This window comes from Chanodichthys erythropterus, chromosome 14 (genome assembly GCF_024489055.1).
Source record: "Chanodichthys erythropterus isolate Z2021 chromosome 14, ASM2448905v1, whole genome shotgun sequence".
In the NCBI taxonomy this organism is placed as follows: Eukaryota; Metazoa; Chordata; class Actinopteri; order Cypriniformes; family Xenocyprididae; genus Chanodichthys; species Chanodichthys erythropterus.
This window is the reverse complement of record NC_090234.1, coordinates 3,652,474-3,724,562: the sequence shown is the minus strand read 5'-3', so window position 1 is coordinate 3,724,562 and position 72,089 is coordinate 3,652,474. Positions and strand designations below refer to the sequence as shown.

At 38.0% G+C, this 72,089-nt stretch overlaps 3 protein-coding genes across 3 annotated transcripts; 2 read left to right on the top strand and 1 right to left on the bottom strand.

The window, feature by feature from the left end:
* Positions 1-21,264: 21,264 nt before the first annotated feature.
* On the bottom strand, positions 21,265-31,684 carry LOC137035524 (gastrula zinc finger protein XlCGF57.1-like). The gene is made up of 3 exons (XM_067408903.1): positions 31,633-31,684; positions 30,816-30,957; positions 21,265-22,746 (listed from the first exon to the last, which is right to left on the bottom strand). The coding sequence occupies exons 2-3, from the start codon at positions 30,898-30,900 to the stop codon at positions 21,557-21,559; spliced, it is 1,275 nt and encodes a 424-aa protein (XP_067265004.1). The 5' UTR covers positions 30,901-30,957; positions 31,633-31,684; the 3' UTR covers positions 21,265-21,556.
* A 466-nt stretch (positions 31,685-32,150) lies between these two features.
* On the top strand, positions 32,151-38,891 carry LOC137035531 (zinc finger protein OZF-like). Its single transcript, XM_067408919.1, has 3 exons — positions 32,151-32,206; positions 32,817-32,947; positions 35,863-38,891. The coding sequence occupies exons 2-3, from the start codon at positions 32,863-32,865 to the stop codon at positions 36,804-36,806; spliced, it is 1,029 nt and encodes a 342-aa protein (XP_067265020.1). The 5' UTR covers positions 32,151-32,206; positions 32,817-32,862; the 3' UTR covers positions 36,807-38,891.
* A 13,587-nt stretch (positions 38,892-52,478) lies between these two features.
* Positions 52,479-61,444, top strand: crfb4 (cytokine receptor family member b4). The gene is made up of 7 exons (XM_067408918.1): positions 52,479-52,712; positions 54,887-55,004; positions 55,316-55,485; positions 57,292-57,446; positions 58,991-59,135; positions 60,020-60,174; positions 60,250-61,444. Exons 1-7 carry the CDS (start codon positions 52,649-52,651, stop codon positions 60,478-60,480), a joined length of 1,038 nt encoding a protein of 345 aa, XP_067265019.1. The 5' UTR covers positions 52,479-52,648; the 3' UTR covers positions 60,481-61,444.
* The last annotated feature ends 10,645 nt before the right edge of the window (positions 61,445-72,089 follow it).

Below are 72,089 nucleotides of genomic sequence, written 5' to 3'. Positions count from 1 at the left end.
CTCTTATATCAAAGAAAAATGTGGTCTTATTTGCACTTTGAATATTGAGAGAGTGCGATTATGGTTGCACTTATTGTAAAGTGTTACCATAAAAATTAATAACAGTTTTCTCTTAATCTTAGTAAGCACAAACAGTAAGGTTTCATTTGTTAACATTAGTTAATGCACTGTGAACTATCATAAACTAACAATTAATGATTATTTTTATTAACATAAACAAAGATTAATAAATACTGTAGCAAATATATTGCTCATTGTTAGTTGTTGTTGGTAAATACATTAATGTTAATAAATGAGACCTTATTGTAAAGTGTTACCATTTTTATTTATACTGTTTTTATTTCTATGATCAGTTTGTGGAAAGGAGTTCAGTTAGGAGGTCAAAGGTTGTAGAAGCTCATATATCATATACAGTAAGGTCTGAAGAGACTGAAATCATACAGAAGAGAAGTCAGTCAGTCGAGTTAGTGGCAAAACCTTTTACAGTACTTGAGTATTGTTGTCTTTTACTGCATATGATAATTCCTACTCAGAGAGTAGAACTGAAATGACATTCATTACAAGATGATTAATTAAAACATTTCAAATACACCTGCAGAATATTTTCATGTATTTCGCCACTGAAGATTTCTTAAAAATAGTGTGTAAAAATCTTGTCTCGTCTCATGAACTCAATCTTGAGTCTCGTGAGCTACCTGTCTCATCACCCCTATTGGAAACGCATTTAACTTAACCATTTTTGTTTTTACACAGCATGAACATAAAATATTATGTGTTAAGTGATGCTGCAGACAAATCAAGTTTACATCTGAGATGTTTTTACTGAAATTCTTTAGTTCACATTATTAATGTTTTCTGGCATACATTTTATGAAATATCTATTAAGTTAAATTATTTTAAGTAGAAATAAATATATTTAAGTAATGTCTTATTTAAAAATAATACTACTTAGATTTATATTATTTGAAGAAATAAACAATAACATTTCAATGTTTTTTATTGTTTACAAAAACAAAACAAAACAAAACAGGAAATACTTTAATGTACAAGAAGTGATCTACAAGAAAGAATAACCAACAAATAACAATTTTGATTGTATTGGACAACCAATGTGGTATCACTTATTGTGAGTGTGACATGTTTTGGAAATATACAATGGATATGGGCTAAGCCTGGTTTGTTGTGAAAGCATTATCAACAGCTGTCCAACATTCTCTCTCAGATTGAAAGATCTCAATTAGACAAATACTGTGTCGATCAATGCTTTCATAGAATTTCTGCTTGAGGTCCTTTTCCAAAATCCTGTTGAACTCCATGAACACCTGCAAAATAGAAAAAAATACAGAGCAATTCATTTAACACAACATAAACTGTGATTGTGTGGATTATCATGTTCACTTTATGTGGTTTTTAAAGTGTTTACTTTGGGGGTCCTGCATACTTGCATTATATGGACCCCGAGATTAAATATTTTCTAAAAATACTGGTTTGTGTTCAGCTGAAGAAAGAAAGACATATACATTGGGGAAAGCATGAGGGTGTGTAAATATGACCAAACAATGACATCAAATAATAATAGAAAGATATATAAGTAAAACATTCTTGAACATACATGATCTTCTGTTAAAGGAGCAGGACAGCGTTCAACCATCTGGCTTATGACCTTAAGAAGCACCATTTTGAACTGTTAGTTCTCTTAATACACCAAAGAGACATAAGGTGTGTTCCATTCGACCGTAAGTGGACTGCGAAGTGGACTTCACAGGGTATTTCACCATCTTAAGTGAGATTCCATTCCGAAGGGAGCGAACGTGTTCAGTTCAAAGGGCACTGCGAACGGTATAGGGAATAAGGGAACATCGATACAACACTTCACAGGAAGTAGAGAGGTAAAATTACCCAACTGTTATTGCGCACCGTGTCACCAGTCAGAACTACGATGGAGCAGAGCCGTTAAACGAGTTTTTAAACGGCTCTGCGATTGAGGAATTTACGTTTGTGTCCATTTAGGTTGCGAGTATTCATACATTTTGTTATTCTTATACGAACGAAAGAATGAATGGTTATAGCGATGAATGTTACAGTTGCATATTTTATTGTATGAAGAAGCATGACAAAGTAAAATTGTTGAAAAGCAGCTGAGGCTCTGTCATTTTTATTATATTAATTTACCTCAGAAGTGTTTACTATACGGCTGCACATGGAAAAGAAAGCGCACAAGATGAGACTCAGACCATGGATTAAGAAAACATTTATACAGTTAACCAAATGAGAATTTATTTTCATATGGCATGACAGTTACAGCTTCAAATCTGTAAAGAGTCAATTTTAAATTCGAAAGTATATTATAATATCTATTTATTTATGTTATATCATAATCTGCGCGACACCGTCGTTGATTTTCTTTGATGACATTTGCAGGGCGTTCCAAATGAGCGATTATTGTCAGCGAAGTCCACTTCAACGGATACATACATACCGTGCTCAGGGAGGGGAACAATAAACACTGCATAGGGACCCTGTTGAATGGAACGCAGCTATACACTAATGTTAGCCACAAGCACGTGTAGCCTACATACATTCACACATGCTGATATGAACAGACAGAAAAAAAAAAAAAACAACGAAATGCAAACGTTTTTTGAAATGGACATGTTAACGTAGCTAATCTGTGAACCAACAGGGGAAAAAAAAAAAAGAGTAACGTCGAGCGGTGTTTTAACAAATAATGCTGCTACCTATCACATTTTGCTAACACTGTATTGTAGTAAGGTATAGGGTTGGGGTAGGTGTACATGTTAATAAAGCCCCCCAGCTAACACACGACAGTTATGTATGGGCCATGCCGCATAAATATGCTGGAAGCATTCTGATAATAACATTACGTTACCTTTATTGTTTAACTAACATTGGCCCGGTTTTGGGGTAGTCACTTTTGTCAGATAGATAGGATTTATACACTCACCGTTTCAAATTTCTTTCAAAAATCCACGTTTAGTGTGCAGCATCGGGTAGACTCTTCAAACAGTTGCTCTGTACACAATCACCTGTTTCAATAGGCCCATCCCTCCCTTACAGAAGCACATTCAGAGTTATCACAGCTTAACATGATTATTGCACTAAATATTTCGTCTGATTAGTGCAAACAACTAATTTGATTTAGTAATGACAACTTAAAATAATAATAATAAAAAAAACAACAACAAAGAATAAGCGATGACCACTTAAAAGTTTCATTAAGACAAAATCCAGGTTTAGAGTGCATCAGCCAATCACTGTGGTTATATGTAATAAGAATGTTGACATCATCCATAGCAACGAGGTCAACCCCGCCCTTACTCTTAGCTTAAGTGTTTTCTCTATTTCTTGGTAAAAGATTGTCTTAGCAGCTAGTTGTGAAAAAGTTAAGAGTTTTCTCTTAAAACCAAGAACTTTTAGTGCCATTTAGGAGAACTCTTAGTGGTAAGATAAAATGTTTTGTGAATACGGCCCCTGGCCTATTGCCAGAATATCCTGCAAGACCCTAATGAGTCAAATGATGTTCTATCAATTTTCCTGCATTTCCTGGCTTGGTATGTGAGACTTAAATTTTTTAAAGATGAAAACATACAAATATGAAATCAAGTGCTATTGTTGTTCTGCAGTTACACAGACTCGTTAGGTAAACAAAGTTCCTACTATGGTATCTACTTCAATTTTCTTTGGCATTTTGTACAAATTGATCAAAATTTTGGACTTTTATTTGGTAGTGCGACTTCTTCAAAGTTGTTGGAGAAGTGGTCTACCATCATACATTGGGTGTTTTACCAAACCAAAAGTCACCTTGTGTGCAACACAACAGCTGTGCAACAATGGTAGCTGAAGTTAAAGTTCTAGAAATGTATACAGGTTTGGAACAACTTGAGGGTAATGAAGGGTGAGTAAATGATGACAGAATTTTCATTTTTGGGTGAACTATCCCTCTGAGAGGGTTCCAATGACTTAAAAGGGCTTAAATGCCACTGAGAGCTGGTGTTTACTGCGTTATGTTTGGAGATCTTGTGTGCCCTAATGATCAGCACTGGTATTTGTTCATTTTATGGCTTCAGATAGTCAACATAGTGTTTTCTTCGGTTATATCCTCTGGCATCACCATTTATTTAAAACACCTGATTGTAGAACGCCACAGATTGTTTAAGCATTTGTTTCCTTATAAGAACTTGTTGCCAAAGCATCATTTTATGGTGCAATACCCCACTGCTACATAGTCGTGCATGCCTTAGTGCTGGGCGCTATGACCAAAAATTTATATCATGGTATTTTTCAAAGTTATATCGGTTTTGCAGTATATGACGTGTTTTTTTTTCCCTATGCATGACCGGGCATTAACCACATTTTCTACTGATTGAGAGAGAAAATACTGCAGTAGATTGACTAGAATGCCCAATTTTACTGTCATGATGAGTGAATGTTGTAGAAAAATTCCACACTAGAGTTAATACAGGTTTACAAAGCCCCACAAAATGATGCTGTGGGGAGACAACAACCAATAAAACACAGACCTGCAACACACTCATTACAGACACATGAATATTAAAATATGACCATGGAGAGAGAAAAGTTGATACAACAACAAACTGCCAAAACGAGGGAGAAACGCGGAAGAACATTTAAACTGTCTAAGGATATTTTCAGTACATTTAAGAGCACTACAGTCTCTGAACAAGCGACACACGTCAGTTTAACACAGAAAGAATAAAGTATTAAAATTTTTGCCCATTCTTCTTTGAATTGTCAGTCTATTTTTTAACTTACATCGTCTTTTGTGTAGCAAAATAACCCATCATGTCACTGCGGTCGTGATCAGACGTACAGTGTATTTCATTTGAAGAAGACGTGATGAAATATGTGCACAAAGGCTGCTGGTTCATGTTTAGAGCACTAGAGTATATGAAATAGGTCCATAAAAAAGTTGCTCGCTCCGGTCTATATCTGATATATATGATCCATGTAGAGAACGTTGTTAATCTCGTCACGGCGCTCCGCACAGAAACCGCTGTCTCTCGCGTGCCGCATGTTGGTTGAATTCCCTGCTGTAATCAATGGCTGAATCCGAAATCGCCCCCTATATCCTGTAGTATTATCTTAAATTAAACTTAAATCAGAACAGATGGACACTGACATGTTTCTTCCATGATCTTACTTTTACTCTGTTCCTCTTTTTCTTTAGGCAGAACCTATCAGAACCAGCCTACAACGCCATCTACTGGACATAACATATTCCCCTTTTTGTGAGAAGAAGTCATAACATAAACAGCATCAATTAATTAATTAAATACTACTGAAATTCTCCCTCTTTTTTAATTTATTTATTACTCTTACTGTTTTTGCCTTTAATGTGAACTGGCAATTCTCTTCTTTCTTATCTTTACTTCTCAAGCTACATAGCCCTTCATCCATATCGGACACCTCTTCATCCTTACATTCCTTGGGCACATTTTTGGATCTGTTAGAGAGTCCTTAAAGGAATCCTCATTTACCTTTTCAGCAGACAAACGAACCGCATTCCAATGCCTCCCATCACTGAGAAGGTAAGTACTTGCTCCTGTTTGTTTATTCACCTTGAGAGGTTTTGAGAACTTTGAGTCTGCTTCCTTTACAAGGAATGGTTTTCTCACTTGCACTTTATCTCCTGGTCGAAAGGAAGGAGTTTTTGCACTACGTTTGGCATCTGTGTAAGCCTTGCTTGGCTTTGACATACTGCCTAATGGCAGAATCCAGTGTGGTCTGCATAGGAAGGATGTGCAGTTTTGTGTGCATTTGCCTCCCTCTCATCAATTCAAAATGAGTTTTGTTAGTAGTTACATGCGGTGTCGCTCTGTAGATGTGTAAGAATGCAGTTACTTCCTGTTTCCAATGCTTGTGCAACTGTGCAGCAGTTTAGATGCAATTCTTGAGGACTCTATTAAAACATTCAACAGCACCATTTGCTTGAGCATGATATATCGTGCAGCCCTAGTGTGTAACGCAATATTGCGTTCATTATCGAAGGGGATTCATCTGCGATATGAACGTGATATTGCGTGGCTTGTCAGTGATCTACAGTTCTGTCTATTAAATGCCGCTCCATTTGAAAGCAGGTGATGGCGATTTAGCAGTAATCAGGGAACCGGCTTTACTGATGAAATGCATGTGACAATCTCATGCGATATATCGCGCAGCCCTAATACACACCAGTGTGAATGTGTGTAATGCCATTGTCCTTCAAGAAATTCTTTCCATGTGAAATAATCCTCATACAAGGATTGTGGAAGAATTGACACACTTGAACCTGTGTCCACCAGCAGTTTCACTTTGTGCGCACAGCCTTTGTAGTGTTGCTATGTCAACTTCACAGTAAATTTTATCATCCACTGAAGCATTCAAATTAAGCACTGTCATTTCTGGCACAGAAATTTCTTGCACTGTTTTTGATTGGCATATTTTTGCAAAATGGCCACTTTTTTGCATTTATTACAAATAGCAGATGCAGCATGAGAGTCTCTATCATTAGCTAAGTGACTACGTGATCCACAGTGGTAGCAATGTTAATTTGGTTTTGGCACTTTAGAATCTTCTTGTCTCTTTAATTCAGGGATCCCCAAACTTGTTCCTGGAGGGCCGGTGTCCTGCAGAGTTTAGCTCCAACTTGCATCAGCACGCCTTCCTGGAAGTTTCTAGTATGCTTAGTAGAACCTTAATTAGCTGTTTCAGGTGTGTATGATTAGGGTTGGAGCTAAACTCTGCAGAGACACCGGCCCTCCAGGAGCAGGAATGGTGACCCCTGCTTTAATTGGTCAGAGCACGTTTCCACTGACCTTTATTCCCCGAAACTGCTTGCACAGCACTCTGTGGTTGGTTTCCGCTTACGTCCGTACCAGAGAGGAGTGAAGCATTACGCACCGCAGACTCAACTTGACATGCTAAATTCACCACTTGCTCCAGAGTGAGCTCATCCTCCCGCAATAATCTGTCTCGCACTCCAGGCAGCCACGCTTGTTCCACCAGCTGATCACGCAGCATTTCTTGTTCTTGTTCCATTGCTTAAATGTACTGAGGTACATTCTTGTCATTTCTTTGTGATATTTGGCGAAAATGATGCTGGCATGCAACAACATTTAGTTTCAGAAAAAAATGTTTCGTAAGCGTTTCCACTGCATGATCAAACATTGTACCTGTGTCCTGCAATGTGTAGAAAATTTCTTTGACCTTCGGTGCCCAGGCAATGTGGTAGAGTTGCACGGCGCCTTGCATCAGGCCATGCATTTCCCGTAGCATTATTACCAAGTAGTTCGAAAAAATCTTTTGCCATGTATCAAAAGGAATTGGTGGCTCGCCTACATTTTGAAGAAAAGGTAGAGGAGCAGGGACACTCGCCATTCTTGTCGCCAATATGTAGTATTCTCTCAAATTAAACTTAAATCAGAACAGATGGACACTGACACATATTTCTTCCATGAAGTTACTTTTACTCTTTTCCTCTTTTTCTTTAGGCACAGCATCAGAACCAGCCTACAATGCCATCTACTGGACACAACATCACCTCAAATAGGGCATTATTTGAGGGGACAGCCCTTTGTAGTAGTGTCTGAAACCATAGTGGACGTTATTGAGTGCATTCATTCTATCCCACATTGCACCGCAATAATGAGTGTACAGCCGATGTACACACAACCGCTGTCTGAACTCACTCACTTGTTTTCATTCACTCTTTCAAGTGAACAATATAAGTGGATAACGTAGGGAATTGTGAACAAGGATTTAGGGGGTGATTTCAGACTTACCATAGGCTGTGATGCGATGCGATCTCAGCTGTGCTCTCACTACAGTGCAACAGTGAAACGGGACCCCCATCAAACAGTGATGCTGTGGCACATTCCGAACGTTGGTTAAGTGACACCAAAATTCAACATCAAAATTAATATCATAACAAAAATAAATATCGGTATTCGGTATGAACCGATATACTGCCCAGCACTAGCATGCCTTACAAAGCAAAGCATAACTTTAAAAAAAAAAAGCAGTTGAAAAGCATTAAAAACATAAAAACATTAGCAAAGAAACATGGGTTACATTTGGAAAGCATTTGATCCAAATGACATGAAATTAGGTTCTGGGAAAATGGTTCCCTTGAATGAAATGGAAGTTGGCACTGAGATGGCTGAGAAACTCAATATGCCCATATAGATTAAGGTCCTAAATTTGAAATGGGTCAAGCGCTGTGGGAATACTTATCGGTTAGTAGTAGCTGTTTGTGTTCAAGTTCAAAATGACATGCCTGTATTTCATATAATCCAGATTAATGTTAACAAAGATGAGAAGCTCCTTTTGATAACAACTACACTGAAAAATTTTATTAAGCTAAGGTGTGGGAAAAGGAGCAGGTTGATGTCAGGCAGAAACAGGCAGGCAGAGACTCCAAGGAGGAACTGATGGAGGGAGCATCCATGGGTGTGAAGATGGGAGGAGTGGCCAGATGTTGCAGGCCCAAAGCACTGTGAAGATGACAGCGTCAATGGAGGGATGACAGAGAGCTGATGAGCTCAAGCAGTACCGCTGGCACAAGAGGCCTGGGCGGAGTCGCGGAACGAGGACCAAGGCAAAACTGGGGGGACAGGAGGATTCCAGAGAACCTCTCCGCTGCCAGAGATACCTTTATCCAGAAAACTGACTCACCATCACATCCTAGCAAATACAGACTCATCGCTGTTATATCAATCCTGACATGCACCCTGCACAAGATCCTGGTAAAGAGAATGCGTGGGGAGTTATCATACAATAAATTCCAACTTGCATTTCTCCAGAGGGATGAATGCTTGAAGGCCAGTGTGCTTGTCCATGTGGCACTGAGGAAAGCCCATGATGAAAACATGTGTGATCTTCCTAGATCTGGCAAAGGTGTTTGACACAGTGTCTCATGAGGCAATTTTGAAAGCGGCACTTCAAGCAGGAATCCCACAACCACTTGTTACATACATGGAGTGCCTGTACACCAACACCATACTGTACCTTACCAAAACGAAAGTAAAATGTTCAAGAGGCATGAAGCAAGGTGATCCACTCTCTCCAATGCTCTTCATTCTCGCCATGGATGAGGTAGTGACAGCCTCTTGAATGGACATTGGCATCTCTATGGGAGGAAACATTGTGGATGCAATTGCGTATGCAAATGACCTCATTCTGCTGGCAGACACTCCAAAACTGATAGATGCAAGACTGAGAGGAGTGGATGGAGCACTAAAGGACAGAGGCATGTCACTTGACACCTCAAAATCTGCAGCAATTACAATCACAAAAGATAAAAAAGAGGAAGTGTGTTATTCTACTACCAAGGACATGCGAGACATCAGGTGGCATTATTAAGCCTATGGGAGTTAATTACCACCAGAAATACCTCGGCCTCAACATTAGCTGGAAAGGATGATTGCAATTAAAGTCCAGCCAAAAGTTGAATCTGATGCTCTCGGAGCTTTCATCAGCACCGCCGATACCCCACCAAAGACACAAAATCCTCAATATTTACCTGCTCCCGAAGCTAACACACAAGTTAATTCTTGGGAATGTTCACCAGAATACCCTGAAGAGAATCGATGTCATGGTTCGGACTGAAGTGAAACGAAGGCTGAGACTACCAAAAGACTGCCCCTAGGCTCCATGCAAAAATGGAGAATGGGGGCCTGGGCATATCGAATACCAGCTCAAAAATCCCACTTCTGCAAAGAGCAATATTACAAAAGCTTCTTTCACACAAATAGCCCATCTACAGAGATGTGATGAACATGAAATTGTTCAAAACAACTGCTCAATCAATCGGCTTACCCTGTCGGGTGGGAAAGGAAATCATCTCATTGGTGTCTGTGGAAAAACACTTGAGGACTTCTGCTGATGGTCAGGAGCTCATTATGGAGGAGGTGGACAAAGCCAGCCACCTCTGAATCTGCGTGGAATTCAAAATAGCAAGCAAGAAAGTCCAGAGGGACCACCAGAGCAGAACAAAACACAAAATGCAGAGGACTCTGCCATGCACAGGAAACACAGAACCATATATTACAACTCTGTGAAATACCCCATGATGTCAGATGTAATCATCACAACAATGTCATGCACCTGGTGGGCTTTTAAGAAAGACTGGACAGAACCAAAATACTCACTAACATATCGTTCATTAATCCTATTCTCATCATGGAGGAAACCACACTCACCATAAATGTAACCGTAATCTCAATTGTAAGCAGCCAGAGAATGCAAGAATTGTAGAACCTCAAAGATGCAAACTACAGCTCCCACGCAAATAAGGAAGCAATAACATCCTGGATGTGATAAGAAATAAACATACGCCACCTTCCTATCGTGGTATCAAGCTGTGGACTCCTGTATGGGCCATCAGGGAGGGGTCTACAGAAATATGGCGTAACACAACTGGACAAGTTGGATATATGCCTAACTACCATACAAGGCTCATTAAAGTGCTTCGACTTGTATTCAAGAGGGATAAAGTAAATTATGTAAATTGTATATATTTTAATGATTTTATGTATATTAGAGTTTTAATAGGTTTAAATGTTGTCTTAGTTATTTTAGTCCATTTTATTCCTCTTATCTGTTTTATGCGTGTCAAGTCAAGTCAAGTCAAATTTATTTATATAGCGCTTTTTACAATTGGTAATTGTTTCAAAGCAGCTTTACATATTAGAAGCACAGAAAAAAAAGAGAAGTGGTTAAAAATAAGCTGTACAAGCAAGCGTGGTAATGTGTAACATATACAAGATGGTGCTACATTAAGCCAATGTCGGCTGACTCCCAGGGGTGGAAAAAAACCCCTAGGAGAAAAACCCAGTGTGCTAACACTGGGAAAAAAGTCCTAGGAGGGAAAAAAACCCTTGGAAGATATATATAATATATGTAAATGGATATGGAGATCAAAATCTGAATTATACATTTTTATTATTGAGAATTAAAAATAGATTATATATAAATATATGTAAGCGGATACGGGGATTAAAAATCTGAATTATAGATGCAGCCAGAACTGGATCTGTAGGCCCATTGTCTCCTGGGCTACGTTGTAGTCAGGTCCAGACACAGGTTCTCCATCTGATCTGGATACGGCCTGGATGCAGTACCCGGCAAACCTCAGGATAAGCAGAGAGACTGATATTAGCGTAGATGCCATTCTTATTCTGATGTACAGGTATATCTAGTGTTATAGGAAATGTTCTCGGTTCCGGCCGACCTAATTATTGCAGCGTAACAATCCTTTAACGGATTTGAAAAATGTTAATGTATTGATAATGTTTTATGTGTATGCAAGAGCAAAGAGATGTGTTTTTAGTCTAGATTTAAACTGACGGAGTGTGTCTGCTTCCCGAACAATGCTAGGAAGATTGTTCAAGAGTTTAGGTGCTAAATAGGAAAAAGATCTGCCGCCTTCAGTCGATTTTGATATTCTGGGTATTATCAACTGGCCTGAATTCTGAGATCGCAATAGACGTGAAGGACTATAATGCATTAAGAGTTCACTTAGGTACTGGGGAGCTAAACCATTTAGAGCTTTATAAGTAAGTAGCAAGATTTTAAAATCTATACGGTGTTTAATAGGGAGCCAATGTAATGTTGACAGAACTGGGCTAATATGGTCATACTTTCTGGTTCTAGTAAGAACTCTAGCTGCCGCATTTTGGACCAACTGTAGTCTGTTTAAAAGGTGAGCAGAACAACCACCCAGTAGAGTGCTACAGTAATCTAGTCTTGAGGTCATGAATGCATGAACCAACTGTTCCGCATTTGTCATTGAGAGCATGTGTCGTAATTTAGATATGTTTTTTAGATGGAAGAAGGCGGTTTTACAGATACTGGAAACATGACTTTCAAATGAAAGATTGGTATCAAAGAGCACACCCAGGTTCCTAACTGAGGACGAAGATTTAATGGAGCACCCGTCAAGTGTTAGAGAGTATTCAAGGTTTTTTTGTGAGGAAGTTTTTGGTCCAAAGATTAGGATATCAGTTTTTTCTGAATTTAATAATAAGAAATTTCTTGTCATCCAGTTTTTAATGTCAGCTATGCATTCTGTTAGTTTTGTGAATTTGTAGGTTTCGTCAGGGCGCGAGGAAATATAGAGCCGAGTATCGTCAGCGTAGCAGTGAAAACTAACACCATGCTTCCTAATTATCTCTCCTAAGGGCAGCATGTACAGAGTGAAAAGCAACGGTCCTAGTACTGAGCCTTGTGGCACTCCATATTGAACTTGTGATCAATTCGACATCTCTTCATTAACTACTACAGACTGATAACGGTCAGATAAGTAAGATTTGAACCATGCCAAAGCAATTCCATTAATGCCAATATAGTTTTCAAGTCTTTTTAGAAGAATGTTGTGATCGATAGTGTCAAAAGCAGCACTGAGATCTAATAACACTAATAGAGAAATACAGCCACGATCGGATGATAAGAGTAGATCGTTTATAACTCTAACGAGAGCAGTCTCAGTACTATGGTATGGTCTAAATCCTGACTGGAAATCCTCACAGATTCCATTTCTTTCTAAAAAGGAACACAGTTGTGTAGAAAATGCCTTTTCTAGTATCTTTGACAGAAAAGGTAGATTCGAGATTGGCCTGTAATTTACTAAATCTCTCGGATCTAGTTGAAGTTTTTTTAATAAGAGGTTTAATAATAGCCTGCTTAAAAGTTTTCGGCACGTATCCTAGTGTTAAAGATGAATTAATTATATCAAGAAGTGGACCTACGACCTCTGGAAGCATTTCTTTCAGTAGTTTAGTCGGCATTGGGTCTAATATACATTTTGTTGATTTTGATGATTTGATAAGTTTAGATAATTCTACCTCTCCTATAGCAGCGAATGATTCTAGTTTTACCTCAGGGATACTACAGTGCACTGTCTGAAGCGAAACTGTAGACGGTTGCATGTTTTTAATTTTCTCTCTAATATTGTCAATCTTGCAAGTAAAGAAGTTCATAAAGAGACTTCCGGTTAGCGAGTGGGATGGAGTAGCGGTGTTTTTCCAAGCTCCGACCACACAATCTCTATTTTTGGTATTATTCAGTCAGTTTAATCTTAACCTCGCTATAACTGCCTTTTAAATAGTAGTTGGACAGTCCTAGCCAGCAACTATGTCTAAAGCCGCCAAACAATCAAAGAAAGAACTTGCATCACCGGACTCTGCTATCGACAATGCTACTTTGGCTAACATGCTAGCGGAACTGCGCGCAGACTTGTTAACGAAGCCTGACTCACTGTCCGTCAGATTTGAAAACAAACTCGCGGTCATTGACGCGAAATTAGACGGTGTGCAGACCACGATCGCTAATCACGAACAACGTATTTCTGACCTGGAATCTGGGCTGAATCAAATGCAGTCACTGGAATCTCAGCTTTCCAACTTGGCCGATGACAACGCTAAATTGAAAGCCAAAATTACTGACCTGGAGGGGAGAAGCAGACGGTGCAACGTGCGTCTCATCGGGATACCTGAATCTGTGGAGGGAACACGACCAACAGTATTCTTCTCTAATCTCCTGATGGACATACTGGGCCAAGATGTGCTGACTTCTCCACCGGAGCTTGATAGGGCTCACCGTGCGCTGAGACCCAAACCGGCGGAAGGGGGTAAACCTAGAGCCGTGATCATTTGTTTCCATAAATTTCAGACCAAAGACATGGTAATTCGCGCTGCCCGCAAGAAGCGAGACGACCTAAAATACGATGGCAAGTCAGTGTACTTATACGACGATTACTGTCCTGAGGTGATGGACCAACGAGCTGAGTACAAAGAAGTCATGCGTCAGCTGTTTACGCTCAAACTCAAGCCGTCACTGCTATATCCAGCGCGACTGTTTATTAAGACTGATGACGGGGAGAGACGACGCCTCTTCTCAGTGAAGGAAGCTCAACAGTTTTTGGCATCATACCAGAAATCCGGATCATTGATCGCAAGTGGTGACTGATCCCTACAAGAGGCATCTTGCTACTCATGGTACTCTTGACTCTGGGGTTTTGTTTTTTTTTTCTCTCGTTTCTCTTTTCTTCTTCTTCTTTGTACTCACATGCACGGATATGACTGGTAGCCCAGTTAAATTATGTTCTCAGTTGGTCTGATGGGTTTGCAGGTAGGCAGTTTTATTCTCTGTGTGATGTTTTTGTTGATATATATATACTTACATGCATATATTTAATTTCATTCTAACCTACATCTCAATGTAACCCCTGTTTGAAATAAGTATGACTATGGGCTATGTAACAGTCAACACATGGACAATGAGTAATGTGGATTATCCCGTGAGTGCAAGTCTGAGTTACAGTAAAGTGTCTTCTTTTGTTCTGGACTGTATCAATAACTCAGCTGTCCATGCTGGCACGAAATGTATAAGGAGAGGGGAGGAAGAAGGGAAGGGGAAAATCTGAGTCATTATTTAGAGGTGTTTTGAAAGAAATATTAGTTAAATAACGTGTTCATATGACCGTGTGGTGGAGTGCGAGGTTTAAAGGGGTAGGAGCTCCGGAAGAATTTTGATAAGTAGATTACTTGTTTTGGGGGAGGGGGCGCTGGGGTGGGTGGGTGGTTTTGTAGGTGTGTGTGGGGGGGGGGGGGGGGGGGGGCAGTACCCTTTTTTCTTTGGTCAAGCACATCATATTCTACACTATAATTTTAATCTACTTTTGTCTCAATGGGAAGTAGACAAACAATGAATAACATTCGCTTCATATCATGGAATGTCAAAGGGGCAAACCAACCTACTAAAATAAATAAGATTATCTCCCACCTCCAAGATTTGAAAGGAGATATTGTATTTATGCAGGAGACCCACTTACCTACAAGTCAGATTATGCGCTTAAAAAGGAGTAGGTTCAGCGAGGTATATCACTCCAAATTTAGTGCAAGAGCCAGGGGTGCTGCCATTTTGATCCAAAATAATATCCCATTTGAAGCAGATGATGTTATTACAGACTTAAATGGCCGGTTTGTTATTGTATCAGGGACACTCTGTCACACTAAAGTTGTCCTGGCCAGCATCTACGCACCAAATTGGGATGACGAGCAATTTGTTTCAAAAATCTTTACTTCTATTCCTAATATTGAAACACATCATATTATCATTGGGGAGACTTTAACTTTGTGCAAGATGCCGATTTGGATAGATCGTCTCTTAGACCGCATTCCCTTACTAAATCCGCCAAGCTACTAGCGTCCTTTGCAGAAGAGCTAGGTATGTCTGATCCATGGAGGCTCAAATTCCCTGGAAAAAAATCATTTTCTTTCTTTTCACATGTCCACCGCACCTACTCTCGAATAGATTTTTTTCTTATAGATAACAGACTGTTGTCGAATGTTTTATCATGCGATTACCATAGCATTGTGATCTCAGACCATGCTCCAACGTCTCTAGACATAAACTTCCCCAATCACAACCGTTTTTTTAAACCATGGAGATTTAACTCAAATTTGCTTGCCGACGACCCTCTGGTGGAATCTTTAAGATCAAGCATTGAACTATTTCTTGAAATAAATGACAAACCAGACATTGCGAGGGGCACCTTGTGGGAGTCCCTCAAGGCATATTTAAGAGGCCAGATAATTTCCTACACAGCCCACCTCAGAAAAACTGCCAGGTCTAGACAAAGTGAGCTAGCACAAAAAATTCTGGAAATTGATGATAGCTATGCAAATAACCCAGACCCCTCACTTTATAAGAAGCGTTTACAATATCAGACAGAATTCAACCTTTTAACATCAAACGATGCAGAAATGCAACTGCTTAAGTCGAGACAAAGAATTTTTGAGTCGGGGGATAAGGCTGGTAAACTTCTTGCCCAGCAAGCTAGAGCTGCAGCAGCATCTAGGTTTATTCCTAGTATTATATCTTCATCAGGCACCACTACCACTGACCCAAAGCTTATTAATGAAACGTTTTCTAAATTCTACTCTGAACTATATGCCTCTGATAACCCTAACACCAGTTCAACAAGTGGTTTAAGTTCTATTGAGTTCCCTAAAATAGATCAGGGACTAGCAGAGAATTTAGCTATGCCAATCTCTACAGCAGAGATCATGGGAGCGATAACTACGTTGCAGAGTGGGAAATCGCCCGGTCCAGACGGATTCACAGTAGAATTCTACAAGAAATTTGCCCCACTTCTCTCTACAGTTCTAAGTGATATGTATAATGAAGCCCTGTCACTTGGCAGACTTCCTCCAACCCTGACCAATGCCACAATTACTCTTCTCCTAAAAAAGGACAAAGATCCCTTACTTTGCAGTAGCTTTAGACCTATATCATTACTAAACGTGGATTACAAAATTCTAGCTAAGATCTTAGCCCTCCGCCTTCAGAAGGTTTTGCCAGGGATCATTTCAGCAGATCAAACAGGCTTCATGCTGGGGAGGCACTCATTTCACAACACCAGAAGACTCCTAAACATTCTGAACATGCCCAGCTCCAGCACCCCTGAGATATTGGTGTCGCTGGATGCTGAGAAAGCTTTTGATAGGGTAGAGTGGAGGTTTCTTTTTGAAATGATGGATAGATTTGGTTTGGGTTCAGGTTTCATATCATGGGTTAAACTGTTATATTCATCCCCAGTAGCATCTGTACAAACAAACAATGTGCTCTCACCCTCTTTCCGACTTCACCGTGGCACGAGACAAGGGTGTCCCCTATCCCCTTTATTGTTTGCCATAGCCATCGAGCCTTTGGCTATCTGGCTAAGATCTGAAGAAAAATTCGAGGGCATTACATGTCAAGGTACGGTACATAAGCTGTCACTGTACGCGGATGACTTGCTCTTGTATGTATCCAACCCGTCTTCCTCTCTTCCTGTAATTTTAGAAATTTTAAAACAATTTGGCCAACTGTCAGGATATAAACTAAATTTTGGGAAGAGTGAGGCATTCGCAATCAACAACCTTGTAGGTAAACTGCCAAACCATGTAGCCCCTTTTAGGTGGGTGGACCAAGGCTTCAAATATTTGGGTATTTTCATCACCAGGTCCTTGGCAAGCACTTTTAATAGTAATTTCAACCCTTTGCTTAAAAAAGTCGAGGAAGACTTTAGCAGATGGTCTACTCTGCCCCTCTCTTTAGCTGGCAGGGTCAACCTAATCAAAATGACCATCCTCCCAAAGTTTCTTTATCTATTTCAACATATCCCCGTACTCATCTCAAAGAAGTTTTTTGCCAAAGTAGATAAATCAGTCTCTCATTTCCTTTGGGGTAATAAACCAGTGCGTATGCGGAAAAACATATTGCAGCTCCCTAAAAGGTCCGGGGGGCTGGCCCTCCCCAATTTTCTACATTATTACTGGGCTGCTAATATTCAAAAACTCCTATACTGGATAGTCGAGCCCACAGCCATTCAGCCAGCCTGGGTCCAAGTAGAACTTTCTTCCTCTAAAACCTCATTACAATCATGGTTATACTCTCAACTCCCAATGTCAACTACTGACATTAGCGCTAATCCTGTAGTCACTCAATCGCTTAAAATATGGATGCAATTTAGAAAGCATTTTGGCCTGAAGCATCCCTCTATCCTTGCCCCTATAACTCACAATCATAGTTTTAAACCTTCTATTATGGACTCTGCCTTTCAACTCTGGAGCGACAGAGGTATCACAGCTATCAAAGTCCTCTATGACAATGGTATTTTCATGCCTTTCGCCGTCCTATCAGCCAAATTTCAACTCCCTGCCTCTCACCTTTTTCGCTTCTTTCAAGTTAGGCATTTTGTACAAAGAAATTACCCTGACTTCCCAAATCTACCACCAGAGACTTTGGTAGACACCCTTCTCAAAGTAAACCCCAATCAGAGAGGAGCTATTTCTCATATCTTTAAAGCTCTTGATTCCACTCTCTCTAATTTCCCCCAAAAAACCAGAGATCTATGGGAACAGGACTTGGGGCACATTGAGGAAGATCAATGGGACCAGATTCTAGAGCTAGTCCATAACTCTTCCATCTGTGCACGGCACGGGTTGATTCAATGTAAACTAATACATAGGACTTACTACACTAACCACAGATTGTCTAAGTTCTACCCCAATGTTATAGATGTCTGTAATAGGTGCAACCAATCTCCTGCAGATTTCATTCACATGTTTTGGTCATGTTCAAAGCTAACAGACTTTTGGTTTAAAATTTTCAACACTCTTCACACAGCCTACCATTGTATATCAAACCCAAATCCTTTGTCTGCCCTTTTTGGTATTTCACATGGCAGCACTCTAACAGCTGAAGCACAACATTCTTTGGCCTTCTGTACTCTGCTTGCTAGGCGATTGATCTTACTTAACTGGAAGCAAGCCTTACCTCCATCATATGATAGATGGATTAAGGAAGTTTTACATAACTTAAAACTTGAGAGGTTAAGGTTCTCCCTTAGGCTCCTTGAGGAGATTTGACAAAACTTGGTACCCCGTGCTTTCCATCATAGATTCTCTAAATATCATTCCTGATGAGTGAAATGTTTATGTCCTTTGGACATACAGTGTAACAAACAACAATGCTACTTATTATTTTTAATTTTTCTTTTTTTTCTTCTTTTTTTTTTTTTTTTCTTCTTGTTTGTTATCTAGGAGTGGGGGGCGTCAGGGTCTGGGACCCCATGTAGGGGACAGGGATAGTGTTATGTTGGAAGTGTGGGGGGGAGATACTGGAAAAAATGTGAGCACTGTTGTATATTTATAGGTACTGTTTCTTATTGTATGCTTTCTATATTTTGGTGCTCAATAAACATACTTGGAGAAAAGAAGTTCATAAAGTCATTACTGCTGTGCTCTTTGGAAACGTCAGCAGTTGAATCTCTGTTTCTAGTTAATTTAGCCACTGTGTCAATAGAAAACAAACATAATCCTAGGTTTTTATTTAAGAGATTTGAAAAATAAGTAGATCTAGCATTTCTTATAGCCGTTCTGTACTCAATCATTTTTTCTTTCCACGAAAGGCGAAAAACTTCTAGTTTTGTTTTCTTCCAACTACGTTCGGCTTTTCTCAGAGCTCGTTTTAGAGCCAGAGTGTGCTCATCATACCACGGCGTTGGATTAGTTTCCTTAATCTTCTTTAGACGTAAAGGAGCGACTGCATCTAATGTGCTGGAAAAGAGAGAGCCAATAGTTTCTGTTGCAGCATCGAGTTCTTCTAAGTTGTCAGGTATAACAAGGCGATGAAACTGCTCGGGGAGATTATTTATAAAGCAATCTTTAGTGGTAGAAGTGATGGTTCTACCATATTTATGGCTGGGTGGTGGTTTTGTAGCCTTGGCTAACTGTATTATACACAAGACTAAATAATGATCTGATATATCATCGCTCTGCTGTAGAATTTCAACAGCATCAATATCAATTCCATGTGACAGTATTAGATCTAGGGTATGATTACGACAATGAGTGGGTCCTGACACGTGTTGTCTAACTCCAATAGAGTTTAAAATGTCTGCAAATGCCAATCCAAATGCGTCTTTATTATTATCTACATGGATATTAAAATCACCAACAACAAGGACTTTATCCGCAGCCAGTACTAACTCTGATAGAAAATCAGCAAATTCTTTGATAAAGTCAGTATGGTGCCCTGGTGGCCTTTATACAGTAGCCAGCACAAATGTCAACTTACATAATGTTACATAAAGCACCATCACTTCAAAGGAATTATTTGAATGATTCTGAATATATTACTATAAATTACAGCAACACCTCCCCCTTTGCCTTTCTGTCGAGGATTGTGTCGATAATCATAACCTTGAGGGCTAGACTCATTTAAAGTAATGTAATCGTCCGGTTTTAGCCAGTTTTCTGTCAAACACAGCACATCTAGATTATTGTCTGTGATAATATCGTTTACAATTGGAGCTTTTGAAGAAAGTGATCTAATATTTAACAACCCAAGCTTTATAATTTGTTTATCATTATTATCTCTATTTTTTATTTGTTGAACATCAATTAAATTTTTACTATTAAATGGGTTTGGAAGTTTTTTGTTTTTATTAATTCGGGGTACAGACACAGTCTCTATGTGATAATATCTAGGTGCAAGAGTTTCTATGTGTTGGGAATTATCTGACTTCTGTGTATGTCTTTGAAGTAGGAAGTAGACCTCATAAAGGGAGCAGCATGGAATGCAAACGAAGTCGCTAACACATTGGTCATTTGGTGATCTCTAAGAGCCTGGACTGTTGAGTTACCGTTTGAGGACTTACCTTTTCAGAGTTACACACTTTTAGGGAAGATAAACCCATGAATGGGATAATAGTAGTCAATCAGGGGTGTTTCCTCCAAGGAGGCAAGGGAGCCAGTGCCTCTTCAAAAAATTGGATAAGAAAATAATCCATATAACAAAAATAAAACAGCGTAAATATTACTAAATGTGACATTAAAACATGTATAAATCACTTCTTTTTCTAAAGTAACACTGTCCAATAACGACACCCTCACAAAGTTACAGCACAACCCTGCTTCTCTCTTGCTTCCCCTGAGCCCACTGAGTTTTAACAAACCCCGAAAAGCATGCGGTTGGTTTAATTAAAAATGAATACGGGAAGGTCATGTGAGAGGAGAAAATGTGCAATGATTGAATATGTTTGGCTCATGCAATAAATCCTCCCTTTTCTTTTAATTCATGTTCACAAATTGTTCTGAATTAACAAAATGATAGCGCTAATGGGAAAGCTAATTGAAAAGTAAACAACTCAAACACTTACATCTCACCGCTTTATGACACGTCAAAATCAAACTTGAAATGGCCTGAAAACATGATGACAGTGGCATTTTAGTGAGCAATCAGCTTGGTGAAATTAAAGTTACATCTCCATGTCTGTGACCAGTGTTTACTGAGCTTCTTGAAAGATGATGCGAAAATAAGTTGACTGCTAAAATAGCTGAACATCAGTTCACAAATAAATTATATTGTTTAAATTGTCATTAGCTTTATTATTTTTGAATAATGTAAAAATCTGTAAAACACTAACTTGATGAGATTTAGGTAAACTTGTTTGTTTTAATAAATACAACATTTACTAAATCATTAATGTAAAATACAATCATTGTTAATGTAAATACAGAATAAATTTTTTTGTATGTAAAGTAATGCTTATTTAACCAGGAAAAAGTGACAATATTAAGTGTAATTGGGACATAAATTTACCTTAGATTCATATATATATATATATATATATATATATATATATATATATATATTCATATATAAATATATATATAAAATGTATAAATGCCTTATTTCATGTTATTTCAATGTTATTTCATAACATCACTGCACGCCACTGTAGTAAATTAACAAACGGTTAAGAGAATATATTTTAACATAAATCTTACATAGTTCAGCTTTGAAAATGCTGAGACATTTGAAAACTCTTCCCACACATTTAAAACTCTTTCTCACTTCAGCAAGACTTTTCAGGTGTGTTTGTGTGATGGCAAAAACTTTTTTTCCAATGCTTGTCAAAATGAAATCACTTTCCCTCAGAGTGAATGTCCATGTGATTTTCAAAAGTGCTCCTTTTTCTAAACCTCTAGCCACACTCAGAACACTGAAGTTTCTTTCCAGAATGAGTTTGCAAATGATGTTTCAAGTCTCCTTGATTTGTGAAACTCATGTCACACTGAAGACACTTGTAGGGCTTCTCTCCAGTGTGACTTCTTATGTGAATCTTGAGGTTTCCTTTAATTGCGAAACTCTTTCCACAATAAGGGCACGTGAAAGGCCTCTCTCCAGTGTGAACTCTCATGTGAATCTCAAGGCTTGTACTGCTTAAGCACGTCACTCCACATTGAAGGCACATGAGAGCCTTTTCTTTGGTGTGAGTTATTATGTGTTTCTTAAGAAGTTTACTGTCTGTGAAACTCCTTCCACAATGATGACATATAAGACAGTTCTCTCTTGAGTGAATCCTCATGTGGTGATTAAGAGTTACTTTACATCTGAAACTCTTTCCACACTGACCACATACGAACGGCTTCTCTCCAGTGTGAATCCTCATGTGGGCATTGATGTGACCTTTATGCGCAAAACTCTTTCCACACAGATCACATGCGAACGGCTTCTCTCCGGTGTGAATTCTCATGTGAGTCTTTAGATTTTCTTTTCGTGAGAAGCTCTTCCCACACAGGTTGCAGGTGAAAGATTTCTCTCCAGAGTGAAGTCTCATGTGGACATTAAAATTTCCTTTTTGATTGAAACTCTTTCCACAATGTTGGCAGGTGAAAGGGTTTTCTCCAGTGTGAACTCTCATGTGGACTTCAAGCCTTGCTTTTTGAGTGAAACTCTTTCCACACTGCTGGCAGGTGAAACAGCTCTTTCCAGAGTGAACTCTCATGTGGACAATAAGGTTTGTTTTATGAGCGTAACATTTTCCACAATGTTGGCAGGTAAAAGAACCCTCTCTAGAGTGAATTTTCATGTGGACATTAAGGCTTGATTTTTGAGTGAAACTCTTTCCACACTGCTGGCAGGTGAAAGGCTTCTCTCCAGTGTGAACTCTTCTGTGGACATTAAGGCTTGTGTTATCTTTAAAACTTTTTCCACACTGTTGGCAGGTGGCACTTCTAGTTTTTGTCTTCTGAGCTCTTTTTTGTGAGGAAATCTTTTTTGTCATTGAGCAACTAAAAGATTCTCCAGTTATGGAATCATGATCTTTCTCATGTTGATTTTTCTCCTCAAATTCCTCCAGTTCTTGACTCTCCTCTTTCAGCTGCATCAGGTCTAAAGCAAAATAAAAACAAGTAAACCCTAATTTAATGGCACAAAACAACCAAACGTCTTCAGAAAAGTTTCAATGGCATTTTCTTTTTATTTTCCCTCCGTGAACTGCCTACTAATGTAATGTTTATAAGCGCAGTGCTGCATTGTTTAAAGAGGAAAACTGCTCTATTTCTGCTGTTTCTTTAAGCGCCACTTCCTCCCAGAGAATGGATTTACATTTTCATTCAGCCTGTTCAGACCAATGCTAAAATCAGACTAAAATAAGAGAATAAGCTCATGTGCATTCTAAAAAATCTCAGCACTTAGGATAATAAGGTAACCTGTGTTGTTTATGGAGCAGAGAAAATACCTATAATTTTTTTTGTCAAAACTCTGAATGAACATGTAATACATGTAGAGGTCATATGTTATAAAATCTCCAAACCAATATTTTTTTATTCATTTAAAATTTGGACATCATTTTGAATATCATTATTCTAATCTTTATGCAAACAAAAAGTGCACAGTGCTGCTAATTTTATTTATTTGTTAATTCTCTACATAAAACTTTAATAAAAAATTATTGCAGCGTGTGCATGAGTACTTTTTATTTGTACTAGTCATGGAATGGGAAATGTTATATTAACCTGTTAACAGCGATTTTCTGTGTTCAAATATTTAAATAAAGCATGATTCTTTTAATAAGTACCGTTTTATTATTGTTAAGTATTGTTTTACAATATCACTTGAGCAAAAGTGCCGTTTTCCACAAATCAGTGCAATGTTGCAATGTTCCTTCAACTTATTGTTAAATGAACAATGTGAGTTACATTTTAGACACCGTATTATTGTTGTTGTTTTTCCTTTATTTTGCCAACGAAAATTTAAAAATTATGAACAGCAGAACAGAGCCCCCGTGCAACAGAAATGTTTTTGTTATACTGACTGAATCCGCATTTAGAATGAATGAATCCGAGCTTCGTTCCTGAATGAATCAGTCATTTGAACAAATCTGTTTACTCACTCACTCATTAAGACAGTGACTTGCTGCCACCTACTGGCAGTTTAGTTTCATATTTAAGGGACATTTTAATGAAAAAGTTAAAATTAGAAAAAATGTATTTAAATATATAATATTGAATTAACCCTCTACCGCACACATTATGATAAATCTATTGAAAAAAAAAAATTTGATGCTGTTTCTTTTCTTAGAATAGCTTAACTTGAAGTGCTGCAAAATAAATAAAAAAATAAAAAAAAGGGAAAAAAATATTATTTTAAGGTACTTTATGATATGTTGTCATATGGCAATAACGCGCAATAGTGGAAATAACTTAGAATAAGTGTAAGTGTATATAGTTAATATTTTTCCTCAGAAATGTTGTTTGTATTGAATAAATTGGTGCTATTATAAGCTTTAGCAGTAAATATAAACAACACCTTATACTTATTTTCCAACATCTTGTGCTTTTATTTATTCCATTCTCTTTTGCTCAATAATGCTTTATATTCTTTGAATTTAATTATGTTTTTCATGAATATTAGTAAAAATGCAAATGTAGACAGTTAAAAACAAATATAATACTGTTCATCATGTATCATAAAACACTGACATAAAACCAAAGACATTGCAGTTCATGAACATTTTTACGCAATCTTATGAGAGGAAGGTTATGAACATAAATCCCCCATAATCCTTGAAACTTCACCTTTTTTCTGTATGAAACTTCACAAAGCAGTTTTTTTCAGAGGTACATGTACACATCTCATTTGGTGCACCTAACAATACACTTACAGCCACTTTCACGTGCCTTTTTGAGACACCATGGTAGGCAAGTGGTTGGTCTGGTCCAGTAGTGCTACCAAAAACTAATTTCATAAAAACGTTTTTGAATGGTGAATATGTCATCATACCTTACCTGAGATGATGTTAACAATTTTTTTTGGTGAATGTGACATGGGCGGGTCCTTGTTTGTTACTGACGTTTTAGTTTGCTTTCAGCAACTACCGACAAGAGACGGCAGTCTGTCAGAAATGGCGCCACAGAAAAAAAATGCATGTTATGTGACTTAACCAAAGCACATCATTGGCTAAACCAGTGGTTCTCAACCCGCGGCCCGCCACGCATTTGAATGCGGCCCGCGATGCTGACCACGTTAAAAAAAACAAAATAAAAAATAAAAAATCAAACAGGCCTAATTTAAAATGTATTAAAGAAATAAATGTTTGAACAATAATTGTTTTTGTCATATAAAATAATTTTGGTGATTGGCCTAGCTATTTTTTTCCGACATGCGCAGACCTACTATGTACTGACGCAATTACACAGTTAACACACAAAATTACGTGCGCGCGCTTTGGCAGATTTAAAACAGTCATCGCTTAGTGATCAAAATGGATAAATTTGTGATTAGAAGAGAAAAAAGAAGTGAGGAAAATTCCAATGAAGGAACAAGACAAAACAAGAAGACTCGTAGCATCAGCAGTGAATGTAGGAGAGTGCTTGAAGAGTGGAAGAATCAGTTTGCTGTCAATGAGCGCGATGGACAGCCTTTCTGCTTGCTCTGCAGTAAAACACTGGGCATTTGCAAAACCTACAATATCAAAAGACATTTCGATACCACCCATGCAACATTTGACAAGAAATATCCTCCTGGATCTCAGGAAAGAGCTCTCAAGATAACTAGTCTTGAAAAAAATGCCATCGCTGAACAGAATACAATGCGAGCTAGCTTAAAAGTGTCTCAGGCCGTGACATTAGCAACGTTCAAAATTTCGTGGCTCCTTGCCAAACACGGCAAGCCATTCAGTGATGGCGAGCTAGTTAAGAACTGTTTTCTGGAATCACAATGTCTGTTTGATGATCTGAGCAACAAGAACGAGATAATCCGCAGGATAAAAAGTTTACAGCTTAGCAATGACACAGTTACACGTCGAATTTCTGAAATAAATGAGGATTTGACAGAACAACTAAAAACTAAACTAACCACTGCTTCAGCGCTCAGTTTAGCGGCGGATGAATCGACAGACATCGGAGACGTTGCACAGCTTTGCATTTGGGTCAGATGTGTGAATTCAGAAACGTTTGAGGTTACGGAAGATTTACTGGCGTTGAAATCGCTACATGAACGAACAAGGGGCGAGGACATTCATAGAGCCCTTAGTGAAGCATGCGAAGACATGAACATACCGACATCATCAGTTGTCTCCATCACTACTGATGGTGCACCCTCAATGACGGGAAAACACAAGGGTCTCGTCGCTGAAATGCGAAAAATATCCCCTGACTTGTTGGCGTTTCACTGTATTGTGCACCAGCAAGCACTATGCAGCAAGTTAGTTGATGGATATCTCATGGAGGTTATGGGCGCTGTGGTCAAGGTGGTCAACTTCATTCGAACACGCCCTCTAATGCACCGCCGATTTATTGCGTTGTTGGACGAACTGGATAGTGCCCATGCCCAGATAGCACACGTACATCTGCAAGATGTCTGTTAAAGATCACTTCATCTGGAAAGCATCTGCTGTTTACAAACATCTGATAGACGTCTTTAAGATGTCAGTTTTACAAACATTCTAAATCATAAACATCTTAAAGATGTCTTCTAAACGTTTATTTGACATCTGAAAGGAAACGTCCTATAGACGTATTGCAGATGAGCAAACACTCTAAAAAATACGTCTTCCAGACATAAACACACACATCAAATAGACGTCTCTGAGATGTACGTGTGCTATCAGGGTGGAGACCTCATTTTGCACAGTGAAGTGAGATGGCTAAGTCGGGGAAAAGTCTTGTATCGCTTTCTGGCTGCACTCCCCGAGATAGGTCACTTTCTTGATGATCTTGGCGAGGGAGCGAGATTTCCATTCTTGAGAGACAATGAATGGAAAGCCAACCTTGCTTTTCTTGCAGACATCACGGCTCACCTAAATAAGCTGAACCTGCAACTTCAAGGTGACGAAAAACACATTGATGATCTGTTGGGCTGTGTTGAGTTTCAAAATGAAGCTAGGACTGTACATTGCACAACTCAAAGATAGTGATTTAACTCACTTTCCACTTCTGAATGACACGTGTGAGGGTGTACTGGGCATACAACAGAGAGAACTGTTCGTTACAACCGTCAATCAAATGCAAGAAAAATTCATTGCTCGTTTTTCAGATTTTGAGAAAATCAAATTTGCAGGACATTTCATCAGAGAGCCATTCACTTTCCCTGTGGAAAATATCAAGCACTTGGCTGCAACTTTTGGTTTGCCCCGCCGCGCACTTGAAGATGAACTGATGGATGTTCAGGCAAGAGGACACACCCATACCGCTCAGCAATCAACCTCAGTAGCAGAAATGTGGCGAAACATCCCTGGACAAAATCTCAGATTATTAAGTTCGAGACTGCTTTCCATATTTGGATCAACATACATTTGCGAACGCACATTTTCTGTAATGACGCGCATCAAGTCACGTTTCCGTGCGCGTCTTACAGACAGCAACTTACAGTCGCAACTTCACTGTGCTGTTACTCCTTTCGAGCCGAATTTCACCGAACTGGTCAGCTCCCGACAACATCAGGTATCCCATTAATGGTGAGTAGAATTACTCTCTAATAATAATAATAATAATAAATGTAATCGTAATTGTCTAGAATAGATACCATAATATGACATCTGGTTGGTTTGCATTGGTGACGTCATATGTAAATGATGTGCGGCCCGTAAGACTTGAACTTGGATATAGTGCGGCCCACTGGAAAAAAAGGTTGAGAACCACTGGGCTAAACTAAGGTTACCAACAAAAAACAGGAATGTTCTCTTAAAGAGATAGTGGCAAGGAAATGAACACATAGATTATGTTTCCATATGGCTACACTATGCGGTACAGGGTTAAATTTATGTAGACAAATTGTAAATGCTGTGTAAATATATTAATGTCACTTCTCATTCTGTGTCACCTCTGTATTACAAAGATGGATTTTGTTGATAATGATTTAATTTGATTGGTAACAGCCATAATGTATAGGCTACTATGCTAGTATTAATTTTTATTTCTTCAGGTCTTAAAAAGCCTTAAATTTGACTTTAAAAAAATGTGCAGCAACCCTGAAAGACAAAAACTAAATAAACAAGGATTTTTTAAATTTTTAATTTAAAGGATTCTATAAATATCGATATATATCAATACTGTGATTTTTTTTGGCCACAATAACCATAGTGTGAAAAATCTAATACCGTGACAGCCCTAATTGATAAGTTATCAATTTTGTTACTATAATCGTAAAATTAAATTTTCATACCGTTTCATCTCTACTCAAATTAATCGCACATCAATCAAAAGCATTGAATGGACAACAAAAAGTTTCTTTTTGTTTTAAAATGTGTTCATCATCACAAAGCTGTTTCACATGTAATGAATCCACACTGTTAAACAATTGTTTTAAAAAAACAAAAACAAAACCTTAATTACATTGACCTTTAGCAAAAACAAGCAAAAAACTGCATGTGTATAATAATTTGGAGCACAGTGTAATGTATAGTAGCTAGAACTCAATATATTAATCATATTCCCATTTATTATTCCTAATTTAAAATGAATTGCACCCCTTGGTCATATTGCAGTTGCAATTGACCCTTCGCTAAGCCACGCCCGAAAACCGCCACAGGCTAATCGTGGTTTAGCAACTGTAACTAGACGCGGGAGGTCTGTCAAGCTTTCGAGCGATGGAGCATGCCGAAGCGCTGTGCATAGGGATTGTGTCAATCTGATACCCGGTATCTTAAAAGTTTAGACGGGGTGGTGGAATTTTTTCCCTTTCCGAAACCTAAAACCCAAGGGGAGAAATGCCGGTGTTCTGACAATTTGTGCTACCCTCTCAGATTTTGCTACCTCCCATTGAAACAGTAGGTAACGTTAGCTAAATCTGACAAAATCCGAAAAATGCTAACGTTACCAATCAGATTGTGCTTCCAGCATGATATTAACATGGTTTATGGCTTTATTAACATCTACACCTACCCCAACCCTTATAATAATGCAAGTACAGTAGTGGTAGCATAATATGACATAGCATTAATCGATAGAACAATTATAAATTGATAGCAATAAATGCTACTTATTAGATTGTGCTTTATTAATGTCTAGACCTACCCTTATAATAATGCATATACAGTAACTTTGTTATTTATCATGACAACAATGATGTAATATTGATGTGCGCACATGCAGTAAGCCCGGGTAGGTCAATCTGACGGTAGGTTAGCTAGCTAGCTAACTCAGCACATCATTGGAAATAATGTAAAATATATTTGAACGTAAAATAAGTTGATAGTAACGATAAGATGGAGTAACGTTAGCCTGGCGCGCTAAAAATATAAGCGGAAAAATTTTATCATTGCAAAGCGGTCAGGCTAACGTCTTGTGTTTATTCTACAAGATTTATAGATAAGCGGCTTGATTTAAAATTATTACGTTATTTTCCGAAATTTCAATTAACCAGCTGTGGATGAACAAAGCTGTTCTTCAATTTGTGTGTTTCCCATTTGATTGGTCAGCGTATGAAGCGGCTGCTGCTTGCGCTGGGAGCTTTAGCTTCAATTTTGATCAAATTATTTTCTAATCGGTTGCATATTATGTCATGCATATATATCCCTTGAATGCATACTGCAGTCCCTTTTGTTTTGCTCTCTCAGATATTTCACCTGTTCGCCAAAAATGACTAATTATCTCCTTGAAAATGTCTGACACCGGTGCTTACATACTGTAAATGACTTGCCAGACGCAAAATACTTGACAGGCGTAGCAACGGTAACTAAGGAGGGCGGGGCTTAGCGAAGGGTCCATTGTGTTGCACAGTCTATGTGACAATTTAGACAGGGTTAAGATTGTTGAATGTAAATAATTTTATTGCATTATTTTTTTTTTTTACAAATAATTGCATTAAATTAACACATTAAATCTAAAGGCCTAAATATGGATGCACTAAGTTAAAACGTTTCAATTTTAAAACTTTTAAGACTTTAACTCACCATCTAAGTTTAGTTAATTTGTCTAAAATTTCTGAGCTGAATTAAAATGACACATATATTTCTATTGTGTCAATGTGAGTTAAACTAAAGGTCCCAAATTGCTGTTTACCATAGTAATGAAATCTGGGGACCAAAAACTAGGACTTCTGTCTTTGATGTTTTAACAGGAGGAGTTAAAGTTATAAAGCAATCAAGTTACATCGGATCATGAAACTGAGTGTCTGTGGCATTGTAATATGAAATATGTTTCTGAAAGTCCTTGAAGGGAGCATGTGTAAAGAAAATCATAAATGGGCCCAAAATGGAGCCTTGTGGTACTCCACTAGTGAAAGGGATGGCAGAAGAAGAGAAATTCCTGATTTCAGCAGAAAAGGTTCTGTCTTTCAGATGAGAGGCAAACCAATCAAGCACACTACCCTGAACTCCAAACCCACTGTCAGAAATAGCATGTTTGATTGTATCGAAGGCTGGAACTTTTTTCCCCCGACCGGTAAGTCACGTGACTTTCCAGTTACCACAGGGTTTCATCCTCTGCATAATAAGCCTGAACCCCCGAAAGCTCCGGAACTTTAAAAGAGTACTACCCCGTGAGCAGGGACTTTCTGAGGGGGGATTTTTTACCCAAGACTTCATTTAGACCCTGGTTCCTGCAGCCGAATCACACAGAGTACCATGCAGTCAAGCCTGTCGCAGTTTGACACGGCCGAGGATGCATTCAGAGCAAAGAAAAAGTTACATGTTCTGGTTTTTCATAGTTCATCAACATCAAAAACATCAAATCTGTGGTGATTTATTTATTTTTTCCCAGAGACAGATGGAGCTGTGTACCAAAATATTTTATTTGTGTATTAACTTTCTGAGGCTTATTCTCACATAACATTTCTACCCCTGGTTTCACGGACAAGGCTTAAGCTAGTCCTAGACTAAAATGCATGTTTGAGCTGTTTTAATTTGCACTGACAGACTCTAAAATATAACTGTGCCATAGTTTTGTCTCAAGATAAACACAAAAAAGATTTTTTTTCCCCTAGTGAACGTTTTTAAAAGCTACTTAAATGAAACTAACCTGTTTGTTCTTCAGTATCTTCATGTTTCACGTTGAATGTTTCTTCAATCTTTATGTCTTCACTCTCCTCTTTAATAAACGCCATCTTTATAATAGTGTTTCAGGAGATCTCAGGTGAACCAGGAGTTTTCCTGTGTATATCCTGTGCATATATATATATATATATATATATAGATTATTAACCATATAGTAAAATAAAACCAAACTAAATCTTAATCTGCTCCCTAGTTCAGTAGTCAGCGCATTGGTGAAGGAGTCAGTCAGAGTAATAATCATTAATTGTCCTGATTAGATGGAAAACTACAAATTGACAAGAGAATACAACTTATACTGACACTTCATGCTTTATACTTGGCGTTTATTTATAAGCTATACACATATACAATAACTTACAAGTTAAAAAAGATCTTTCTTCCCAAGAAAACTGAATTTAAAAACACAGTTATGTGCTCATATCGAAATCATTTAGATTAAATATTTCTTGATCGTAGGTAGTTTAGGGTTAAGAGAATAAATTAATTAAAAAAATAATAATTTATGAAAATTAATAACACAGTTACTCATTTAATACATCTGTTTATGAGGGATTTTTTTATTATTATTTCTGTTTCCCCATCACTACTTGACTGAATTATTGTTTATGAAAAACTTGAAATAAAACGCCCCTTTTCGATTATGTGCTGAAACTAACGTTCATTAATGTTAGATAAAGCATCGCGGTGTTGCATTCAATAGTGATTCATTCGTTTACTGTACACACTATAAACACTATAAAATAGATTCAACTGTTTCCATTTAAAAGCTTAAAACCACAAACCTTTCTGCAGCCGAACCACTGACGCAGAGGCGCGACGCATACTTATGACGTCACATCGCCTCAGCAAAATAAAAGTCTAGGACATTTAGACTACATACAATTACTAAATTATATTTAAATTAAGGTTTGAATTATAGGTGAAATACGTGTTTAAAGACTTGTACAGTGATGTACTGAAAATAACCCTCATTGAAAGAGTGAATAGCACATCTAATATGTGAAATTGTCTAAAAGACAAAACTGTCATGTTTGAATGCAGAAACCATTTGTACAATGATTCTTTTTTATTTTTGTTTGATGAAACTGTATCATAACTAATATTTTATCATTATATAATAAACAAGGTTTATTAATAATATTAAGCCTTTAATAAGACAACAGACTACTTAAATATGTACTTTTTAAAGAAAAACTCTACGTTATTTACATTTCAATACATTTTCATTGACACTGATATATGTATTTGTGATTCTAGACAGCAGAGAGAACAGGACTTTTATTTTTGTCTGGCGATATGATGATATCATAAAGCTGCGCCGCGCTCCTGCAACTGTTATGACTTGACTGAAGAAAGGTTTGTGGTTTACGCATTTAAAGTGTTTGAATCGATACACCTCAACTTGTTTTTACAAGAGGTGTCAAATCATGTATTATTGAACATTATCTTTGTAATATGTTTCATGTAACAGTGCGGTATTTTTGTGATTTAAGCATATTCACATGTGAGTAACAGAAAAACTGCGTCTTATTTCGCTCACTATATCGTGAATTCGTTTATAGTAAACATGGATTCAGGCACTAGTAGTGATGGAGAAACGGAGCTTTTTGAAACTCCGAGTCAATTGAATCGAATGCGAAATGACTCACTGATTCGAAGCGCTTGAATCACGCGCGCTGACGAATCCTGCTGCTCAAAACAGTGTAAAACAAACATGAATAAGTACAACTTTTACAAACAAACCGCAAATGTTTTCATTTCAGTGAAATCTGTTAAATGTAATCTACAAATCATTATACCAACTGTAAATCATAAATTAATATGAAGTGTTATAATTTGTTATTTTATTAATTTGCAGTAGTTTGCTAACTGAACAAGGGATGCACCCAGAGGTTTACTTTGGAATTAACTTTTGTTTCTGTTAATTATTCTCATCTTAAACATGACAAATTGTTCAAACTCACAGGAAAACTCCTGGTTCATCTGAGATCTCGTGACACACTATTATAAAGATGGCATTTATTAAAGAGGAGAGTGAAGATATAAAGATTGAAGAAGTGTTCAGTGTGAAACATGAAGAAACTGAAGAACAAACAGGTTAGTTTCACTCAATCCATATTAAGTGATCTCAGTTTTACTTGACATGGAGCAGGAGTAGGGTTGCCAACATCTGGAAAGGAAAAAAGGGACACTGAACATTTTTTGTACTGTACCACACAGTGTATCATCTCAGCATCTGCAGTTTAGTATCTGTATAAAAGGTTCTCAGACATAAACACATTTGAGTCATTCTGTGTCAAAATCAACCAAATTTCAGAAACTTTCCTGGCTCAATTTGTTTTTTGATTTTCTCAATTTTTTTCTAAAGAAGGACAAACATAAATGTCAAAATATTAAATGTGATTGATGTATATTTACTGAGTAATCCAATATTTTGTAGAGGGGGTCAGAATAACAATTTTCACCTTAGATTTGGAATCAGATTACAGGGGGGAAAAATGACTTTAGAAAGATTTCAGCATCATTATTTTATTTTTACACAGAGATTGGTAGGTCTGTTAGTAAAATCTGTTGACTTTAGCTATCGTTGTTGCATTATATGCCCAAAAAAGCACTTCTTGTGTTTTTTATGTCCAAAGTTTACATTCCTGTAACTACGGAAGAGGATTAGGGCCAAGCCATAATAAAAAAATAAAACCATCTCGAGATTGAAGTTGTTAAATTTTGAGAAAACACTCTAAATAAAATGTTGAGAATAAACTTGTTAAATTACGAGAAAAAACTAATTAAATTTCGAGAAAAATGTCGAGATAAAATGTTGAGAACAAAGTCATTAAATTACGAGAAAAAAGTTGTTAAATTACGAGAAAAAAGTCATTAAATTACGAGAACAAATTCGTTAAATTATGAGAAAAATGTTAAATTTCGAGAAAAAAGTCGAGGTAAAATGTTGAGAATAAACTCATTAAATTATGAGAAAAAAGTTGTTAAATTACGAGAACAAATTCATTAAATTATGAATTTGTTCTCATAATTTAACGACTTTTTTCTCGTAATTTAATGACTTTATTCTCATAATTTAATGAGATTATTCTCATAATTTAATGAGTTTATTCTCAACATTTTATCTCGATTTTTTTTCTCGTAATTTAACAAATTTGTTCTCGTAATTTAATGAGTTTATTCTCAACATTTTATCTCGATTTTTTTTCTCGTAATTTAACAAATTTGTTCTCGTAATTTAATGACTTTATTCTCAACATTTTATCTCGACTTTTTTCTCAAAATTTAACGAGTTTTTTCTCGTAATTTAACGAGTTTATTCTCTACATTTTATCTCGACTTTTCTCTCGAAATTTAATGATTTGTTTTCTCGTAATTTAATGAGTTTATTCTCAACATTTTATTTCGACTTTTTTCTTGAAATTTAACAACTTTAATCTTGAGATGGTTTTATTTTTTTATTATTGCTTGGCCCTAATCCTCTTCCGTATGTAACTCATATTAAAGATATCTTAAAGGTTTCCAACGTGGGAACTTTCCCAAGGAACTAGGAGCTTTGGGGTGGTACTCTGTGTGTTTCCACCACAGAAACCAGGGTCTAAATGAAGTTTTGGGTAAAAAATCCCCCATCAGAAAGTCCCTGCTCACGGGGTAGTACTTTTCCAAAGTTCCAGAACCTTCAGGGGTGGACTTGGGCACTGAACATGCTGATTGGTTGAGTTCATGCAGCATTTTATGTCAACCATAATTTTTTTTAAAGTCTGTTACGGTGTGTGCAGTAAGAGTTGTTTGCTATTCGAATCAACAATGGAGTTTAAAATATATGACCAATGGACTGACAACGAGGTTCAGACTTCATTAATCTTAAAAAAACAAAAACTTGTCATATTAATGATAACGTTAACGTTTTATGAAAGGTGACGATATTATAATAATACACTCTGAACAATCAAGTTTGTTGGTGAAAAAGATTAATATTAACAAGTCATGAGAATAGTTGCAATTATTATTTTGATGTATTGACATCCATAATTTTTTAAGTCCTGAAAAAGTCAGTCATTTCATTTCACATGAGATCACTGCAGTTAGAAAACTTGTAGCGTTGCAAAATTCCAAGAATTTTCAAGGCTGGAAACTTTCCATGGGAATTAACAGGAATATATGTGAATAAACTGGAATATATGGGAATTCATGGAAATAAATATGACTGTTAGAGGGGAAGGAGTCTTTCGCAATAGAGGGCCACATCCCAGAGTGCAGCAATTGAAAGTGCCATCAAGAGAATCCTGCTGGATGATGTGGTCTGGGAAAGAGTGACTAGCAGCCTGAGAATCCTCAAACCAATAGCAGCAGTTACTGCCAAGATAGAAGGTGATAATGACAGTCTTGTCAGATGTTATCATTTGGCTCTGGATTGCAAAAATGTGGCTGGAATGGGAGAGGTAGAGTTTTTGTCATCAGCATAGCATTGATAGGAAATGTTTCTGAATGACAGATCCTAGTGATGTCATATAGATGGAGAAGAGAAGTAGTCCAAGCACTGAGCCCTGAAGCACCACAGTAGCTAGATGATGTGACTTAAACAGCTCACTCCTGTTAGTTTACCTCTGAGATTGTCAGCAGTGTGTGACAGTAGGACGGCTGATTTAACTTTCCAGTCCTCGTCGATTAGAAGAAGTCTCTACTAATGAGCCGAGTTGAATGATTAGGGAGGCATACAAAATGTGCATTAGACGTGAAGTTATCTTTTTTTGCCAATGATATGATAATGACAGCTGACAATCATGCAGCCCTCCTGTCACAATATTTGAGTTTCTTAGTTTATATGCTGTCCTTAGTGTGCATGGTGTCCTTGGAAAACTAAAAATTGATGATGGAAAAAGTGCTTAAGCCCTGAAAGATTACAGAAAACACCTCTTTCAGTAGACTTTGATGCCTTGTGTTGGTTTTTATGTCTGTTTTGTGCTGTTAAACTGGTCTTAACTTGTATTTATCTTTTTTCGATTTAGACCTGATGGTGCTGAAAGAGGAGCGCCAAGAACTGAATAATATGGAAGAGAAATATCAGTATGAGAAACATCATGATTTCATGACTGGAGAGATGGAAAAGACTTACTCACAAAAAACAGCTCAGGAGACCAATCATAAAAGTTACTTCACTTGCCAGCAGTGTGGTAAAAGTTTCAATCGAAAACGAAACCTGGAAGTCCACATGAGAGTTCACACTGGAGAAAAGCCTTTCACATGCCAACAGTGTGGAAAGAGTTTCACTCAAACACAAAGCCTTAAAGTCCACATGAGAATTCACACTGGAGAGAGCCGCTTCGCCTGTCAACAGTGTGGAAAGAGGTTCACTCAAAAACAAAATCTTAATGTCCACATGAGAATTCACAATGGAGACAACCGTTTCACGTGCCAACAGTGTGGAAAGAGTTTCACTCAAAAACAAAACCTTACAGCCCACATGAGAATTCACACTGGAGAAAAGCCTTACACCTGCTCTCATTGTGGACAGAGTTTTGCACATAAAAACACCCTTAATTCCCACATGAGAATTCACACTGGAGAAAAGCTGTTCATATGTGATCAGTGTGGGAAGAGCTTCACAACAGTAGTAAATCTTAGGTATCACATGATCATTCACGCTGGAAAGAAAGCATTCACTGGAGGGAAACCTTTCACGTGTGATCAGTGTGGGAAGAGTTTCTCACGTAAAGTAACCCTTAATTCCCACATGAGGATTCACTCAGGAGAGAACAGTTTCATATGTAATCACTGTGGAAAGAGTTTTAGTCATAGAAGTAGCCTCAACACTCATAAGAGACTTCACACTGGAGAGAAGCCTTTCATCTGTAAACTGTGTGGCAAGGGTTTTTCTCAAAATGGAAATCTTAAGGCTCACATGAGTACTTGCACAGGAAAGAAGCATTGTAATGCTTCACAACTAAAGTAACCCTTCATTTTCATCTAGGGTTTCAACCAAAGAAGAATGGTTTTATATTCAACTTCACAGTATCCCACCCTTGAGGGTCCAAGAACACTATCGTCAAGATTACCCTCTCCTTACGCTCCCAGCTCTATGTTGCTCACACTAGAGCCCAAAGTATACTTCACTTTTTACGCGTATGCAAGGGTCAGCGTACAGTGTGTGTGTGATGTGAATTTCATCAGAAGAGTTTGCGCATGTAACAAGGTCAGTAGATATGGGAAGAAGGAGGCTGGAACCGCCGAACGTTCAAACAAACTTTAATGTAAAACAAACAAAGAACAAAACGAAAGTAATGCCAGCAGACCCTCGCAGACGTCTGCCGGCCACACAAACATAATAAAACATAAAATAAAGTCCAGGCCTGGTCCGCTCTCATCCTTCACGGTAGTCGTTCCTCCTTTTATGCTCCCGGAGCTCCTCCGTGAGAGACTCAAGGACCTCGCGCCGTTCCCTCACGGCTCTCACCCGCCCTGGTCGCCACATACCCCCATCGCCCCTTGCAGGCCGGGGGGTACTCCCGAGACTGCGCTCTACTCCCCCCCCGGGGCCTGTCTCGGCGGCCGCAGCACCTGGGGGTAAGGACAGACGAGACGAGAGAAAGGAGACGGAAGCAAGGGGAGCGACAGGACGAGAGAGGAAAAAGAAAGAGGAAAAAAATTCTGGGTCCGGTTCCCCGACACACTGCCGCTCGGTCCTCAGCCTGTCAAGAGGCTCTTCCTCGCGGTGCCACATGAGATGGACGCTTGGTGGACGGCCCGATCGTCGACCGCCTCCTGGCAGCCGGCAGCGAGTCCCCCGTCCCCTGCCAGTCCCCTTCATGGCGGACGGCAGCAGGCTCCGGCCCACGGCGGGCGGCCGCAACTCCTCCGCTCCCTCCTGGACGGCAGCCACCCCACCTCGTCCCAGGAGCATGGCATCCGGGTCTCCGTCCCACCTTTCACTATGCTCCAGCACCACCGCCTCGGGCAGCCTCTGGCGGTCTTCACAAACACAAACATAATAAAACATAAAATAAAGTCCAGGCCTGGTCCTCTCTCATCCTTCACGGTAGTCGCTCCTCCTTTTATGCTCCCGGAGCTCCTCCGTGAGGGACTCAAGGCCGGTGCGCCTCCCAGGTGAAGCTCATTAACACTCGCGCCACCGGCCTCGCGCCGTTCCCTCACGGCTTTCGTCCGCCCTGGTCGCCACAGCGCACCACCAGATTTTTGTAACCACGCATACTTTGTACGTTCAGGTTTTTAGTTTATCCACAAGGTGGCAACCATGTCCTGGGGCCGTCGATTTACAAGGTAATCAAAGAAAAACCGCATAAACAGAACAGACCGGAATGCAAGCAAGCTACAGTGACAGTGGAGGCCTACATATATAAGAGATTAGCTGTGTCTCATTTCGGAGGCTGTGTCCTCCGGAGGTCTTAAAGTGTCTGCACACGTCATCAAGGATGTCTTATTTAAGACAAGTAACTGTAATAAAATTGACTGTTATTCCTTGTGAGGTGTAAAATACTGTCAATTCTTTCTTGCGGTTACTTTTAAATAAGACAGCCTTTGACCCTTTTGAAAGTGCCCTCATTTGTACAATTCAAGCATGACAGAATACAAAGATGTTTACATGGGATGTAACTCATGGCGAGAGATTGCTCAAAATCTGTGTATGTGTACGAGTCAAATGATTGCAAGGCTGTGCATATGTGCAAGGCTGTGCGACTGTGCGCATATGTGAGCGTATGCATTTTAAAAAAGTATTCTTAGTTCTAATCATGCTCGCCTCCTTCAGACACTATATCACCCCAGCAGAGACACAGGTCTCTTCATTGTATTACCTTGTAAAACTTAGCGACTGTATGAGTAAGAAGACACTTCTTGACCAATTTGAGACTTCCAGTGGATTGTTTATCAGTGTGTTCATCTCCTTCATGTTTCCTTGTCTTTGCTTTACACTCTGCATGATCACAACTGAGTTACTTCCAGTTAAATATCCTCTTTAGTTTCTATTCCACCAGTCCCTGATGAGTTGTGTGCAGTGCAGCCATGGCCTATGACAGTTCAGTTTCACAGTTTGTTGCTTCAGTATTTGTAGATTCACATGTTTCTATGGTATACTAGAAAACAATAATAAGCATTTCATGAATTTTAAATGCTTTTATTAGCAAAAACATTCAATAAATGCATAGTTACAGTGCTGACCCTTCTTCAATTTGTGCTGGCATGCTGGATATCAGCTTCAGGGCCAAATTCTCACTGATGGTGATCCATTATTGCCTCATTGGTGCTCGGAGTTTATCACAGTTTGTGGGCTTCTGCTTGTCCACTCACTCACTACAAACGTACCCTGAATTGAATGCCTTTTGTATGCTTGATTACTGTTGATCATCCTGGTGGCATGTGTGCCCTTTTGTCTTGGATAATTAAAAACATGAAATGCTCAAATATAATTTCTAATTATTATTAATGCACACAAATATATATATATTAGGTACATAACCTCACGGTTTTGTTTTTAAAACCATTTTTCTGCCAAAAGGTCTCACGTGTCATGAATAAAGAATTATATTCACAGAGAATTTTATCTTACCACTAGCAGTTCCTAGCTGGGAGTTTTAGCCTAAAACTTGTTCACAAAACTCGTAATAGCTAATTTTACTTAACTGTTAATATAACAGTAAGGCAGGGTTGACCTCATTGCTATTGATGATGTCAATTTTTATGAGTGAGCTCTTTTAAATATATTTAAGCCACATTTCAAAAATTCTGTACGCATATTGGGATGGATAATACAAAACCATCAAAGATAAGATAAAGAAAGGCAAACTGGACAAACTACGCTAAAGTGATACAGGTGATCAGGGCCAGCTCTAGGAACCCAATCAAAATTTAGGCAAAGACCCCATTAATCTTTTATTGTTACGATTAGCGCATTGGTAAAAGCAATCTCAGGCGGGCAGTGTGCTGAGAGGTTTGAGCCAATAAAGAAGTCTGCTAATGGCTCTGGCAGTAGTGACCGTGATGTGGATCTTCCCCAGCTCCCGGTGCAGAAATGAAAAAATCACAATGCCGGAGGCAGCGAAATACTGGAACTAAATTTAAATATCTTAATTTGGCACACCAAGGTTTGAAATTAACAGGGGTTTTGTGACAAAAATGACAAATGTGTCCTAAAAATGGAAGTCATGAGGACAAAAACTTTTTATTTTTTATTTTAATGATAGTTATAAAACATTGCATGAGCAAGAGGTCTGATTCTATCCCAGAATATATTGCAAATATGATATATTATAGAACAGTACAACAAACAATCATAACTAACATTTTAGGCACAGTAGTCTGTTTTTGTTCCAAAAAAGCCACATCAGAACCGTTGTGCTTCTTCAAGCAAAGAGGAGAGGAGTGAAGAGGAGTCATGAAACGTGATGCACGTATAAATTCTCCTCCCCCTTCACACCTGCACCAAGTGCTAACCATGGCAGAAAATACAAACACACATAAATGTGAGTATTAAACATTAAGTTATTATAAATGTGGGTTATGCTTTGACACTCCAGCATAAACAAACAGATTCTCATAATCTACACACCCAAATCACATTGCCTGTCTGTGACTTCATCTGCACTATTACAGCATAAAGAAATGCATTTATTTGATGTTTTTAAGTTTTTTCTTCATATGCACTGAATTCATGTAAAACTCTTCTTTTTTTTCTGCTTTTCTGTTGAAACTATGTTCGTTTGGCAGGTCCACGCTGGTTGTCAAACTTGTCATAGGTATGACACTATCACTTGGTCAATTTACACTAAACAGCCATCTCTGATAATGACTTTTATTCAACTTTACTAAACTATAATATTCCGCTGCTAATATGAGCATGACGTGGTAAATCTGTCTTGTTATAATATGCAGTGTCATGTTTTGCTCGTGATGATGGAGCGAGTTGTAGGCTAGTAAAACAGAACAATTAACCAATTAGTAACACCTGTATATTTCACTTTCTTTTATCATCCTCTTATTTATTTTTATGATATTGAGCCCCTGTTGGCTTTGACCTTTTCATGATGATGAAACTAAAACATTTAATCCAGGTAAACACAGATGACGATGTTCCCTGCCGCCTTCTACATCTTCATTTCTCATAACAGCAGCGGCCACTATCACCAGGAGACTGTCACTCAGATAATCACCACATCTGTGGAGGAAAGGGAGGAGGACACGATGTCCTCTGCATGGTCTGGCACAAGCTACATGCAGGAGGAAAAACATTTAATTCTTCGGGTCCACCGTCACCTAAGAGTGTTAGACTGTCTTGAGAAGGAGACTGAAAAAGAGGAGGAACGTTTTCATGCCACTCACGAATGAATGAAATCTACTACCAATAGGTTCCTTGACCTCTTTGAACAGTTGATTAAAAAAGTTGAGCATCATTTTTTGTCCTTTCTGCTTTGAGAATTTTTTTGTGTGCCTTAATATGCCTTAATAGATATTTTATGGTAAACACAGTTGCTAGATGAGTACAATTCAAAATATTAACAGTTTATTTACATAAACTATTTTATCTATTGATAATGTGGGTATTGCAAATAAAAAGATTTTGATGTTAAAGCACATAATCTATATAGAGATTTTAAATCACGTGGATATCCCAATAAGTGGCTTGACAGTGCACTTGAGAAGGTGCACAGTTTACACGAACGTGAAGGAAGTAACTTGATTGCAATTAAAAGCAATCAATGTGTTTTTAAATGCATATCATTCAAAGTGATCCTCAGTTATTGAATGTGTTTAATGATCCACCACTCTTTGTTTCTTCTAGGAGTTCTAGTCTGAGGGATAAGCTCGTTCATGCAGACACTCATGTCTCTTCTCCGACCACCCTACTTGATGCCCAGGATAATTTTCAAAATCAAATAAACTATACGTGAGATCTAGTGATAGATTTTATGAATTCACATGGGTCTCTTAAATATATATTTTAAATTTGAAAAAAAAAAAAAATATATATATATATATAAATATATATATATATATATATATATATATATATATATATAAATAAATATATATATATATATATATATATATATATATATATAAATATATATATATATATATATATATATTATTTCAAAATTATGAGAGTTAGAGTATCAGCAGGTACCTTCACAGAGCCACGGCACAACATTCAGGTAAAATGGGCCAATATAAAAAGAGAACAACATGGGTAATTTCAGCTGAAATCATTTTATTTAAACAGTAAATTGACAGTATTGTCTTTAGTGTTCCATAACAACATCATTAATGTATTTTATTAAACAGATAGTTTAACAAATATTTAGTTAGAAAATGCAATTAAAAATGAACTGATCGTGCTGTATAGGTGAGCGTTTCTGTGCATTGGTGTTTTTTGTATTTGTCAAACATTTTGTTAAAGATTAGAAGATCTTTGACAAAAAATAAAACGCTTTAACATTATGTCTTAACATCGCACCTAGTCAGGCCAGTTAGATCTTTTGCTGCATTCCATTCAAAGGCAGTGTTTGCGGATATAAACACCTTCATCACAGATGCCATTATCCTCTCCACAGCTCTCATGGTAGCTTGAATTGCACTGACAACAGCACACCCAGTCCTCTGTGGCCTTTGGGTCCTTCACATCACCATACTCTCTCTGGCAGGCTGCGCAGGGGTATTGCTTTGTGCTCTATTCCCTTTCTGATTTTTACTGTGGCCATCCAAAAGGAGAACATGGGTCCTTAGGTCATCTTTTGGCATCAGCTCTGGAAACATCTGACCCCACTCCAGAAACAGGTCACGGTTTTTCCAGCCGTTGTCAGAGACCCTAACTGCAACATTTTCTGGCGAATAGTGAATTCTTTATGGCGAATTCAGCCATAAAGCCACTCACACCATAGTTGCTCGCCTTTAAAAATGACCATTGTGCGACTAAATGTTCCCGTTGCATCGAACGCTGCAAGAACTGTTGTTGTTTCTCCTTTTTCCCCAGCAGTTACCTCTACACAGGGCTGACCCTCCTCCCAAACACACGGGTAGAGCAAAACTGGTCTTGCAGGCCAGATTCATCCCAACTCCAAAGATGTGATGGAGCATCTCTGATTGGCAGTTCCTCCAGCAGGTCTTCATACTGTTGAAACCACTTTCCTACCACACTAGGGTTCAGCCCTGCTGCTCTCGCTGCTGAAAGAGCCTCTGGTTTCCTGATGCTGAGGTCTGGATTCCGTTTCAAAAAATGTAGATACCAGTAATACCCAGCAGTGCGTTTTACTTCAGAAAAGCCTTTGATGTTATTGGCCTTGGCATAATTAAATGCAATACTCTGGACATCTCTTTTGGCGGAGCGTGATAAGATTGACCAGTTCTTTCTCAGAATCCTCTGGCAGGTATTGCTTCCTCCTTTTTTGTTTTGTTTTATTATGTTCCCTTAGGTGCAATTATTATATTACTAAAAGTAATTTATGACCTTTTCCACCCTGTTTCTCATCTGACTCAAACAGTCAGTCAGTTCAGTTTGTTATGATTGGCTAACGTCAGTGCCTATGCATTAACTGCAGTAATTAACACATGCTGAACTGTTCACAATAGTAGCATGTGCTGCCGATTGCTTTGTGGACTGCTCTGTCTGTTCATAAAGTTAGAAAATACAATGTAAAGTTTTCTTCTATCAAATGTAATTGCAGTATTACAAAAATTATGGACTATTGTAACAAAAATAAAAAGGACACATACAAAGATCTTATCAATATTCACATAATTTGAATTTCATAGACATTTCTAAACAATTTTATATCTTGGATTCTTTGTAAGAAATCATATGAAGTGGTTTTACATCAGCAGCATTGCTCAAATTAATCACTTTGTATTTATTTGTTCTTCGGACTGCATAAGCTTACAAGTGTGGGTGAAAATACACTTGTGATGAAACTCTAAGAAAAACTACAACAATTTCTTTTTCACATTGTGGAACTATGTGTAAAACTTCACCAAAGAGACGCTCTTCTCTTAAGTCACAGTTTAAAACAAGTACACAACCAGTTTGAAAAGTCTGACCAACACAGTGCCACATGTGTCAAGTTCATAGCCAAAGTCTTTCTTACTTTCAACAAACAAAAACGGGAAAAACATTTGGGACAGTAATTGTTTCTATTAATGGACTGCCCAATTTCCAATGAAACCTAGTCTGAACCTGACTCTTGTAGGCTAATGTCCTACTTATATTTATGAAATTACATACAGCTTGTGCTTTTCTCTTTAGTGCTTTCCCTCAAATCTCATGCACCAAAATTTAGACAGTGGGCCAAATTTTATCATCATTTGCCAGTAATAAAATGATGCTTTGTTATTAGTGATTTGTTGGGATACAGAGTCTTAAACAATTCTCAAAATACAACTAATCCGTTGGTAAGAACTGGTGTTAAAATTATACTACACATTTCTCTAAGGAGAAGGAACAATTTCCAGTGACTATCACCTTAACTGATGACCAATCCTTATTTCCAATCAGAAAAGGCAAACAAAAAAAAAAAAAAGACACCACACTTAACTGGCATTTTGTTTCATGGGGTTCTCAGATGTTCTTAAATTATGAATGTTTTTCTCGTTTGTCATTCAGCTGGTCTAAAGTGAAAAGTTTTTCTTCAGAGATGAAATGGTGTAAGATTAGTTTTATCTCAAGTGTCAATTTTGGAAGTTTTCATACACTTTTTATACAGACTATTTAATGGATGTTATTCCACAGTTCAGTAAAATAAGACTATACTCAGTTGTGCCCACAAAAATATTATTAGTTTAAAAAAAATCACTGTTTTATTCAAACACTCAAACACAATAAAACAATGTGTGGTGTAATTTGCTTAGTTTGTCTTGACAGAGATTGATGAAGCTCATAATATCAGATCTTGAAATCTCTTGAGCCAGGAAGTATAACCTCTCAAATTCATAGGAATGCTTTGCCATCCTTTAAAATAAGATTATTCTGGTTACCAGCTTAGTTTAAAATAGTGATTAATCTAGGTAAAACATCTACAGTAAATACTGCCCAGCTTGTCATTGTGAATATCGGTTTGGATTGCTATTCTTTTCTTAAAGGCAAATGATGAAAAGACATTTTCGGAATAGGATGGGTTTTCAAAAAAAGGATGTTACATTTTATTGTCTCTTTTTTGGGGGGCTCATTTTAATGGTCAAAAGGGGAAGTGACTGCAGTTTTGATTTTGTATGAAAGAAACAGAGATATAGCCTACATTCAGTGCAATCTGAAACAACACAAGGATGCCAAGACCTTCTCTTCTCGCTTTGATTCTGGGTAAATTCAGTTTTCAGTCTTTGCATTTCCCATTTTTAATTACAGATGGAGTTTAGAGGTTGCAATTTCATGATGGAACATTAGTTTAGTTCAAGTTTATTAACTGTGTAAGATGGTGGGAGTATTTTTCTTACACATTTGAGTAAAGCATGTTTTTGTGGGTTTTTTTAATTCACCATCACTGCCCATGAAAATAAACTGTTCTGTATGTACTAAAATGATATAATGGGGCTCAGAGAGAAATATTATTACTGTATATTTACATAGACAACATTCTAACATATTTTTCAGTAAATATGCAACAAAGTTTTTTATTTAAATTATTATTTATTATTATATAACAGTGAATTCAGGTTATTTGGGACACATTTTGCCATTGAGATGACTGGGAAAAAGTGCCCTAATTAACCTGAATTATTCAGAATCATAAAGTCTAGCTGTAAGTCTACAATGTTTTTAAATGTCTGTTTTTAAATAAGTTTTTCATCTCTACAGCCAGTGCTCTGACTTCTGTAACTGGTAAGTAACAGACTGTTAAAACTCAGATATTATTATAGTTACGTGACTGGTGGTTTTTGCTCATTTAAAAGTTCAGAATGTTGTGATATGTGAGTCGATTCATAATATAGTTATTGTATTTTTAGTATCATGCTGGTGAATGGATTTAATGACTGCTCTGGGAGAGTGGAGATCTTTTATAATGGCACATGGGGAACCGTGTGTGATGATGACTGGGACATAAATGATGCAGCTGTGGTGTGCAGACAGCTGGGATGTGGAAGAGCTGTTAGCGCAAACTCCAGCGCCGGTTTTGGACAGGGAAGTGGTCAGATCTGGCTGGATAACGTGGGATGTTCAGGAAGTGAACTGTCCCTCACACAGTGCTCACGCAGTACTATTGGAGTACATAACTGCGGTCACCATGAAGATGCAGGTGTCGTCTGCTCAAAGGGTAAAAGTATATGTTTCCCCAGATCCAAGATGGCATTGTATATTTGCTGTTTTGCTTGTGATGAAAAGAGTACCAACATGATTAAAACAACATAAACCTACAGTGTTTGAACCCAAATAATAATTATATAAAAAAGAATAAAAATAAAAAACAAGAGAAAGCAAAGAGGCTCTGCACATTTGGTGCTTGGCTACATGTCAAACACATTTAATATACAAATCCTTACATAGTTTTTAAAGGTGCCCTAGAATGCTTTTTCACAAGATGTAATATAAGTCTAAGGTGTCCCTTGAATGTGTCTGTGAAGTTTCAGCTCAAAATACCCCATAGATTTTTTTTTAATTCATTTTTTTAACTGCCTATTTTGGGGCATCATTAAATATGCGCCAATTCAGTGCGCTTCCCCTTTAAATCCTCACGCTCCCCGCCTCCAAGCTCGCAACTCTATAATACATTGCATAAACAAAGTTCACACAGCTAATATAACCCTCAAAATGGATCTTTACTAAGTGTTCGTCATGCATACATCGATTCCTGTGAGTATAGTATTTATTTGGATGTTTACATTTGATTCTGAATGAGTTTGATAGTGCTCAGTGGCTAACGGCTAATGCTACACTGTTGGAGAGATTTATAAAGAATGAAGTTGTGTTTATGAATTATACAGACTGCAAGTGTTTAAAAATGAAAATAACGACGACTCTTGTCTCCGTGAATACAGTAAGAAACGATGGTAACTTTAACCACATTTAACAGTACATTATCAACATGCTAACGAAACATTTAGAAAGACAATTTACAAATATCACTAAAAATATCATGATATCATGGATCATGTCAGTTATTATTGCTCCATCTGCCATTTTTCACTATTGTTCTTGCTTGCTTACCTAGTCTGATGATTCAGCTGTGCACAGATCCAGACGTCCTGCCCTTGTGTAATGCTTTGATCATGGGCTGGCATATGCAAATATTGGGGCGTACATATTAATGATCCAGACTGTTACGTAACAGTCTGTGTTATGTTGAGATTCACCTGTTCTTCTGAGGTCTTTTAAACAAATGAGATTTATATAAGAAGGAGGAAACAATGGAGTTTGAGACTCACTGTATGTCATTTCCATGTACTGAACTCTTGTTATTCAACTATGCCAAGATAAATTCAATATTCAATTCTATGGCACCTTTAATCACATTTGACTTACATTTTTGTATCTTTCCAGACTGGTTAAGACTGGTCGGTGGATCTGATTCATGCTGCAGTGGAAGAGTGGAGATCCTTCATGATGGGGAACGGTGTGTGATGATGACTGGGACATAAATGATGCTGCTGTGGTCTGCAGACAGCTGGGATGTGGATCAGCCGTCAGTGCACCTCATAGTGCCGTCTTTGGTCAAGGCAGTGGAACGATCTGGCTGGATGATGTCAGATGCTTGGGAGGTAGAAAACCTCATACAATGTTCACACGGAGGACTAGGAACTCACAACTGTGGTCATGGTGAAGATGCTGGTGTTGTTTGTTTAGGTAAATCTTTTGTCTTATTTTTGTGTTTGTGTTGCTGATTTAAATTACATTTTGATCCTGAGAAGATGCAGTTCTTGACATTTTTATTTGTTTAAAGCTGTTTAAAGGGTTAGTTCACCTAAAAATTAAAATTGTCATCATGTTGTCCCAAACCGCAAGACCCTCGTTCATCTTCAGAACAGAAATTAATTTGTTCCAAAGATGAACGAAGGTCTTACGGGTGTGGAACGACATGAGGGTGAGTAATTAATGACAGAAATTTCCCTTTAATGCTGTTTGTTTTCTAGTGCCCTTGCAGCAGCCCAGTATTCCCCGCATCGCTCCTGATGGACAGTTTGATGTGGGACCTCAGGGGCCAATGATCCCCTGGGGCCACAGTTTCACCATCATCTGTTCCACTGTATCTCAGTATCCTGGAGGATTCTTCCACCTGTTCGGAGAAGCAAATATCAGCAGGAGTCAGTCAGCTGTCAATCTCTCTGCCTCCTTCTTCTTTCCTGAGGCAAATTATTCCCATGAGGGAAACTACAACTGTGTTTATGAAGTCATTTTGTCCTCACGCTCCTTCCGTTCATCTGCCTCTGAACTGCTGGTCATCACCATCACAGGTATTGATGTGTAAGAGTCTCAAACATGCTGGACTGCTGGTAATGAAAGTTTAACTCAAACCCATGTGTCTGTCTCAGCCTCCCTGCTTCCTGTCATTGATGCTGCGGTGTCCGCTGTGCCGCTCTTATTGTCTGTCCTCATCATCATCCTCCTGGTCAAGAGAAGACAGAAACGAAGGAATGAGGAAACTCAATTGAATTGCTCCTTTAAAAACGGTAACGTAGCATTTCATAAAAACGTATAGATGTCTTTGTTAACAGTTCCTTTAATAATTATCTCTTCATCTCTATGCATCCATCTAATACGTATGCAGGTGGATCCCAAGATAACAAAAATGAAGATTCTGATCACTCTGAAGCGGACTATATCAATGTGAACACGGATGACGGACAAATCTGATGATAACATTTATGGAAGCTATGAATAGGCCTACTGATTGAGCCCAAAATACTGTAATTGAGTACCTCATGGATGACGTGTATTTGTAGGCAAAATCCGGAAGCGAGTACCTTTTTTTGGACTTCCAGTTCTGACACTGTAAAGTCTATGGGTTTTTTGAATGGGTTTTTGCTAAATCGCCTGAAATAAGGTCTGTGGTTAACAAAGCCTCTAAATACTTTCACGTTTTGATCTATGACATAAAACACACCAGTTATAACCCGCTTGTGAGTTTTTAAACTTTTACTGTGTCTTAAAATTGGCGGTTGCTAACAAGTTGCTAAAACGGACTACTTCCTTTGGCGGGGACTTTAGACGTCATCATTAAAAACGGGACATTTGGACAGCATTTCTCATGAAAAAGTGGATAAGTATTCATACACAGCGCAGATCATAATCATCGTTTTTTAAATAAAGTTTGAGGAAGCTTGGTGGTGACGACGTTGATCCGCGACCATGGCGTGCTGTAGTCCATTTATAACTTACTGTTAGCTTTTTATATCTGACCACTTTATTTAGGCTTCAAAATCTATAAATGTTGTGTTAACTTGTAAAGATTATCTTGATAAACAAAACGTGTAAGTGTCATAACCATTTATTAAACACAGAGCTTAATTTCTGCGATTTTTCCAAAAGTCTATGGGAAAAATGCATAGGCTTTCGATCGAGGGAACCCGTGCGCCACTAACTTCCGGGTTGGCCTACAAAAACACGTCATCCCTGAAGGTCTCAAGGCTCCAAACAGATTAAATATGGAAGTCAAGTCCATTTGACAGTGAGTGACAGAAACAGACTACAAACAAATCTTTGGGTGGTCTCCCTGTCTTTTTACTAAGGAGGATTGTCTTCAGATAATACAATAAGAAATATATGCTATTTTATGGTATACATGAGTCAAATGTTAAAAAATGAACAAACTCAACAGTGTTGTTTAATTCCTCTAATTGTCGCAGTATTAAGTGCTCTTCCATTGTGTTGCCAGTTTTCAACCTGTGCTCCGAACCCCCAGTGGGTCATGGAGGTACTGCAGTGGGACTGTAAATAATGATTTAAAATTATTTGTCAGCGCTACATAGTGTAATATGTTCAATTATTAGGATCTTGAGCATATGCTGCAAAAAAGTTAATGAAGCTGCAATTTTTAAATTTTGCTGTGTTTTGCTGAAGTGTAACCTTCACATAGCTTAACATTAACTATTTTTCTATCGTAAACCTTTTTAGTGTGAAGATTTGATCATTTTCGAGAGTCATGTAGTGTAATTCGTAACTCAATGTGACAATACAAAAACATTGACAGCTGTTTTTAGCATAGGCACAAGATTAACAATCAATGTGTGCATGATGTAAATGAACGCTATTGAACGCATCCGGACTGTCAGAGAGCGCTCAGCCGCGCACAGTAGGAAGATTGACCGTCTATTTCTACCGTGCAGCGGAGTCACTGGTAATTCCCCCCAACGGAATTCAGGTACCGTTGTGAGTTTGTTTTTTCCGCTCAGGAGAGCGAAGAGGCCAGTTTACTGTTTCTAAGGCCACCACGTACTCCAGCAACGTCTCAGGCCTGCAACGGGGTGTGTGTGTGTGTGTTTTGTGTATGTGTATGTGGACCCACAAAGTTTAATCTCCTTTTACATTGTGTTTATTCAGCGCGCTTATCAACTGTGAGTATTCAAAGTGATTTCTGACATCCAGAGTGAATAATTTTGTACATTTCATTCCAAGTGAATTCACTTGATTGTTTGTTTTTCTTTTAATTCTGAGTGTTTGTTACAGAGACCATTCCTGTACTCCTGAATAGGTCAGATTTAAAGTCTTGTGATTGTGTGAATACATCACATCACTCAAATTCTATCTTTGATTTTCTATTTCTGTTCTAATTAAATTCTGTATCTTTTGTTATCCCTCCAGAGTTTTATTCATTCAAAAAGTTTATTCATATACAAGTTATTCATAAGTTACTATAGATTTCATTATGAATTACTTCTCCTTTAGAAAATTATATATGTGTGACACCAGAGGGGCCTAACTTTATCATCTGTAGGCACATAGTTAATGAATCTGGTACGCTGCCCTACTTATTTAACATAAAAAACAGGTAGGGGGCGCTACATACAGTTTTTGAAACTATGGCTTCATCAAAACTCTACACATGAAAAGAAACGTAAAACAAGTACACAGCATGCAAAACATCACACATCTTTCAAAAGCAATCAATTAATTTAAACTATTTTAACTACACACAGATAGAGTTGTCTTTTGTCTTGTCTTTTGCTTGTTCGGTGTGCTGTGGAGTGAATGATGGAGTATTTTATCCATCCTATAGAAAACAATTGTAGAATTAGTTTGCTTACTATAAAAGCTAGAAGTGTTTTGAGGCCTCTTGACCTATGTAACTGTAAGGGTCAGATGTGTCTGAGAAGTTAGCTTGGCCACTGAGCATATTTTGCTGGTAATTTTCCACCAGACAACAGGTGGCTGTGAAATGAATAAGATCATTATTAATGGTGTCATATGAAGGCTTCTTGCCTCTGGGGAATGTTGACTGGAAGAAAGGGAGGAGAGCCCCTGTAAGTGAGAGTGTGCGAAAATGTAAGGGTGGATATTACCAGCCAATGATACTACTTTGGTGTGTTTTAAGAGATAAGAAAAATGTATAAAAATGTGCCCCAGCTAAGAGAAATTGAGATGTGGAGCTGGCATCTCACTTTGTTGCTTGACAATAAAGTTAAATACTTCTGCTCTGTGAGTTTTTCTTCAAGACCAGAAATGAAGAAACATTGAATTTGCCGCGACAGGAGTACAGGAGTTTGTCACACATTTACAATTATTCATTTGGCAGACGCTTTTATCCAAAGCGACTTACAAGTGAGGAATACAACAAGCGAGTCGTCATGACGAGGAAGATAGACACAATACAAGTTTAGGCAATGCTCAGAGTATCATAAACTACAACAGAGAGGGATTAGAGGAAGTGAAAGAAAAGGAATAAGAATTTTTTTAAGATGAGGTTAAGTGCTCGCGAAAGAGATGAGTTTTCAGCTGTTACATTTACACGTACATGCATATGCACAAATACACTATACATGTATGCACAACTGATAACGTTTACACAGTTATGGAACTGAACTGAATCAATAATGGATTGACTTGAGCTGTATAATGACACTAGGGGTTCTTAAGAGCTGCTTTACAGATATATATATATATATATATATATATATATATATATATATATATATATATATATATATATATTAAGCAATATATTTTTTTAAATATATATATTATAAAATATAAAATTTTTATAATACCCCTATATATATATAGACAAAGATTATAGGCATTTAATACTATTATTCATTTACTATACAAATTAATACTTTATTCATTTATGTTAAATTCATAATAATAATGTAGGCTACTACAAGGCCTTCAACAAATGAAACGTGCGATTCACAAAAACTGCTGTCTCTGAAGTCAGTTTTATCATGGCATCCCTGAAAACGAAATTAATATTAATAATACTAATAACGTACTAATAACACAACTTTGACAAATGCTAAATAAATAATTAAATGAAATTATGAGCGTCCAAGAAGAGTAGGCTATAGTGAGCTCACAAACAATATAACAAGAAAGTGGAAACCATTATAAAATATATGAATGAATAATAACATACAGTGGCTTCATATACAGCACACAGTATTTTGTTTATCATCACATAAACACGTTCATCATGACAGAAGTGTGTTCAGTTACAGTAACTCCTCCTCCTCCTCTCACGGGGTTTCTTGTAAACATTCGCTATTATGCCAGTTCATATTTCTTTCGCTTTCCTTAAACTGACTCACTCCACTTCCTCTCTCTCTCTCAAACACACAGAGGCACAAGGAAACAAACGCCACGGCTCTCAGAGACACACTTCATCACAAACTGGACTTTATAAAGCGACTGTGCTCCGCTGAAGAGGAATGATGAGAGTTTTCTCCGCTGTGTCTCAGCTCTTGTTGTGTTTTATCGTCTGCGTCAGCTCAGGTGAGCTTCATTCACAATGTGTTAGACACTTCACACGAATGAAACGTGTAATAAATACTAATAGTATTAGTTCATGTTATTCTTTGACACTGCTTTGATATTATATAACTTTTGTCTAACTTCAGTCGTATCGTCAAACAGTAGTTTAGGGGAAAACCTGTCGGTCTGACAGTAAATGCGCTGAACTTCCTGTTAATGTTAATGATTCAGAACAACAGACGATCACACTTTATAGACTGGAGTCCTCTAAACTCATTATAAACCTTATATTAACCTCATTTTGTATTTCTGAACGCAAATTCAGAGTAATAGAAAAGCATTAAAGTTGAAGATCATTGACCCAGCTAATATGACTGTGTTGTATTATGTTGTTGAAAATATACGAATATATAATTGTGCCCATGTATGAATTTCCCTACAGTGATAACACACACACACACACACATATATGTGTATATATATATATATATATATATATATATATATATATATATATATATATATATGTTTTTTTTTGTTTTATTTCGGAGTTTTCATGACTTTCATACAGTATGTGGAAAAGAGTAATAATACATAAAAAAAAAAAAAAATGATTATGAATTGTGAATATGAATGTGGTGGCAGTGTGTATTTTCCAATGTTGTATTTTAGTACACCTTTGTGGTAGCCATTTGTTTTAAAGGGTTAGTTCACCCAAAAATGAAAATAATGTCATTTATTACTCGCCCTCATGTCGTTCCACACCCGTAAGACCTTCGTTCATCTTCAGAACACAAATTAAGATATTTTTGATGAAATCCGATGGCTCAGTGAGGCCTGCATAACCAGCAATGACATTTCCTCTCTCAAGATCCATTAATGTATTAAAAACATATTTAAATCTGTTCATGTGAGTACAGTGGTTCAATATTAATATTATAAAGCCACGAGAATATTTTTGGTGTGCCAAAAAAAACAAAATAATGACTTATATAGTGATGGGCGAATTCAAAACACTGCTTCATGAAGCATCAGAGCGTTATGAATCAGTGTATCGAATCAGCAGTTTGGAGCGCCAAAGTCATGTGATTTCAGCAGTTTGACATGCAATCCAAATCATGGTTCGATACACTGATTCATAACGCTCCGAAGCTTCATGAAGCAGTGTTTTGAAATCGCCCATCACTATATAAGTCTTTATTTCGTTTTTTTGGCGTACCAAAAATATTTTCGTCTCTTTATAATAAATTTTAATAATTATTTGTGTTCTGAAGATCAATGAAGGTCTTACGGGTGTGGAATGGCATGACAGTGAGTAATAAATGACAGAATTTTCATTTTTGGGTGAACTAACCCTTTAACCCTTGTGCGTCAAATAAATAGAGTTACACATAGCACAGACTTAAGTTTAAAGATTTAAGTTTATGAAAATGATTTATGAACATTATTTTATATAAAATATATATTTTATGGAACATGTTGAACTCTAAAACTGCTAGAAAAACAAAACCATAAATCTAAACGTTGTGCTCCAAATTTTAGGTTGATGTCTCAAAAAATGAGCTTTCAGTAAGATTTTGTTTGGGTGCAGTACCAAACTTTCCCCATTAGATGCCAGCAAAACTCCACTGGTACACACAGTGGTTGGATTTGTGATTTGCAGTAGTTTTTCTCTCTCCAATATTACACACACACACATGCACACACACAATTTCTTTTTTTTTTTTACGCTCATATAAACCACACTCTGACATCCATACCTACACACCCACACAATTATAGCTGCATAATTTATCCAATTGGCTGTATAACATGCTCTATAAACAAGAATAAAGCGAGTATTTGCTTAATGGGCCAAACCTGAGAAAATGGCACCATCTGGTAAAAAATAGTAAAAATTTTAATTTTGAAGCCTTACCAACAAAATTAAAGCCTATTAACAAAGAATGCTTCTTTTTATAATTATCTGGCCATGGGATTAAAAATTGTAGTTTTAAGGGGGACATTTTTGTCCTTAAGGTCCTGAAAGGAACTGTTCTGTGTTTCTAGTGTAAAATAGATTTATTATTATTTAATGCACACTTGTGCCAAAATGTATGCAGTTGGCATTAACACAGGCAAAATGATCAAAAAAAGAAATTTTTTTTCCATAAGGTCACACCAGGGTTAATGTGTGTATGTCTGTTTGTTGTTAGAGAGCGTCCCGATCCCTGAGGATGTGAGAGTGACATCACTGGACATGGGATTAGTTCTGGAATGGGATCCACCACAAAACACCACTGATACACTATTTAACTACACCGCTGAAATTAGGTAAGTTAATTATGATACACTCATACTTGTTTTACTGCTTAAAAATGTGTGACGGTTTTAAAATATAATTTAATGGCTTTAATAGAATATTCCTGTGTAAATACATTGGTGGCCTGCTTTTGTCTCTGAAAAAAAGGATAACAAATAATAAAATAAAAACACAAAGGCCAAACTTGTGCGTACTAACGCACTCATAATGATGGGTTTAGAAGCAGAAATATGAAGCTGTGTGGAATGAAACAACTTTTCTAGGTGGATGAAAGGAAGTTTTGTAATGTTATTTGTTTCGTTTTCTCCCTGTATGTGTGTAGAAACTGGAGAAATCTTTATGAGCCAGGATGTGTCCGCAGCTCATCACTAAGCTGTGATTTCATTAATGATATTACCACTTTTGGAGTTTACCAACTTCGTGTTCGGACAGAACTACATGGAGAGACATCTGATTGGGTGGAGACTAAAAACTTCACAGTAGATGAAATAAGTGAGTCACTTAACTTCTGTTATTTATGCTTATGTTGACTTTACTGGCAATAGGGGAATTTGTTAGTCATCCCAGAGAAGCTTGGCTGGGCGACTCTAGAACACGATCAGAATTTTCTAGTGGACTTACAGCCTGATATCCCTCTAGTGTCACATGTACAGTGTATTCAAAGAAGTGTTCAGAACCTGCTGGGTTTTTCACATTTTGTTTTGTTGCAGCCTTATGCCAAAATGTATTAAAGGGTTAGTTCACCCTAAAATGAATATTCTGTCATGTATTACTCACCCGCATGTCGTTTCACACTCGTAAGACCTTCGTTCATCTTCGGAACACAAATTAAGATATTTTTGATGAAATCCGATGGCTCAGTAAGGCCTGCATAGCCAGCAATGACATTTCCTCTCTCAAGATCCATTAATGTACTAAAAACATATTTAAATCAGTTCATGTGAGTACAGTGGTTCAATATTAATATTATAAAGCCACCAGAATATTTTTGGTGCGCCAAAAAAAAACAATAACGACTTATTTAGCGATGGCCGATTTCAAAACACTGCTTCAGGAAGCATCGGAAAACACAGTGAATCTGTGGATCGAATCAGCTGTTTGGAGCGCCAAAGTCACATGATTTCAGCCGTTGGCAGTTTCACACGCGATCTGAATCATTATTTGATAGACTGATTCATTTGTGCTCCGAAGCTTCATGAAGCAGTGTTTTGAAATCGGCCATCACTAAAGAAGTCATTATTTAGTTTTTTTTGGCGCTCCAAAAATATTCTGGTGGCTTTATAATATTGATATTGAACCACTGTACTCACATGAACAGATTTAAATATGTTTTTAGTACATTAATGGATCTTGACAGAGGAAATGTCATTACTCCCTATGCAGGCCTCACAGAGCCATCAGATTTCATCAAAAATATCTTAATTTGTGTTCTGAAGATCAATGAAGGTCTTACGGGTGTGGAACAGCATGAGGGCGAGTAATAAATGACAGAATTTTCATTTTTGGGTGAACTAACCCTTTAAGTTTTTATTCACATCATTCTACACTTCATAATCCCTAATGATAGAGCAAAAGAAAATGTGTGATGATTTTGCCAATGTTAGAAAATGAAAGAAAAAATCTGCAATCATAAACTTTCAGTGAAAATTCACATTTTTGAGCCACACTGACAGACTGAAATCTCCCGTTATAATCAATGCACCTGTCTGTACTGCAATCTCTTAGTTACCTTGTGTTTGTACTTTGTTGTTATAATGAAATGATTCACAAGCCTGCATACTCACACTGAACAAACTCTGACGATCTGAGTGGATTCTGATGAACTGGATGGCCATTGTGTTCACATGCTCAACAAACACGTCTGTGATTGGCTACAGTGATCAACGCTGCGAAAGCACATTGTAAATAGAAACCTTTGATGCTTGCGTTATTCAACATTCTTATGCAGCCAATCCTATCATACGAATGATCATACATTGATAAATGTGGTGGCTGAAAACATTCGTCAACTGTAACTGCTACTGAAGGTGCTTTAGATAAATATTGAGTTATGGGTCTGAATACTAGTGTAAATGTGACATTTCACTTTATTTACAGCATTATAGCATAAGACTGCAACCAAACAAAATGTGAAAAATGGGGAGAGGTGATTTTTTTTTCTGAATGCACTATATCAAACATTGAATTTTTAATAATCATAAAAAGTATTTTCTGTCTCACTGTAACAAGGGGGTGCTGTTTTATTTACTATGTTTTATTATCATATGTGTATAACAAAACATTTCCCTGTGTCTGCAGCTGAGATTAGTGCTCCTCGTGTAGAACTGACAAGCAGAAAAGGACAAACAGAAGTTGACATCACTGATCCTCCTATGAAAAAAAGAAACTTGAGGGATGTCTATATATATGTCTCTTACCTCATCATTTATTGGAAAAAAGGAGAGGCAAAAAAGGTAATGAATGCAGTGGCCTCTGAAGTTTTTGTTGCCCCTGCAATACACCATTCACTAGTTCAATTCAAATTCTACATATGTTTTTTCCAAGTCATTGTTAATGTAATTTAATAGAAAACTAATACTAGAGAGTTTTGGATTTTTTTATGTTTTATTTTATTTCAGGTAACGTTTCTTTTATTTCAAGCAACATGTTTATTTTGGTTTTAAACTATAATAACACTGCACCAAATTGTTTAGTGAGTTGAAATGCGTTACTTGCCAGAGTTGAAAGTTCCCAAAGTGTGGTATGCAAAATAATGTGCTATACCATATATTTCCCTTTTTTTTCATTGTAAAGTGCTATGACTTGTATCCCAAAGTGCCTTATTGAATGCATTTAACATGAAATATGTAGCCTATTAACACTAATCCTGGCTTAGTCTGTGAAACCAGATTCTGTTTGTTTTCTTTTATAATAAGACGTTTCGTTATTTTCAGCGTACAAACAACATATTGGTTCATCACAGAATATTCTTCATCAGATTAAAAATCAACCAAACAGAGAAAAAAGCGATTTAAAAGGTCTGTTGTACAGACTGTGCCGGTCAGCCTGAGCACTCTCCTACCGTCACACTGTTATTCCAAACACATTTTTGAGCATCTAAGGGATGCTGTTTTATGTGGATATTGGGACAGGAGTGAAATACAAAGCCTGGTTTACAAAATAAATAATTGTTTAGCAATCTAATACATGTGAATATGGAAACGTTTTGGTCCCTGGCCCCAAACGTTTGAGCACCCCTGCCCTAAATTACAGTAATGTCTGTGGATTGGAAATACTGAGAGGCCCAACCTGATCATTAGAAAATGTCATTTATTACTCACCCTCATGCTGTTTCACACCCATAAGACCTTCGTTCATCTTCTGAACACAAATTAAGGTATTTTTGATGAAATCCAATGGCTCAGTGAGGCCTAGACAGCAATGCCATTGAACTTCTCAAAATACAGAAACAGTTCATGTGACTACAGTGGTTCAGTCTTAATATTGTAAAGTGACAAGAACTTTTTGTGCACCAAAAAAAAACTAAATAATGACTTTTCAACAATATCTAGTGATGGGCGATTTCAAAACACTGCTTCGAATCTTTTGATTCGAATCAGTGATTCGGATCGCATGTCAAAATGCCAAACTGCTGAAATAACGTGACTTTGGCGCTCCGAATCAATGATTACTGAGTACCTTTCTGGATCTTGAGAAGTTCAGTGGCATTGCTGTCTGTAGAGGCCTTGCGGAGCCATCGGATTTCATCAACAATATCTTAATTTGTGTTCTGAAGATGAATGAAGGACTTGCGGGTGTAGAACGACATGAGGGTGAGTAAATAATGACATTATTTTCATTTTTGGGTGAACTTACCCTTTAACCTAATACAATTTCTCCCAAACTGAACACACATTTCCACCTTCAATAGCAAATTTAATAGAATAAGACATCTATTTCATTTATATCAGTCAGGGCATTTCATGCTTAATGTGTCTTTGTTATTTATTCTCAACAGGAAGAACTAATAAGAGACCAGAACAGAGTTATATTAACAAATCTGGAGCCTTTGGTGGACTACTGCGTCAAAGTGGCAGTTTTGTATATGAAAAATAAAACAAGCCAGTTCAGCAACATGACGTGTGTAACCAACACATCCAGCAGTAAGCTTTCACCTATATAAACCAGTTTAAGTTCTACAGTTGTGCTACTATTTCTGTTTGTGATGTACACATTTACCGATTTACTTTTACTGGGTTATTGTGATGTTCTCTCAATGACTACTTTTACATGCAACCTCATGATGAGATTTAGGAAATATTGTGATTAACTTCACAATACTTTGATCAAACTGATACAATTAACCTCATAATCGTAGTAACCATAATCATTAAAATATGTGGCGTATGCTGATTTTAACTTCAATAAACAGGCATGTGGACACATCTATTCCACTCTGATCAAAGTGCGCATGTTTGTGACAAACCCGGGTGACGTTTTCATGCACAGATTTGTAACAGATGTGAAGAAGACATCTCATTTTTGGGGAGCTGAAGTTTATGTTGACAGCGTTGTGCGACATGAATATAATGTTGGATATAATGTTGGACCTAGAGACGGGAATTTTCTCACTCTTTCCCTGCGACTTTTTGTTACCTTCCTTCTTAAACCCCTAGACTTTTTAAGGGGGCTTGTAACAAGTGGGGGCTCGTCCGGGATATATATGATGGTCGAAAACATTGAAATGAAGGCATTTTAGGCACGTAAGCGAAAAACTTCAAAACGTCCATAGAAATCTGTAAAACATTGGCCAGTTTCACCTTCACCTGAGTTCATTTATGCTGTGCATTGGGTATGTAAATAATGGCGTTAAAAATAACCACAATTCTTAGCAAATAATCAGAGTAATGAAAATGATGTGTAAACGGGAGCTCCTGCCAAGGAATTAAGTCCTTACTCTGATTATTGGAAATGATCACAGTATTGGTGCACATGTAAACACGGTCAATCTCAACATCCTGTAATGTTCGTTTCTGTGTTTGCGCAGATGAGGCAGAGCCTGGGCTCATAGCAGTTGTGCTCGTGGTCAGTTTTCTGGTGGTGTTAGCTGCTGTTGTCCTGGCCTTTCTGGCTGTGTGGTACAGCTACAAAGTATGCAGAATTATTTTCCCTGATCCTAAACTGCCAGAGAACCTAAAACAGGTAATGCTAGGGTAAGAAGAGGCAACTGATAATGCCCTGTTTTGTGTTACTGACATTCTTTCTGTTCTCCTAAAGTTTTTGTCCCAGCAGTCCCAGTCCCCCATACTTTCGGCCATGCAGGAGAGCACTCAGCTGAAGGAGCACTTTAATGAGCTGAAGATATTTCAAAAGGAGCCTGACAGCTCTCAGGACAGTCAGCAGATTCAGGAAGATAAGGATACGTGTTGTACTGAAGCAGACAGTGAGAAAATGGCCAGCTCCACATCAGAAGAGAAGCATTTGCTTGCTGAACTGACTTTGCTATAATACCATACCATAAACATTTTAACTGTTAGAACTAGTGATGCAATGTGGATAAGCTGCATCTGTGTGGAAGCTGCCAAAATTGATTTCTCTTTTTTTAAATCGATCTGCATTTTGATGAACTGATCTTAAATCCCAGGAATCAATCTTTTGTTTGTTTTCAGTTGATGCGTGAACACAACTTTAACAATGCTATTTGTAGTGTCTGCCTTAAATCGCAATAAGTTTTGTTCTTTGTTTCTTCTGACATGAAACAAAGCCTCAGCTTTCAAATTCAAACAATAAATTTGTTTACTGCTATTTACAGCAGCAAATAAACATGAATGAACATCAGAAGGAATGTTGAAAGATACAGAACAATTTACTGAAATGATTCATATCTCATGTAATCGATCAATCAGTGTTTCAACCGCAGAAAGACGTCAATAAAGCAGCTGGAGAACAATGTCACATTTACCTCAGAAAAGCCATTCAGTGTCTATAAACTCGATAGAATTGTGATACATATAAGCACTATATCACATATTCATTACATCTGTACTTTAAGTTGTGTTACATACACCATTTAAATGATCATATTTTAACAACAAACTGGAATAGAAACAAATTGCTTGCATTGCATTTTAAAAGTTCATTTACAACTGTTTTTATTAAATAAAGTTTATTTTTGGTTTCCGTTTTCGGCTAAATTAAAACTTTACCTTTATTTTCGGGGATAAAAAGGTGCATCACTCGTTAGAGCTGTTGAGAACTGATGTCCAGGTAAAACCTCCATAATGGCTTCTTGAATACAAAATGGAAATGAAGTTTGTGTGAAGAATGTTTTATTTATGTTTTATTATTTTGTTAATATATGCCATGTCAATCAAGGCTGCCTGTGGCAAATATATGATGATGATTATTATTATTATTATTACTTTTGTACCTCATATCATTTTGAATGTTCATTAAAGTTAGACCTTTCAAGACTGATAATGGTGTTATTCTTTTTTAAAGGTTGTTTTTTTTTTTTTTAAATCTATATTTTCTATGCAGAGCAAAAGTGCAGCTTATTTAATAAAAAAAACAAGAACAGAATTCAAAAGGCAACAAAACATGGGCAAACTTGTGCACAAAGGGTTACTAAGTGAACAAGGAATGCCTGGGGAGACAATCCAGAGAAACAATCATGATATGAAACTACAAAATTGAAAGAAACTAAGAATCAAGACCTACAACATAAAATTACAAACACAAATGTGTGTTCCTTTAAGGAGCAAATTCAAGATTCGAACAGACAGTTCAAGAGCTCAAGAGTCCCGCTTCATATAAAGAGATATAATAATATAAATTGTCTTTTCTTTCTGTTTCTTTTTTCATTCTTGAAGTGAACTTTTCCTATTACTGTAACGCCACGCCAGCAGAGGGAGCCCTCGCCCGAATACTGACTGTGTGCCGCTCCCTCTGCTTCACCTGTCACTTCCTGTTTGTTGGACATTTAAGCATGGCATCCACCATTGTTACCTCGCGAAGTATTGCCAGCCTGTCTGCCTTACTGAGCGTTATTCCCATTCCCATTGCCATTGTCGGCCTTCTTGTGTATGATCATTGCCTGTTCTTCCCGTTCTCTGTCTTTTGGATTGCCCTCTGTTCTGTTGCCTGGATTGGACTGCCTACCTGAGTATGTACCCCTGCCTGTTTAACGTTTCTGATTTACTGCTTGTTGTTCTGGATTTGTTTGCTGTGGATTTTATTAAAACACTGCACATGGATTCTAACGCCGCCTCAGCGTCCTTACATAATACTTCGCCTCCGAAGAATCCAGCAGATGTTACGAATCTACAGGCCGCGTTTGCTTATCAAAGCGACGTTCTCAAGGAGTTCTGTGATCAACTGGCTAAAGCACAAGCAGCTAATGACTACCTCACTCAGTATCTACGATCGTTACCACCACCTACGGCCACGAAGGTAAACTTTACACTTCCAGACAAATTCAACGGTTCTGCTGAGCAATGTAAGGGTTTCATTCGCCAAGTTGAGATATATTTCATGAATCAAGGGAGCTGCTTTGACTCTGATGAGAAGGTGCGCTTTCCTCATGTCGTTGTTAACGGGCAAAGCGATCGAGTGGGCCGCAGCTGTTTGGGAAACTGACCGTTTGTTCCAAACATCCTATCCTTATTTCGTAAAACAACTCAGAGATGTGTTTGAATACCCAGCAGGGGGTAAGGATGTTTCCACTCGTTTGATGCAACTGACTCAAGGCTGCAAATCGGCCGCTGAACACGCTATTGAGTTTAGAACGATTGCTGCTCAGAGTGGTTGGAACGACGTGTCACTCAAGGCCATGTTTCGTCGCAGTTTGAATATGGAGTTACAGGCAGAGCTTGCTTGTAAGGGTGAGGATCATTCCTTTTCTGATTATGTCAAATTAGCCATCAAGATCGATAATCTCATGCGTACTCATCGCCCCCGAAACAAGTCAACTGGAGCCATGTATGTCCCTCAAGTTACCAATATCTCCGAATCAAGCCCCGCCAATGATCATACTGGTTCTGAGCCCATGCAGCTAGGAGTTACACATCTGTCATCTGAAGAAAGGTCGAGAAGATTCCTTCAGAATTTGTGTTTTTACTGTGGTGAAGCAGGCCACCGCAATGCAGGTTGTCCACTCAAGGCCCGGAGAGACTTCAATGACAACAGCCGGGTGAGTGTTGATCACATTCCTGTTACCAATGCTAAGAACGTCACTACCATTGTCAAGATAACTACTGAAAATGACTCATTTGAATTCACAGCGCTGATTGATTCTGGCTCAGCATTGAACATCATTCATCAAGACCTCATTACAACATTCAACATTCCTGTACAACAATGTGATCCTCCTATCAAGGTGAACGCTGTAAATAACAAACCCATTGGAAGCGGCATCACTCAACTAACTCAGCCCATGAAGATGCAAGTAGGTCTATTTCACCAAGAAACCATTACCTTCTATGTCATTGACTCCCCATGCCATGAAATCATCCTCGGATACCCCTGGCTAGCTACTCACGACCCAGTCATCTCTTGGCAGATTGGTGAGATCATACAGTGGTCACAATTCTGTTTTTCCAAGTGTCTTGATAATGTCATCTCCAAGCCTTGTCTTACCACCAGCATTGAAAGTCCAGAGAGTGAGCCTGTAACCATACCATCCTGTTATCAAGACCTTCAAGAAGTGTTCAGTAAAACCAAAGCCACACAACTGCCACCACATCGTCCTTGGGATTGCGCCATTGATCTCCTACCGAACGCCATGCCACCCAAAAGTAAAGTCTATCCACTGTCACGTCCAGAGAGTCAAGCTATGGAGGCTTACGTCGAGGAAGCTCTCAGCTCTGGTTTCATCCGTCCGTCCACTTCCCCAGCCGCGGCAGGATTCTTCTTCGTGGAAAAGAAGGATGGAGGACTGCGCCCATGCATCGATTATCGAGGTTTGAACAATGTCACAGTCAAGTTTCGTTATCCATTACCACTAGTCCCTGCAGCACTTGAACAACTCAGAGAAGCGAGAATTTACACCAAGTTAGATTTGAGAAGTGCATATAACCTCATTAGAATCAAGGAAGGTGATGAATGGAAGACTGCATTCCTGACCACTAGGGGGCACTATGAGTACCAGGTTATGCCGTATGGGCTGGCCAATGCACCTGCTGTATTTTAGTCTTTCATTAATGAAATTTTCAGAGATGTCTTGAACAAATATGTAGTGGCCTACATCGATGATATCTTGATCTATTCCAAGTCTGAAGAGGAACACAAGGGTCATGTCCGAACTGTACTTACCAGGCTATTAGAGAACCAACTGTATGTCAAGGCAGAAAAATGTGAATTCCATGTCCAACGAACATCTTTCCTAGGCTACAACGTCAGCCATCAAGGGGTGGAAATGGATAAATCTAAGATCACGGCAGTCACCGAATGGCCCCAACCTACTTCGGTCAAGGAGCTTCAGCGATTCCTAGGATTTGCAAATTCCTACCGTTTCATACGTAACTACAGCATTAAAGCAGCACCTCTGACTTCCCTACTAAAAGGTAAACCGTCAAAGTTGAAATGGACTGATCATGCTACACAGGCATTCTCTAACCTCAAGAACAGCTTTACCACTGCACCAATCCTGAAACACCCAGATCCCAACTTACCATTCATAGTGGAAGTAGATGCCTCTGACTGCGGAATAGGTGCAGTGCTCTCACAACGCCACGGGCAACCAGGCAAGCTTTTTCCCTGTGCTTACTTTTCTAGAAAACTCACGGACGCTGAGCGTAACTACGATGTTGGAAACAAGGAGCTACTGGCTATGAAGGAAGCCATTGAAGAATGGAGACACTGGTTGGAGGGCTCCACTCACCCCTTCCAGGTAATCACTGATCACAAAAACCTTGAGTACATCAAGAGTGCTAAAAGATTAAATCCTCGCCAGGCTCGCTGGTCCTTGTTTTTTACCAGATTTCAATTCACCGTAACCTACCGTCCTGGTAGTAAAAATAGCAAGGCAGATGCTCTTTCCAGGAGACATGACCATCCACTGGCGGACCATCAACCTGAATCCATCCTACCACCGTCTATCATCATAGCACCAGTCACATGGGACTTGATGGAGGAAATTCAAAGGGAACAACGCAACGAACCCGCACCCCAGGGCTGTCCTGCTAACAAGCAATATGTTCCTTCCAGGCTACGACTACGAGTCATGCAGTGGGTCCATACGTCACTCTGTTCTGGGCATCCAGGTATCTCACGCACACTACATCTCACACAAAATTCATTCTGGTGGCCGTCTATGATTAAAGATGTAGCAACCTATGTCAAGTCATGTTCTGTATGTGCACAGTCGAAAACCCCAAAAGAACTACCATCTGGCTTACTACAACCCTTACCCATACCTCAGAGACCTTGGTCACACCTATCAGTAGACTTTGTTACCGACCTACCCCCGTCTGATGGATTTACCACAATCCTAGTAATTATTGACCGTTTCTCTAAGGCTTGTAGACTCATTCCTCTAAAAGGTCTCCCCACAGCTATGGACACTGCTCAAGCGATGTTTCACCACGTCTTCAGGATTTACGGTATCCCCGAAGACATTGTTACAGACTGAGGAACCCAGTTCACCTCCCAGGTATGGAAAGCATTCTGTAAGCAATTGGACATTAATGTCAGTTTGACTTCAGGTTACCATCCGGAATCGAACGGGCAAGTGGAGAGGCTGAATCAGGAGATTGGCAGATACCTCAGGACATACTGTGGACGTGAGCAGCATCGGTGGTCAGAATTTCTACCCTGGGCAGAGTATGCGCAAAACTCATTGAGGCACTCATCCACTGGTCTTACACCGTTCCAATGCGTGCTAGGATACCAACCCCCCATGTTCCCGTGGTCTGGAGAACCGTCACTTGTACCTGCAGTCGATGACTGGATTCGCCGTAGTGAGAGAGTGTGGGACAGCGCTCATGTACGTCTGCAAAGAGCTGTCAGGAATCAGGAGATTCAAGCTAATCGACGACGACGCCCACACCCTCCCTACCAACCTGGACAAAGGGTCTGGCTCTCCACACGGGACCTCAAGTTACGGCTGCCCAGCAGGAAGCTCAGTCCATGGTACGTAGGCCCATTTAAAATCTTAAGACAGATTAATGCGGTCACTTATGAACTCGAGCTTCCTGTTAATTATCGCATCTCTCCCTCCTTCCATGCTTCTCTTCTGAAACCGTTCCACCCGGATGCTGACCCCAATGTCGAAAACCGGGAGCCACCTCCACCGCTGGACATTGATGGAACCCCGGCATATGCGGTAAGGGAGTTGTTGGACTCCAGACGGAGACGGGGTCAGCTCCAATACTTGGTGGACTGGGAGGGATACGGACCAGAGGAGAGATCATGGGTAACGGCCCACGACATCCTGGATCCTTCATTAATTGAGGAATTTCATCGAGCCAGACCCGATCGTCCAGCACCACGACCACGGGGACGTCCTCGCAGAGCGCCAGGAGTCGCTCGTAGGGGGGGGGGATTCTGTAACGCCACGCCAGCAGAGGGAGCCCTCGCCCGAATACTGACTGTGTGCCGCTCCCTCTGCTTCACCTGTCACTTCCTGTTTGTTGGACATTTAAGCATGGCATCCACCATTGTTACCTCGCGAAGTATTGCCAGCCTGTCTGCCTTACCGAGCGTTATTCCCATTGCCATTGTCTGCCTTCTTGTGTATGATCATTGCCTGTTCTTCCCGTTCTCTGTCTTTTGGATTGCCCTCTGTTCTGTTGCCTGGATTGGACTGCCTACCTGTGTATGTACCCCTGCCTGTTTAACGTTTCTGATTTACTGCTTGCTGTTCTGGATTTGTTTGCTGTGGATTTTATTAAAACACTGCACATGGATTCTAACGCCGCCTCAGCGTCCTTACAATTACATTGTCATAGAAATAAATGATGTATAATTTAGAGATGAATAATACAAAATATAAATACTATTGAACTAAAATATAGCACATTCATTTGATTAAAAAAAGTTAAGAACACTAGAGTATGTAAACACCAGAGGACAATGTCAGTCATTTGTGACCATGAACCACATTAGCCACATCCATGTGATCAGGCCCCATGACTAACCATACAAACCAATTTGACCTGGATCAGACAATGCAGTTAGAAGAAATAAGATTCTGTTTCCCTTTTAATTTAATCAACATCATTTAAGATTTTAAAAATCTGTTTGCAATTTAGCATCTTTTAATGTCTTGGCATCAAGTTGACAAAGTTTAGTGTGAATCGCATGAATCCCCTTAGAGAAGTATTTAAACATTTTCAGAAAAATACACATCTTCACAACTTCCTGTTGGTTGGAGCTAATGACAGTAAATTTAGAAGTTGTTTTCTCATGTATCTCCAGTAAACGCGCTGCCTGAGTGAGCTCAGCATACCATCTTCATGTGTTCAGGGAGAATCGAGTGAAAGAATCAGAGAGGTTACAAGTGCAGATAAATAGTCATTGTCTCACAAAAGAAAGAATCGATTCTGAACTGCCGAAATGAACTGTCAGTAATTCCAGTCTTGCTTCCATAACACTCATATGTAACAATGTAATAAATTAGCATAATGTCCGCCTATCGTCTTCATGACTATGGTTGATCCAGGAACAACGTCTACTTTTACCTTCCCTCAAACGCTGTATTTGGTTCATGTTGTGTACATGTTGAGAAGATGCTGTTTTCTGCACTGAAAAGGCAAATTTTTTATACTTGCAAAAGATGAGGATATGAAGAGTCTGTGGTTAAAATTACCACAGCAGTATAACGTTTTGTTGTGTTCCTCTCATTTTACTGACGACTGCTTGAGAGTTCAAGGTTGCTTATCCACTAAAGATGGGGCAGTACCCATTTTTTTGGACCATCTTGCTCCTCTTGAATGGCAACCTGTTAATATGATCAATTATCGATGTAGGGCCTATTCTACCGAGTTTTTAAATATGTAGTTTTGTGTTTTGTACATAATGTGCAGCTGTAGGTTTCCAGCCAACCCGCTAAGTCACATTATTATTGTCTTACTGATATTTCCACTAATCAGCTGTGGGCCACTATTACCTAAAACTGTCAATTAATGCAGATTGCAATAGAATTTGAATGTTGTGAATCTGATGTCTCTCATTGGACATGTAGAGAACACCTTTTCTTCAGTAAATTAAGTAAAAGTGAGTTCATGACTTCTGCTTTTCATTTTGCGTACTACATACTGGTCTCTCACCAGACCTGTGTGCTCCAGAGAGTAAAAAACGTGATGAGCAGTGCAGGATTCAAAACTAAACTCTTTCATATGCGTGATGAACACATTTTGTATGTCACAAGTATGGCATGTTTACATTTTTAAAGGATAGTTAAACAAAAATGAAAATGGTCATGATTTACTTGCCCTCAATTTGTTCCAGACCTATGGCATTGTTTCTTCTGCTGAACACAAAAGAAGATATTTTGAAGAATGTTGGTGATCAAACAGTTGATGAACCCCATTGACTTCCATAGTATGGAGAAAAAAACAGTATGGGGAAAAATACTATGGAAATCAATAGAGCCCATCAAACATCCTTATATGGTTTCAGAAAATGAACAAACTACGACTCAAGTCAAAGAACTTCCTTCATTCATCTTAAGTCTATCCTCTCTACCTGGTGAAGCTCAAGCTAAATATCCTCAACACTTGACTCATAAACATTAACAAAAAAGGCAATCTCTTCCTCCCGCCAAAAGCTACTGCTTGTCAGATTTAAACCCTGAATGCCCTTCATAATGTTGCAACTGGTATCTGAAAAATGTCTTTCCATTTCTCCAATCATAGTGTTCAAGACAGGGTTGAATAGACTCAAAATGTCCTTGCTATCTGGTTCTACATGCTGTCCAAGTGTGGAAGTAATGATGGCATCTTGTTATTGTGTAGCTATCTGTTTTGAAGGCTTTTGGATGTGAAGTGCTGTTGAAATGCCACTCTTTTCACGTCTTCAGTATTTCTGACCAAAGGTCTTCAAAAAAGGCCTGTGATAATGCGTCAGTGAGTTCAACAGCCTCAGAGTGGTCAATAGGTTTAGACTAGAGCATCTCAGACAAAATATTAGAGACATTTATAACCTTTCAAAAGAGCACAAGATATCTAAACTGACATCCATTTGGGCCAATATGACGTTTTCTTCAACAGCTCTTTGAGGATTGTTCTCATCTGAGATCTCTTCAAGCAAATTATTTCCTCTTTCACCAATCCTGCCAAACAAGTTAGTATTTCATTCTGGATGGTTTTACCATCTTGATGGTTTTACTTGTATACTTGAAAAAATAAATGTGAAGTCCACATACTGAAAATAACTGCTCCAATAAATAATTTATTAAATAATGCAATGTTTTGACCAACAGGTCTTCATCAGGCACAAACATGTGGCATACACTCAACTCTTATAGATAGACATCAGGTGTTCAGCTTAATAAACCTGACTCAAGACAGGTGACATCCCAATACATACACACATGAACCTCATAAGAATATACAAAGTCGAGAAAAAACTCAATTTAATACATTCTTATAAAAAGGGTTTAATATCAAAATCCTGATTCAGAGGTTCTACAGTTACAAAAATCTTAAGGAGGCTGGGCTCTACCAAATTTCAGATACTATTGGTTAGCATGTCAGTTAAGAGCCATGACAGTGTGGATATCAGATAGGTCTGATACAGGATGGCTTGAAATAGAGAAGACAAATTGCTCATGTGTGCCATTGTCAGCTATTCCTTTTTATGAAGAGAAGAGCTGTAATAGCCGTTTAGGGAGGTGGACAATGACTACTCTTTTAGCGTGGAAAGAAGTTCAGCTGAGTTTTGGTCTTTTAACTGGGGACTCTGCCTTGTCAGACATCTCATGTTTAAAGAAATTTATGCCCCTACAGCTAGATTCAGGCTTTCAGAGGTGGAGACTGTACAATTTACGTTTTATTCATCAATTTTCTAGTATTTCTAGTATTCATCAATTTCTACTCCATTGAAAACCTTTGAACAGCTGGAATTAGAGTTTGGTTTACCAAGAGCTGATTTTTTCCGATATCTTCAAATAAGAAATTTTCTTCTCAAACATCCAAATTCAAATGAAATTCTAAACCCATTATCAACAATATTTTAAAAGAATTCAGCTTAATAAGGAGGCAGGTAAACTGGTATCTACTTTATATCGGGCCCTATCTGACATGAAAAAAGATAATATTGAACATATCAGGCACAAATGGGAAAATGAGTTTAACAAGGAAATAAATGAAGAGGCCTGGAGGAATATTTTTATTGACTTGCATAAAGTAACGAATTCAGTTAATTGGAGAGAATTCAGCTGGAAATGCTCAATCCGATTTTCAGATCACCAGTAGTGGTATCCGAGATCAATCTTGACCAAACGGCTTATTGCTGGAGAGACTGTGGGGGGGCTCTGGCCAATCAGACATATATATTTTGGACTTGTCCTAAATTAACAGGTTTTTGGAATGAAGTATTTGATATTGCAGAGAAAACATTAGTTATAAAATTAAATAGAGACCCCATGATGGCTATTCTTGGGGCCAATATGAAAGAAGTGAAATCTAAAGAGGGAAAATATTTACTCCAAATACTCTTTGTAGCTGCAAAAAAAGCCATCACCAAAAATTGGCTCCAAAGAGAGCCTCCAACCTGTAATAAATGGTTATCTTTAATTAAAGAAATATATGTTATGGAAAAAATAACATATACTCTTAGATTGCAACAGGCATCATTTAAAAAAAGATGGGCAGCCTTGTTAGAAGGAATGGCTTTGGACTGGGACTGATGGCTTTCCAGGCATGGCAAATCTAGTAATATATACCCAGCATTAGTAATACCTATAATTAAATAAAATGAATAAATAAAAAGTCCCACCCTCCATGGTTGGATTCAAGTATTAATTTATATAGTTTTGTTAATGGTTTCCTATTTTGGTGTTTTGTTGTTGTTGTTTAATTATTTATTTATGTATTTATGTATTTCCTGTGAAGATTATTGTTGTATAATGTTTGTTAAATATGTTTTTTGTTTATGGTTGGTAACTAGGTGGACCTGCAAAAAATGTAAAAACAGACATGTATGATGTATGTTACACACAGGATGTATGTAAGTTTGTTCTTAAAAAGAAAACAATGGAAAATAAAAAAATAAAAAATTGTTAAATTTCGAGAAAAAAACTCGTTAAATTTTGAGAAAAAAGTCGAGATAAAATGTTGAGAATAGACTTTATTCTCAACATTTTATCTCAACTTTTTTCTTGTAATTTAACTAGTTTTTTTCTCGAAATTTAACAACATTAATCTCGAGATGGTTTTAATTTTTTATTATTGCTTGGCCCTAATCCTCTTCCGTATGATGGTGACAAAGTGTTTAGTGTGTAAATCCAAAAACATTCTCATTCTAACAGCTTCCTCTCGTAATCACCCCCTCTCAATTTTTTTTACCTTCTCAATACCTATGTATTGTAACACACTAACATTATGGCCAACTTTTTTAAAATGAGACGATATAGGATTACGCATATCTCCAGTCCTAATGAGTATGCAATGATCTGGAGGTTTTTCCAACATATGTGAGTCCACAAGGACATTGGATAAGGTAGATAACATGAGTAGAAGAACAGGTAATAGTGCCGTGTATCCGTATATTGCGACCAGTGTGTGGATGACTAAAAGAGTTACACCTGTATGTAAACACACACTGGGCACAATTACCACACCTATAATTACCAGAAGGAAGATTCAGAATGCCCTGCTTTTTATGAGAAGAAAAATCTGATTTCACAAGTCACAAAGATTATTTTGTCATTTAAAAATGAATTTTGGTGAATCCTTGAAAACACATGATAATTTAGGATCACTATAGATAATATGCCGATGCTTATTTAAAACATTTCAAAACTCTGCACCTAATGCTGAAGATTTGACCATACACATGGGAGAATTTGTTGCTTATAGTTTTTAGCATGTAAACACTGAATCTGAGATAAATCATCATATTTCTGTGTTAGGATTTTGTTAGAATTAGCAATGCCTCCTCTCACCAGGACACAT

What these genes read in the sequence shown, in the direction of transcription:
- LOC137035524 (XM_067408903.1), bottom strand. Translation starts at nt 30,900, where the DNA reads ATGGCGTTTATTAAAGAGGAGAGTGAAGACATAAAGATTGAAGAAACA. An exon ending in AGATACTGAAGAACAAACAG is followed by an intron (nt 22,747 to 30,815) that starts GTTAGTTTCATT and finishes ATTTTGCTTTAG; the next exon opens with ACCTGATGCAGCTGAAAGAG.
- crfb4 (XM_067408918.1), top strand. Translation starts at nt 52,649, where the DNA reads ATGATGAGAGTTTTCTCCGCTGTGTCTCAGCTCTTGTTGTGTTTTATC. An exon ending in TATCGTCTGCGTCAGCTCAG is followed by an intron (nt 52,713 to 54,886) that starts GTGAGCTTCATT and finishes GTTTGTTGTTAG; the next exon opens with AGAGCGTCCCGATCCCTGAG. An exon ending in TGCCAGAGAACCTAAAACAG is followed by an intron (nt 60,175 to 60,249) that starts GTAATGCTAGGG and finishes GTTCTCCTAAAG; the next exon opens with TTTTTGTCCCAGCAGTCCCA.
- LOC137035531 (XM_067408919.1), top strand. Translation starts at nt 32,863, where the DNA reads ATGGCATTTATTAAAGAGGAGAGTGAAGATATAAAGATTGAAGAAGTG. An exon ending in AGAAACTGAAGAACAAACAG is followed by an intron (nt 32,948 to 35,862) that starts GTTAGTTTCACT and finishes TTTTCGATTTAG; the next exon opens with ACCTGATGGTGCTGAAAGAG.